Source organism: Protopterus annectens, chromosome 8.part0, assembly GCF_019279795.1.
Source record: "Protopterus annectens isolate FY-2018-M chromosome 8.part0, PAN1.0, whole genome shotgun sequence".
Classification (NCBI taxonomy): Eukaryota; Metazoa; Chordata; order Ceratodontiformes; family Protopteridae; genus Protopterus; species Protopterus annectens.
Window position 1 is genome coordinate 839663967 of NC_056741.1, and position 72089 is coordinate 839736055.

The 72089-nt window shown below is 38.1% G+C and overlaps 1 pseudogene; it reads right to left on the reverse strand.

The window, feature by feature from the left end:
* Positions 1 to 27320: 27320 nt before the first annotated feature.
* LOC122809094 lies at positions 27321 to 57192 on the reverse strand (annotated as a pseudogene).
* Between the last annotated feature and the right edge of the window lie 14897 nt (positions 57193 to 72089).

Sequence of the window (72089 nt, forward strand, 5' to 3'; positions counted from 1 at the left end):
CTCGTCCTTCAGAAATAGCATGGTAACAAAAGAACTTGTATTCTGTCAGAAATTAGTTTTTTAGAACAATATTTATAATTTCTCTTTTTGGAGAGCTTTGCCCCCCATTGTTTTTGTCTTTGTCCAGATTGTTTGTGTTAAGAGGTTGAGCGGGATCGAACCCTTCTTACTAACTCGTTAATTTCGTTGGCTTATTTCTGCGTGGCCTGGGCCGAGCAGTGTAGCGATACTATTTACCGTTTCTACTGTACTTCATTTTCCCTCTCTTCTCTGATATCCCCATCTTCTTGTTTCCTGGCCATATTATTGTACACCCCATTCTGCTCTCAACCAATCAGGGACAAATCACAACAGTTAGCAGCACTTTTAAAATATTAATACTATTCACTGAAGCCAGACTTAATTCCTGGGTTTCGTTCCGACGTAACTGCATGTCTGGTGTGATTTTTTTTTAAAATGTATATATGCAATGTATATCTCGCTTAGGTCTGACAAGTCTAATTTTTATTTTGCCAAAAATAGTTGTTTATAGAGTAGTGACTGATGCTTTATTTTGTATATGCTTTCATATTTTAGGAGATCCTAGTTAAACGTAACAGTGCTACATTAATATAGCAACACCAGTTTTATCGGTAAAGGGGGTACCTTGCATATTTATATATTTTTTTGCTCTGGTTGGTTGTAAAGCTGTCGTTCTTCATAGTTGTAAAGGTAATTGATAAAGAAAGGGCGAACACCAATGGGCTTTTGTTCTAGCCTTTATCTGTTTTCATTTCAAAGATATTATTATGCAGCAAACAATACAACATGCTGCTTTTGTATGCAGCCAGACAGTGACATAATCAGGAGATGAAAGCTGCACATGTTGTAGATAAGCTGCTGTGGCACAAAAACAATACCTATTAACCTTTTGACGGGGTGACAGCATTGTACTTTGGACACTATCATTCTGGTGACCTTTCTATTCTTATGTAGACACCGCTTCTGATCCTTTACAGCCTTGCCGCTTTGAACAAATGCTGGAGGCTTCTTTGTCATATTATTTTACGGAAATGAAATTTACTGAAACATAACTTGATGATTGCTAGATGGTTTGATTAGAAAATTGTGGTAGTTCTATGATTCTAATGACTTGTTTACTGTACTTATTTTGGGTCAGTTGTCCCAGACAATGAAGCATTAAAATAGCATTAACCTGAAACATAAAAGCAATGCATGAATATCCTGTGTAGTTTTTTTCAGGCAAGCTTCTGCAAGATTTCCAAGTATTTGAAATAATTTTCTTGTCTTATGTTTTAAGTGAGTCATCAGCGGAGTGACAATAGAAAGAGACTTTGCAAAATGAGAGGGGTTCCTCTAGGAAGAATTAGAGCAGAGAACTCTTGTTTGCGTGGTTGCCAATTTTTCATTTTCCCAGTGTGGGATATTTTCCCAATGATACATCAGATTTTGCAGAGCCAGACATACCCACAATCAATGCAAATCAATGGGTTTTCACAACTGCAAAATCAAGACTTGATGTAATGGAAGTTTACTCTGTTGTTGCACATATGAGACACATTAGTAAGATAAGGGTACAACCACAAATTTAGAACTAAGTGAAGTATGAGCATAGAAGGAGATGAGAACCCACATACATCCCAAACTGCATAGATCATCTTTTATTTTCAGTATTTTAACTGTGTGCCTTATGCATTCCTAAGCAGCCTTGTTATAATAAGCTCGCCATATGTTTTGGAAGTGTTTATTTCTTGCATGTAGCATGCTGTCCGTGGGTACATTTTCAGGTCATATTTTCCTTACTTGGTACCCTTGCAAATCCTTGTCATATCCTTTCATTTGTAAGTTGTTTTTACTGACATAAGTTATTCCCCTACTCTCTGCTAATGCCTCTGACCTATTTGATATATTTTCATGTTTTTTTTCCCTCTTCCTTCCTTGTTTCTTCTATTTGATATAATCTGCAGTCGATCTTTTGACAAAAGTCCAGAAAGTAATAGATGCACATATTTCATGGTCATAAATGTTTGATCTTATATTTTTTATTAATTTTCATTGTACTCTATCGAGTTTAGACTTCTGGCACTGAGTAGCGTTGCCCTTAGTTTTTTTGTCCTTGGGTTGTCTATGGAGGTGGGTTTGTCCTTTGAGCCTTGCCTAAAAAAAGGCACTATGGGGCTGGCAAGAGCCTTGGCCAGTATAAAAAAGCCTAAGGGTGACAGGTGCAAGCTGTCCCTTCACTTCATATTCAAGAAAAGCATGCTAAGTACTTTATAGCCTTTTCTAATATTAAGTCTCTCCCTGATTTTGGGGAGTGTAAGTGTGTAAGTTTAGTATAGCAATGTCTGTAGAATGTATGCACATGACAGGGATGCGGCAGTGTAATTAAGCACCATACTGTTCTATGGTTGAATTGTAATAGCAGTGGTGAAGGGGAAAACTGAACTATTGCCTGGGTGAATTTGAGTTTTAGTGGCTTGGGCAGGTTAGACTTGCCCTAACCCGTGAAGAGGTAGGGGTGACTACTGTCAGTTTCCACTCCCTTGTGGGAACCAGAGAACTCTGCAGTGCTGCCTGTATGTAGGTAAGTTGGTCTTAAGTGAGATGGTTTACCACTGACTCATGCACTGTGGTGGTGCCTAGTGTTCCACTTTCCTGCTTCCACCCCGGTAGTTGACTGACCAGACTGCGCCCCCCTTTGCAAATTCCTGGATCCGCCACTGGTCTTCAATAAGTTTCAAATGTACTGCTTTGATTATAATGCAAATATGGCCGTGATGCTGTTTTGCCTGTTCTTTATTGCAACATTGTGCTGGGTAAGTTATTAATTGCTGTGTTCAGAGGTACATGGGGTCCACACAGTCTGCTGTGCATTGTAATTTATTTTAGACTAGTTGTTTAGTGATGTATTGCATGATGTTCTTTTAAAAGGGAAAATGTTTGCTTAACTTTATTTTTTGGGTGGAGGCATGTTCAGAAGTTAAAGCAGTGCATTTGGAATTGTGCTAAAACATATCAGTGTTTCAGGATAGTTTGCTTTTATAACTGGAAATGTATATATTTTATTTTTAATGCTGTCTTCAATAAGTTTAAAATGTACTGCTTTGAGTATAGTGAGAATATGACTGTGCTGTTGCTGGGCCTGTTCTTTATTTCATCATTGTGCTGGGTAAATTAGTGCTATAGGTTTATTATTTCTTTTTTTTTTTTTTCTTAATTGCTGTGTTCAGAGGTAACCGTCTATGAGGTCTGCTCTGCTTTCTAATTCATTTTAGAGTGGCTTTTTAGTGAAGTGAAAATATGTGTATAACTTTATTTTTTTGGCGGGGTGGGGGGCATGTTCAGTGGTAAAAATAATGCATTTGGTGTTCTACTGATAGATATCATTGTGCTTGTTTCAAAATAGTTTGCTTTTACAGGTGGAAAATTATGTATACTTTTTCATTTTAATGCCATCTTCAGAAGTGAACTGTAATTAGTTAAAATGGTAGTAGATTGCCTTGTGGCAATCTTGGTGTGTATCATTTTTTCTTTGTTATGCAAGGTAAACCAGTAATATTAATTCTTTAAAATATTTTCCCACCCTGCTTAGATGTAGAGCATGCTGTGACTACAAAAGTAAATCTGTCGCTGTTCTTGTTTAATATTTTTAATGATTAAAAAACCTACATGGTTTGTATGGGTGCTTTTTTTCTCTTAGATGTTTTTACTGCTGCAGGGGCCATAGCCAGCCTTAGGCACAGGCCAACTAGGTGGCCGCCTAGGGTGCCGCTCTAGTAGGGGCGCTTTTCCAGTAAACTGGATTGTGTAGTTAGACCAGGATGGGGGCACAGTGTGGTGTTGGGGAGGTACTGTGGAGTCCTGCCAAGGGCACCAGTTGACCAAAGGCCAGTCCTGGCAGGGGCATGTAACTGCTACCAACATACCTCTCAATTGTTCTGATTTCTGCAAAATGTCAATTTTTTTGCCTCATATATTTGGTCTGTTGCCAATAAAATTTGAGGTTTTCTGGCAAATCATTTGGGTTTGAAGTCACTGATATCATTAGTTTGAAAACAAGTTTCATACTTTATATATTTCAGAAAATTCATGCCAGTGCAAAACCTGGTAACTTTCGAAGTTTGTAAGAGCAATATTTAAAATCTTTCGCAGATTTTGAGCCTTTACCACCCCCCACTCCCCCCCCCCCATTATTTTTAGTTTTGTTCAGATTTCTTGCTCCCAAGAGGCTAAGTGCTATGGCTACCAGCTGTGTTAATGTCAAGTTTACAATGACCAAAATATCCTCTATTACATAATTAACTATTGTACCTTGTTAAATGGTTTGTAATGCTTATTCCCCTCTGCTCCATTCCTCAGTTCTTTAGTGAATCTGTATCATAGAGCTACTTTACAACCTGCTTCGTGTTTCAGATGTTAATATTTTTATGACAGATTTCATATGCCAGTGTTTTTATGACAATTTTCAGACGCTGTGTTTTTCAAGCCAATTCTTTCAAATGACAGTGTTTCTATCCAAATCTTTCACGTGCCAGTATTTCTAGCCAGTTCTTTTGTGAGCCAGTGTTTTGTAGCCAGTTCTTTTTACATGCTAGTGTTTCTAGCCAGTTCTTTTGCATGCCATTATGTTGTTGCATCCTACTAACACAGTTTTGCTAAATATGTTGTATATCAGGAAAGTACAGATTCAATAATGAAGAGTGCAGTAGCTTAATCACAGTTTCCCGCTGTGACAAACGTGCCCTGGCCCAGCAATCAAGGAGCTTCAATCCTCACTACTAACACCAGGGAGGTCATCTCCTAGAAGAGGAAAGGATAACTAACACACACAGTAAAGTACAATTTCCCTTAAGTGCACACAGAGATCACAGTCAGTCTGGGGCTAGCTGCACCCTTGCTCACCAGGTCCCCATTAAGACTCCCCACTGGCACAGCTATAGGGTCCAGGTCTCAGCCTAACTGGGCAAGCTAGAACCTCCAGTACCCTCTCTGTCCAGCCAGTGCTTCGTGTCCCTGCCAAGTAGCTGACACAACACACACACACTTTGAGATAAGTATTTATTCAACTTCACAGACTCTCCTGGGAAAGTCTGACACAGCTGTGCCCCTTTACCCAGACTATACGGTAGTAATTACTGCCACCACCCAGTTAATAATATCAGCTACTAAAAGGCCCTTAAAAGGGTGTCCAATTATTACTGTGCAATATTATTATCCAATGGTAATGTGACTATACAGTCTAAGGCTTACTTTAGAGTGGCCTATTACAATAACCTCTATAAATATGGGATGTACTCTAGAGCTTATCTCTACACAAAGCAGCCACAGCTAGAAGGTTTAAAAATATTTAATAATAAATAATTAAAACACAAGACAAAATTACTACACCACAGAGCTATCTAAGAGTTCAGAGATCACACAGAAACTTAAAATAATGTAGTAGGACAGGTCTGATTTCAAAGAAAAATACTAATTAATCTTTACTAGCTTTAACTAGTCCTACAAGAAATCACAGTGCTAAAAACTTACATGTGAACATAAGCAGAGTGCTGGTAAGTTGGATATCAAGATCAAAATGCTCTCTCTCTCTCTCTCTCTCTCTCTCTCTCTGAGATACAGTTTATAAAACATCACTAACAAACATGTCTCTGGGTCTTCCCCAGATTACATCATTTGTGACACTTAGGTTTTCCCAGTGCTCATAATGCATCATCTTGACACCTGCTATGGGTTCCCAGGCTAATAGAAACTCCATTTACATTATTTATCAAGCTAACACCTGCACAGGAGAATACAACAATAAAAGCCATTTCACATATACACTCTAGCAGAAACCAAAGCAATAAAGCACCTTCCACATGTACACTCTAACAATTATTCCTTAAGTTAAGACAATAGGAAGAATGTGTTCAGCTAGCTGCTCTGGCACCATTTTTTAGATGATTGTACATTCAAAGAGATTTGAAGTGCTTGGCTTGGTTTTCCTTACAGCAGATGGCAATGTTGCAACCATCTTGAAGTTCACATTTTACAGTGTTTTCGTTCATTTAAAAACACAAGCCTGTATTTTACATTTATTTATACAAATGATAGAATTATATATCAAATTCTATTTGCCTAGGCTGGCAGTCTTCACCCATCTCTCCCCAATCGTCACATCTCTCCACCCCCCCCCCCCCAGGGAACTCAAGCAAGTTTTTCAAGTGCCCCTTGAGAAACATCGTTTGAGAGTGTCAGGTCTATATGGGTGTACCTCACCCCATTCCCTGTCTTTAGAGCCCATCTGCATTGGCATTGCTACTCCCACTACAGTGCTGCACTGACATATCATATGCTTGCAACCCCAGACTCCATCTTAGCAACTTGGCATTTTGCTGACTGACTCTGGTTAACCACATTAGAGGGTTGTGATCTGTCATCACAGTGAATTTTCTTCCATACAGATAAGGCTGAAGTTTTTGTAGTGCCCACACTATGGCTAGACATTCCTTTTCTATGGCTGCATAGCATTCCTCCCTGGGTTGGAGCCTACTACTGAGATAAACCACTGGGTGCTCTTCTCCCTCTGAAGAAATCTGGCTAAGTACAGCCCCCACCCCATAGTTTGAAGCATCCACCTGCACAACAAAGTCTTTGCTGTAGTCTGGACTGGCTAACACAGGGTTCCTCCCAAAGCTTCCTTAAGCTTCTGAAATGCCTGCTCACATGCTGGGTCCACACTACCTTATCTGGCCTGTTCTTCCGTGTCAGGTCTGTGAGGGGAGCAGCTATGGTACTATAATCGGGAACAAACTTTCTGTAGTACCCTGCTGTCCCTAAGAATGCCCTCACCTGCTTTTTGGTAACAGGTGCAAGCCATGCCTGAATAGCTTCCACTTTGGCAGGTTCTGGCCTTATCTTACTACTTTCCATTTTATGTCCTAGGTAGGAGACCTCTGCCATTCCCACCTGACATTTGCTCGGCTTAATGATCAACCCTGCCCTCTGTAGTCTGCCCAGCACCTCCCTGACATGCTGAAGGTGCTCTTGCCAGGAATGGCTGTAGATAGCAATATCATCCATGTGAACAAGAGCAAACCCTCCTGCTCCTGCTAAGATATGCCCTACCAGCCTCTAGAAAGTCGCTGGGGCATTCTTCATCCCAAAGGGCATCTTTGTGAACTCATACAAGCCAAAAGGAGTCACAAAGGCTGACTTCTCTCTAGGACTTGGAGTCAAGGGCACCTGCCAGTAACCCTTGGTAAGATAGTGGTTGTAAGATACTTAGCCACACCCAGCTGCTCTAGGGCCTCATCTGTCCTAGGTATGGGGTAAGCATCTGACTCTGTGTGACTATTTAATTTCCTGTAATCCACACAGAACCTGGTGCTGCCATCCTTCTTTGGTACCAACACCACTGGTGAGGCCCAGGGATTGTTGGATTCTTGAATCACCCCTAATTCCAACATCTCCTGTACCTCCTCCCTCAGAGTCTGTTTGACTCTCTCAGGCACCCTATAAGGGGACTGCCTGATAGGCCTTTGGGGTCCTGTATCCACCTGGTGTTGCACCAAGTGGGTGCTCCCTGGTTTCTCGGTGAACATGCCCCCAAACTCCTGCAACACTGCTTGGATTTTTCGAACCTGGGTAGGAGATAGCTGCTGGGACATTGCTACCCCTTTCACCGAGGTGTCAGCTCGAGCCTCACTGAGGAGATCAGTCCCCAGATATTCCTCAGACTCCTCCTGTAATCCACTGCAAATGTTCAGCACAAGGGCCTCCCTGTCATGGTAAGGTTTCATCATGTTAACATGGTACAGTTTGTGCCCCTGCCATCTGCCTAGCACTTCCACCATGTAGTTAACATCACTTACCTTTCTTACTGCCTTGTAGGGTCCCTCCCAAGCTGCTTGCAACTTGTTGTGTCTGACAGGAATGAGAATCATCACTTGCTGCCCTACAGCATACTCTCTAGCTCGAGCATTCCTGTCATACCACACCTTTTTCTGTTTTTGGGCTTCTGCCAGGTTCTCCTGGGCCAGGCCCATGAGTTCCCTGAGCCTTGTCCTGAGGTTCAGGACATATGCCACAACAGACTTCTTGTGAGACTCACACTCACCTTCCCACTCATCTCAAATTAAATCTAGAGGTCCCCTTACCCTATGCCCATACAGCAACTCAAAGGGTGAAAAACCTGTAGATTCCTGGGAAACCTCTCTGTAAGCAAATAACAGAAGGGGCAAATATTTGTCCCACTCCCTCTTAAACTGATCTGCAAATGCCCATAGCATGGACTTGATTGTAGAGTTTAACCTCTGAACAAGACCATTAGTCTGGGGATGGTAGGGGGGTGGTCTTCATGTGCTTCACCCCACAGGACTTCCACAGACAAGCCAGCAGGTCTGACATAAAATTGGCACCTCTGTCAGACAGTATTTCCTTTGGGAAACCTACCCTGCTGAAAATCTGTAACAAAGCATTTGCCACCTTCTCTGCTTCAATGGAGGACAAAGCCACTGCCTCACAATATCGTGTAGCATATAATCACTAGGATATACTTTTTCCCTGTGGAACTTGGGGTACTCAGAGGACACACAGTATCCATTGCTACCCTCTGAAATGGCTCCTCAATCACAGTCAAAGGCATCAAAGGAGCTCTCACCTTGTCTCCTGCCTTGCCTACCTTTTGGCACTGCTCACAGGTCTTGCAGTACCCTGTTACATCTCTGGAAATTCCAGGCCAATAGAAGTTTTGCATAATATGCCTCTTTGTATGTTTTATGCCCACATGACCTGCAAAGGGAATATCATGGGCTATGGCTAGAAGCGCCAGACGGTAAGTTCTAGGCACTACCAACTGCTGTACTCTCTCACCTTCTAGCCCTCCCTCAGGGGTCCACTCTCTGTACAGTAACCCTTTGTTCCAGTATACAGATTCCCCCTTCCCTTGAGAATCAGGTGCATCCCTAGCTACCTGCCTCAGGCCTTGCAATGTAGGGTCTGAGAGCTGAGCCTGTCTCAAGTCTCTCCTTGTAACCCTTCCCAGTTCCCCTTCCACTGGAAGTCTGGCATCCTCTGACACCGGTGCCTCACTGTCAGCCTAGTACTACTACTCACCTCTACTTTTGCAGTTACCCTGTCCAAGGGAACATCAGTACCCACAAGCAGCTGTAGCTCACATTCAGTCTCACTGCTACAGCATAGCTCACTCCCTGAAGTAACCACCTCAGCAGTCCTGGCTGCAAGTATGCAGTCTGTCTGGGTTTCCCCCAGGCTACCAGACCCACATGCTTGTCTCTTAGCCTCACTGATTTTAACTGCATAAGTACATGGTACTGCCTCATCCAAATCCTTCCCTCTCAGGACATCTGCAGGATGGTAGTTTCATACCCCTGTTTTCTCAAGACAACCTACTATTGGGGTTTTGTCTTTACCACTTACTGGCTCCCTCACTTTGTTCCCCACCTTGCCTCAGTGTTTGCCACATGGCCCCACTGGTTGCATTCAAAACATTTAACCCTAGCTCCTGGACGTGTACTTGGACTAATTGGCTTCCCCTGCTACTGGTGGATTCTGCTGGGGCAGTCTGTACTGCCCACCATGGGTTCCTTTAGTCCCATGAGCAGTATTGGGGGGTCCCTTTCCTGTGCAGTGCTGCCCTGCTTGTTAGGTATAGGTCGCCCTTCTTCCCAAACTCCTCTGAAGTAGCACACTGTTTATCAGCTAACCAGATCCTCATGCCCTCAGGCAAAGTGCTAAGGGCTTGCTCCCTTAGCAAAAGGTCTGCCAGCCTTTCAAAAGTGGTGACCTGACATCCACTCATCCAGCTATGAAAATAAGTGCTTAGTTCAGCAACATATTTGCATACATTTTCATCTGCCTTGCGTCTATGCTCACAAAACTTTTTCCTATACATTTCAGATGTTAGCTTAAAACATTCTAATAAATGTCTTTTTACAGCAGTATAATCAAAACAGTCAGTGTCATGCATTTTTGCTAAAGAAGTTACAGCTTTACTATATAGTAAGGGGGTCAGGAACCATACCCAGAGCCCTTAGTCAACTTCATACTGTTTACATACCCGCTCAAACATATGAATGAAGCTATCAAAATTATCCTCCTCTTTAAACTGTGAAAGAAATTTACTGACTTTTTGTGCTTCTGGGGTCCGGTTACTCCTTTCCCATAACCTCCATGACTCTGGCGAAGAGTCAGCATTTCCCTCTCATGCCTCCTCTGCCGTTCATTTTCCTCAGCTTGTAGACTCCTCATTTTCTCGGCTGCTTCCAGTTTCATACACCTGGCCTCCATCTCAAGTCTCTTTAGCTCCAGCTGGATTTTTAAGTCCACTGCAGAAAGGTTGAGCTGTCCATTCTACGAGGATATTGTATCTCCACTATCAGTCTGATTGTGTTGTTTTCTGATGCAGCTGTAACCAAGGTTGCAATCAGGTCTACTTTAATCAGGTTTCCATGCACCAGTCCCCTAGCCTGGCACATCTCCACCAGCTGGCTCCTTGTCAGCTTTCCATACTCTTCTGCTGACATGCTGACTGCTCACCCTGACTAACAATAAGCTAACAAAAGAAATAAAATAATTGTCATCTGAACTCTGAGTATACACTGCGTAGCTGTTTTAGAGTACAAAACACTTTCAGAGATCACTGTACATAAGCTACAGGAATTCACTCTACCCACACCACTACAAGCCAGTTAGTATGCGAACTGTATCCCACCACTGGAATCACTTGTGATGACTGTGCCCTGGCCCAACAATCAAGGAGCCTCATTCTCACCACTAACATTAGGGAGGTCGTCTCATAGAAGAGGAAATGATAACTAATACACACAGTAAAGTACAATTTCCCTTAAGTGCACACAGAGATCACAGTCAGTCTGGGGCTGGCTGTTCCCTTGTTCACCAGGTCCCCAATAAGACTCCCCACTGGCATAGCTATAGGGTCCAGGTCTCAGCCTAACTGGGCAAGCTAGAACTTCCAGTACCCTCTCTGTCCAACCAGTGCTTCGTGTCCCTGCCAAGTAGCTAACACAACACACACACACTTTGAGATAAGTATTTATACAACTTCACAGACTCATGGGAAAGGCTGACACATATTCTCCAGCTGTGCCCCTTTACCCAGACTATACAGTAGTAATTACTGCCACCACCCAGTTAATAATATCAGTTACTAAAAGGTCCTTAAAAGGGTGGCCAATTATTACTGTGCAATATTATTATCCAACTATTCCTACAAGAAATCACAGTGCTAAAAACTTACATGTGAGCATAAGCAGAGTGCTGGTAGGTTGGATATCAAGATCAAAATGCTCTGTATCTCTCTATCTCAGACACAGTTTATCAAACATCACTAACAAACATGTCTCTGGGTCCTCCCCAGATTGCATCATTTTTGACACTTAGGTTTTCCCAATATTCATATTGCATCATCTTGACACCTGCTCTGAGTTCCCAGGCTAATAGCAACTCCATTTACATTATTTAGCAAGCTAACACCTGCACAGGAGAATACAGCAATAAAGATATTTCACATATGCACTCTAGCAGAAACCAAAACAGTAAAGCACCTTCCGCATGTACACTCTAACAATTATTCCTTAAGTTAAGACAATAGGAAGAATGTGTTCAGCTAGCCCCTCTGGCACCATTTTTTAGATAATTGTACTTTCAAAGACATTTGAAATGCTTGGCTTGGTTTTCCTTACAGCAGATGGCAATGTTGCAACCATCTTGAAGTTCACATTTAACAGTGTTTTCTTTCATTTAAAAAAAGTCTGTATTTTACATTTATTTATACAAATGATAGAATTATATATTAAATTCTATTTGCCTAGGCTGGCAGCCTTCGCCCATCTCTCCCCAATCGTCACACCCGCCATTAAGAGAATGTGCAAGTGGTAGAATGTTTGGAAAATGGAATTCAGTTGGAAGGAAATGATGTAAAAGCATTCTGCAGGTACTTGAAAAAAGAATTCCTATTCACCCATGGTGGAAGAAATGATTTTGCACAACATGAGGCAACTGAACAACACAAGACTGCCATTCTAAAAGCAAAATCCAGTCAACTGATGACAATGTGGGCAAGGAACACAAACTTTGAGGCACCAGAGCTTAAGATCATTGCAGCAGAAACCTCTGAGGTGTTCCATACACTTAAGCACAATATTTCCTATAACAATTTGGACTGTGTGGTAAAATTGGCCAGCCAGTTGTACAGTGACTCGGACATTGCAAAAAAAAAAAAAAACTATCTTGAGAAAGAACCAAGGCTAAAGCCATTGTTGAAAATGTTTTCGGACCACACTCATTGGAATGCCCCCTGCATGACCTTAAGAAACCAGGCACTTCATTTGCATTATTATCATCAGATGCTTCCAACAAGGGAAACATAACATTATTTCTACTTGAGGCATTTTTCCAATGAAGAAAGGCTGGTGACTGGTCTTTTGGACTTCTATGAAGACCCTGAAGAATCTGCCCAGGTTATTTCACAACAGATTTCCAACATTATGGAAAAGGACTCCTTGCCCTGGAACAGCATTTGAGCAGATGGGACTAATAATGCAAGCATGAACTATGGAAAGAAATATGATGCGTATACCAGATTAAAATAAAAGTGCCCACCACTCCAGAAGGCTAATTGTGGTCCCCACATTATTTATAATGCAGCCAAAAAAGCTGCAGCACAACTACCTTATGATGTGGAAGTGTTTGTGATGAAACTTTGCAGCCATTCCTCAGGTTCTGCCGCAAGGTTCTTTGAGTTTTGTGGCATGGAATTTAAGAGTCTCTTAAGGCATGTGCCAACAAGGAAACTGTCACTCCTGCCAGCCATTGACAGAGCAGTGAAAAATTTCCCAGTGCTCCAGTCATATTTCCTCTCCCAAGGAGAAGAGGAGGTCCCCCAGCAGATATGGCAGTACTTTGTAGATAATGAGCATGGCAAGAATATATTGTCTACACTGCCTCGGTACAATTTGCACTTTCACAGTGTCGTTCTTGTGGAGTTCAATGAACATATAAATATATTAGAAAAAGCAGCACTTATTGCCATGGAAACATTTTCAGTAATGGTTTCTCTCTAGGAAAAACTGCAGGCAAGAGCTTAATATGCTTTCTTTGGTGGAAAACTTGGGGCACTTATGAACACATTAGACAGCACATCTTTTAACAAGCTGAAAAGAGACTTCATTGTGTTCCTGGAGACAGTAGTTAAGTATTTATAACAGTGGTTTGATTTTAGTGAAAACAACTACTTGTTTACACTTTTAAGTTAGCTTTAACTGAGCCCACTTAGCCCTTTGTTTTCAGTGAGTTACTCAGTGTAATCACTGACCTGAGTCTGCAGGACATCTTTTCCAGGACTATTTAGCAATCAAGCCCTTTCTACAAGAATTATGTACCACAGGCTTATCTCCCAGAGAAAAGTGGTTGAAGCTTTTCAGAGAAGTGCCTGAGCTGACTGCACTATATCCGGTTATTGCTAGTGTATCATCTATACCAACATCCAGGGTGGCCATGGTGGTGCAGCGGTTAGCATGCCACCTCACAGCAAGAGGTTCTCTGGTTCAATCCTCGGCTAGGGTGCCTTCTGTGCGGAGTCTGCATGTCCTCCCTGTGGTTGCGTGGGTTTCCTCCGGGTGCTCCGGTTTCCTCCCTTATCCCAAAGACATGCTGTAGGTGGGTTGGACACTCTAAATTGGCCCTATGTGTGAGTGTGTGCATGTGTGTGCCTTCTGTGGAAGGTTGGGCACCAGACTGGCAACTCGACACTGTAAAACTCCACTGTCAATCATGAGCAGACAGGTGATCCGTTGTGGCAACCCCAACTGGGAAAAGCCGAAAGAAGAATAAGATCATCTATACCAACATCCAATGCATTTGCAGAGAGAATTTCTTTGGTGAAAAATAAATGGACATATGTGTGAAACCATTGTAGTATGAACTTGTTAAAAGTTGAGCTTATGATAACTACAAATTACCAGATGAAATGCTATGACTTTTGTTCAAGTATCATATCAAACTGGGCACTTCTTCATGCCATAAAATCAAATGCAAAGTACAAATTTAAAAAGAAGTGATTTATTCATTTTTCTTGTACTCTTAATTATAGAAATTTAAAAATATATTTTGCTTGTGTGAGTATGTAGATTTTTTAGTTTTCTTGTTTTAAAATAGTCATAGTATAATATGTAAAATTTAAGATTTTTTTTGCTTTTTTAAATAAACTTAATTGTCTGTTTAATATGAGTAGTTTTTTCTGTAAAGTTTACTGTTACAAGTGAGTAATGTGTGTATTTTTGCAGTGATCCTTCATTTTTACTGTTAAAACTTCATAATTTAAAGGGTTTGTGAGATTTCAGTATGATGTAATAACTTCACACTGTTGTACCCATAACTGCATCTCATTCACCACTCCTGTGGTGATGTTATGGTAACGGATGTGGCCAGTGTCATATCGGCCACACCTCCATGTCCCAATTTGGCCCACTTAAAAAGTGTCAAACCAAGGTAATATGTGATATATTTTTTTTCTAGATCTCTGGGACATAGCTTTCCCTGATTGAAAGGTTGATTAGTATAGAGACAGAATAGGCTTGTATTCTGCAGGTAGGTTGTCTTGTGTTAAGTAGTGGCTTTTAGCTTGAGGAGACATCTTTTGATTGTGCAGGTAAGAATGTATGGGCTGGAAACACAGTTTATTGGTGTGTTGAGCAAGTTCAAGGGATGGGTGAGGATTAGGGGCTGTGTGTAGAGAGATTACAGCACTAATAAAACATGAGACGAATGCCTGGCAATACTTGCAGAGTGATTACTTAGAAAGGGAGTTGGCTGAGTTGACTGACCTGGATGGGGGAGCTGATTGACTGAAGACCAGAATAATTTAGGGTTGAATTGAGTAGAGGGTTGTAGGTTTGTGTAATCCATTATTTTGTCTAATCTGATATTGTTTTTAGCTGAGTTTTTCAATAGTTTATATTTCAGCAAATTAGCTTCAGTTTTGTGGGGGAGAGGGGTTCTAGTTGTACCTCATCCTGTCCCTTTGATTCATTAATTGTTTAAATTGTCTTGACAGCCGTGGAACTGAATTAAATTTTGCTCGTTTACTATTGATTGGGGATAGTTAGTTTAGAATATTTAGAAAAATCATGCTGAGTAAGGATACTGCTGCATCTAGATGGAAGGTATGCAAAGAGCTCCAGGTGACAGATTTTAGGTTGATATTAGAGTGTCTATTTGAAAGATAGGCAGGTTATGTACTTGACTGTATCAATGGAACTTGTAGGTAGTACCTTTCAGTTGTACAGATTTTCACAGAATGACCAGATTTTTTGTCATATTTTTGTTCTGTTCCTCATAAAATTTGTGATTTTCTGGATTTTTTATGGCAAATGAGTGAGGAATTAATTCACAAAATAATGACACTCATTTGAGTTTCAGACTTCATATCCTTCAGAAAATACATGGTAACACAATACCTTTTTATTCTAGCAGCTTTCTAAGTTTGTAAGAGCAATATTTAAAATCTGTCCCTATTTTTGAGGCTTTGTCTCCCCCCCCATAATTTTTGGCTTTCTCTGGATTTTTTTGTGCTAGATAAGCTCTTTGATATGTAAGTGGGAAGGTGGTCACTTAAGCTGTCAAGGATTGAGTTTATGAAAGCAATATTACTTGAGGTGTTTGGGTACAATATTACATAAATGTTATGTGACTGTTTTGTTGTATCTAGGTGGTATGGAAATTAATTGATGGAAGCCACAGAAGTTAATGGTATTTTGAGTGGATTTGTCTGTTTATGTTTTGCCAATCACTGTTGAGATCATTTAGTATTATGATTTCCTAAGGGATGGAGGTTGATAGTCAAGAAAATAGTTCTTCAGCTGTATTGATATTTTTATCTGGGGGGATGTACATTCCTACTATGTTTACTGATTTGCATTTATTGATTTTTAGTGTAGGTATGATGATTGCAGCATTTCTGATTGGGGTGGGTTATGGGATGGAGAGATAAGTTGATAGCGTTTTTGTAAAATACTACCAGTCTACCAGCCGTAACCTTTCTTCTGTCTGATCTTATGACACTGTATCCTGGTGGAAGAATTATCTTGTCTTTTGTTGCTTGTTTCAGCCAAGTTTCTATAACTATAATGACATCTGTTGATTGCTGGGATATCTACACATGGACTTCAGCTAGCTTGTTCTTCTGGACACTTCTTAAGTTAAAATTAATCAAAAGTAGGTCAGATATTTTTAAGTGTGAAGTAGTGTAAGTAGGGGTTTTGGTGTAGTGGGCCTGGATTTTTATAGACATCTCCACAAAGGTTAATAGAGGGTAATATAGGTTGATATAGGGCCACTTTTGTTTCAATTTCAATTTAAGACATATTTTGTTAGAGAGAAGGCTCAGTAAATATTAGATATATTTTGTCTTGAACTTGTGCATTGTAGCATTACAGAAAAGGTTGGCAGTTTAGAGAAGTGACAGGAGGGGATTTTTGAAGAGATGGTGTGTGAGGTAGGGTATTGTTGTGGAAAGATGTGTGTGCAAGCAGTAACAGAGCTTGTACTAACAGGAGGGGATGTTTGAAGAGATGGTGTGTGAGGTAGGGTATTGTTGTGGAAAGGTGTGTGCAAGCAGTAACAGAGCTTGTACTAATATTAATCGTTTTAGTATCACTATAGATAAGGCTGCAGTGGTGGTGCTACGGTAGGGTTGTCGACTCATAGTAAGACGTTGTCCTGTTCGATTCTCAGCTAAAGCGTCTTCTGCGTGGAGACATGTGTGAATGGGCGTACCTTCGCTGAAGGTTGTGCTTCAGGCCTGGCAAGTCGGTATGTAAAAATCTACTGCCAATCATTAGCAGACCGGAGTTCCACTGTGGCGACCCCTAACCGGGAAAAGCCGAAAGATACAACAAGTGAGTACTATAGATAAACTGTATCATAAGTGGTGGCTTGTGGTATAAGGAAGAAAATACCCTTATTGCCATGAAGGGCGTAAAGAGTGAACCTACATTACTTCAGTAACTAAACACTGGAGGCTGAAATATCTGAGGGCTACTCAAAGTGAAGTTACCACTCCTGTGCACAACAAGGTCAGTGGATCTAATTTACAGCATCACAGTTAAATGCATTGCAGTACGTGACCAGGCTATACTGAAGGGAGAACTCAAGACTTCTGTAGGTCTGGGAGCTTACATAGTATTGCAGATCCACTCCATTTCAACTAGCTTGTGCTTATTTCAAATTAAACATGCTTAATGGTTAACATTATAATGGCTCACTGTGGAAAAGCTGCTAGTACCAAGAAAGTATTTCACCACTTTTGCAAAGCTACTGTACTTCACTATGTTTGATGGGCACACAGTGTATGGTATGTCATAAATCTGGTTGCATTTTCCAAGGGAGTAACTCATTGGGTTCACTTATTACCTCTGTCTGCTGTGCTGTAAAGTAAGTGCACAATTACTCTTTAAAAAGTTTAAAACATTTGCCTCCGACCTCTCAGGACATGCTCAGTGGCACTAGAGTTAACTCTTCATCTCCCTACCTTCTTAAATGTGGGGCCACAAATAGCTCCCTAATGGGTCCAGTACTTTTTACCATGTATATGCTGTTACTTTATTACCTTGGTCACCAGGGAAGGGTGTACTGCTACAGAGGATACTCAGCTGTGCATCCCCCAGGAGGAGTATGTGTAATATGCAAAATGGTAGCAGTTTTGCATTATTTCATAAATTACTCAAATTTGACCTTGCAGATAAATACAAGTACATGTGTCCTAGGTATCCCAGTTAAGACACATCTGTAAATTCTCTGGTATATTCATAAATACCCTTACAGGACTTGCAATTGCTTTGCCATTTGTTTGTGACTCAAGAACTCATCTCTGACAGTTGATATAATTTCAAAAATCTGCAAACATATTGTTTTATTGGGAAATATATTGGAGGATAATGCTAAGATAATAACTGTGTGTGTGTGTGTGTGTGTGTGTGTGTGTGTGTGTGTGTGTGTGTGTGTGTGTGTGTAATTTGTTCTCATTCATATGTATGATGCTGTATAGGTTCACAAGTGTGTAGCAGGCTAAAGATCTGTTGTACACCATTGCAAATAAACTAAAGATATTGGCACAGGCAGAAAAAAAAACAAGTTATTTTACATTAGAAAGGCTTGTGATCTAGACTCTTGTGGCAGGAGAGTGTAGCCTATACCCCTCTAAGCTGGCAATTGCTGGTGAAGGCTTATTATGCATTTTATACTGTGTCATTGTCCACTTTAAGCACTTGGGTCCCAAGCCAGTTATTTTATATTTGGAAGATTTGTGGTCTGAACTGTTGTGGTAGGAGGGGATAGCCCTATACCCTTCTAAACTGGGAATTGCTGGTTAAAATCTTATTGCATCTGTTATTCTGAAAGTGTCTTAGTTCTGGTTTAAGCACTTGGGCTCCAAACCAGTTATTTTACATTAGGAAGGTTTGTGGTCTAGAATCTTGTGCCCTTCTAAGCTGGGAATTGCTTATTGTGCCTGCTATTCTAAGTGTCTTTGTTCTGGTTGAAGCACTTGGGTTCCAGACCAGTTATTTCACACTAGGAAGGGTTGTGGTCTACTCTCTTGTAGGAGCATTCTATTGAATTTTTTCTTTATTTAAACTGTTTTTTTTTTATTTTGCTGTTGTGACTGCGATTTTCCTCACTTTGAATTTCTAGTACTTCTGCATTTTATAGCATGGGCTAGATTCAGGCTTTCTGAATCTAGATTTTTTTGGTATCATTTGAGCACTAAAACCAGTCATCTTGCATTAAGAAGGCCCCCCCCTGCACCCTTGTGGCAGAAGTGTGCAGCCAAGGACCCATCTAAGTTTTGGACTGATGGAATAAGGCTCAGTCTTGGACTTACTCTTTTGTTATTTTGTTTAAAATCATTTAACTTCACATGTATTTAAGAGTCGTGTTTGTGCAGGTTTGTCCTCAGTTTACCAGAGCTGCTCAGAGATTGCACTGCTGCCCTGTTAGCAACTCAGTTGTGCATTGTGAAGCAGTGATGCAATTTTCTACTCCTAGCCCTCCATAAAATAGCTGCTTTCTGTTAGTCGTACAGCGAAACCTGGTCCATCTAGCCCACTCCCCATTAGTTACTACAGTATATACCTGCCATAATGGACAGACAGTTCCTCACCATTTCTCCAGTCAGCCTGATTGAAATGGGCATCCTGAGGCAATGTAGCAATTGCCTCATGTATACTGACAACCAGTTACTCCTAAAACAAACAAATACAACATGTGAGAGATGTATCTATACTCTGAATTTGGAATCAATTATCTCACATAATAAAGCAGATATCAAACAGGTTGTCAGGACACACACTTTACCTCTTGCACATAACAAGCTCAAAACCCATAAACCCACATATGCAGAGATACTCACTAGAAGCCTACCTAAAGATCAGAGACCTCCCAAGCACAAACCTACTGCACACACTGCAGACACAACAGAATCCACTACACATAATAATACACATAATAGTATCTCAGCCAATAAACCCCAAAGACAAAACACCTAAAAACCAAATGTCTTGGTCATAGGTGACTTCATAGTGAGACACACAGATGTCCCCCTCAACAGGCTGGATAAGGAGAAGGTTAGGGTCAGCTGCCTACCAGGTGCAACAGTCTGTCAAATTGCACACACACTCAAGTCTCTCAACAACAAATTCCGTTATAACTCTGTCATAGTCCGTATTGGAGTGAATGCCTTCAGACGTACCTAACTGGTTTATATGAAGAGAGACATGACTGAGCTCTCAGATTATGTGTCCCAGGCAGTTATGTCCCTAGCCCTAAGCAGCATTCTACCTTCACCCAGGATGATGCCTCAATATAAACAAAAAATGATTGACTTCAACAATTGGCTTAGCTTCTGTTGTCAATCTAGGGGGATCCAGTATCTGTCAGCCTGAGAAGATACGGTCGACAGACCATGCTGTTTTGCCAGAGATGGTCTTCGCCTGTCACCGCTTGGCTTTTGGTTACTGGCAAAGGTACTTGCCTCTCCATAGTGCCTTTTTTAGGCAATGTCATAACAACAAAATTCCCGATGTAAAAAATTCCACTAGAGACAAACTCAGGGCTATGCTGCTTAATGCTAGGAGTGTAAATCGGAAACTGCACTCACTGGAAACACTCCTTACCTTGGAAGATGCTGATGTCTGTGCAGTCACAGAGACATGGTTCAAGGCTGCAGAGAGCACCCCCAACCATGCAAGGCTACAATGCCTTCTACATGTTCAGACCTCAAAATGAGCACAAAAGAACCAAAGGTGGAGGTGTCTCAATCTTCATTAAAGACAAATACACCAAAGGCTTGATCAGACAGTAAGACTCCTTGGAGCTACTCCAAGTCCAACTAACTGTAGTAAAAGCCCCTTCCATATCATTGTTAGCTACAGGTCCCCCACCATGAACCAAGAGAACCACTCTGCCTACCTGAACCTACATGAGTCACTCACTATATAGCCAAACACCTTTATCATGGGTGATTTCAACTATCCTTCTATTGATTGGGAGTCATATATTAATACAAACAAATTCACCCTAAGGTTCCTGGACTTTGTTAATATAAGTGCTCTGGAACAGATAGTCTGCACCCCCACAAGGAGCTCAAATGTCCTAGACTTAGTACTCACCAACATAGGGGGACTCTGCACTAACCCCCCCACTACCACCATGTGTTTCCCTCCCTGGTAAGGTCTTATCATAAATCAGTCACGTTCAAAGTAATGATCATATCTGCCCCCCCCCCCCCCCCCCCACAAAAGCAAAAAGGATGAAAACGTTCTCCAAAGCAAACTATAGCCTCCTAAATGATGGCATAGTTTCAACAATGACTGCTATACAGAGGTGTACACAAATGCCTGTATAAACACTTACACAAATGTAGAGACGCAGCTGTACCTGAATGAAACAAAACAAGGTCCTCAAAAAAAACAAGCCACCCTGGTGGTCATCAACCATAAATAAGTTATACAACAAGAGGAAGAAATGAATGTCTAAGAACAAGAGGAAACTGACTCAGCATAGGAAGGACAACCCTCACAGCTTGAGCAAGCAAATTATATATCATGTAAAGTCCCCTAAAGCCAATTATGAGGCTAAACTAGCATCCCTAGCTAAGGATGATCACAATGCATTCTTTAGCTATGTCCAAAATCTAAAAGGAGAGGCCTAGCTTTGTGCTGAACTGGTAGTGTATGGTACCACTCATACTGACCATGAGAACATTGCCAACTTGCTAGCAGACAGATTTGCTGCAAATGTCACACCCTGTCCCCACCAGACATACCCCAAAGCATACCTGTCACCAATCCTCCACCAAGTATCTGCATAGAGCAGGTCATAACTGCGGTCTCCATGACCAAAAACACAGCCTCTATGGGACCAAATAACATCCCAGGCTGCCTACTAAATGGTCTAAAACAGGACCTAGCGGAACCACTTGGCAGTCTCTTCACCCACAGCCTAAGTACTGGCTTTGTCCCACTAGAGTGGAAAACCGCAACAGTAGTTCCCTTGCACAAAGGGAGTCCATCAACCAACCCTGGGAACTATAGACCCATAAGCCTAACCAGCCTTATCTGCAAGGCTATGGAAAAAATCATCATAGACCTTATCAACAAAGGCATAGGTGACCTTCAAACTCTTGACCTGACCCAATTTGGCTCTGTTAAGGGTAGATCATGATTATTAAACCTGGTGGACTTCTTCAAGAATGTCACCAATGCCCTAGATGAAGGCAAAACAGTACATACAGCCTATCTTGACTTAGCCAAGGCTTTTGACACAATCCCCCACTCAGGCATCATTGAGAAAGTCACCCAGCTGGGAATTAACCCATATGTCATTAGATGGGTAGCCGACTGGCTCACCGACAGAAAGCATACAGTCAAAGTTGGGGATTCCACCTGTACTAGCAGACCAGTTACCAGTGGTGTACCACAAGGATCTGTGCTGGACACACTACTGTTTGTAATCTACTTCTCAGAAGTCCAGGAGAAACAAGATGGCCTATGGCTTACCAAGTTCGCTGTTGACTGCAAACTAGGTGCAATCATCGAGTCCCCCAATGATATTGACATACTAAAAAAGGGCTTACACAGACAAATGATTAGTGCCAAAGCCACAGACTTAAACTAAACACAAAAATGCATTATCATCCCTTTTGCCAAAGGGGAAGTCTTTGCAAATTACAATATTAACAGTACCCCCTTTAGCTCAAGCCCTGTGGTGAGAGATTTGGGGACAACCTTAACTTTGATCACCTTGTGTCCACAGTGATAAAGAAGGCCTTCTATATTGCACATCTTATAAGTAAGGGCATTGCATCCAGAGCTAAGGATGTTCTAACTCCTCTGTACTCATCCCTCATCAGACCACTTATAGAATACTGTTTACTATTAAAATGTCGAACGGTACTACGTCGACTATACTATAGTCGAACACGGAAGTTCAAAAATAGTAATGTCGACGTCAAAAAAACAATCTAGGAATGGTTTTAACATGGGTCGAGGTAGGTGTTCAGTATTATTCAGAACTACAAACATCTCCCCTACCTCGACCCATGTTAAAACACAGTCCTAGATTGTTTTTTTGTCGTCGACATTACTATTTTCGAACTTCCGTGTTCGACTATAGTACAGTCGATGTAGTGCCGTTCGACATTTCAATAGTAAACCATAGAATACAACACTCCCTTCTGTATGTAGCTCACCAGACACTTGCAGCAGCTGGAGAGACCTCAGAGTTTTTTCAACAAGAAAATACGGGGCCTTTGACACATGACCTACATGGACAGACTGTCCATGTACCCTATATCTTATAGGCTGCTGAGAGGCGACTTGTGCCTGGCCTACAGAGCAGGCTTGGACCCTGCCCTAATGGAAATGCTGAACATCCACAAGTCAAATGGGAGAAGATTCACTCACTCTAGGGATCTTAACCTAGCCTGTGACATTAACAAGACATGCTGGAGAGATATGTCTCCCAGAGATTGCCACGCCTGTAGAAAAAATTCCAAATTCACATAAACCAGAGCTCCTCAATACCCCTACTTAAGTGTAACTTGGACAACTGGATGGGAGACCGTAAATTTACCCCAGGGGTGTCAACTATGTCCCTCTTGGATAAGGACAGTTGATGTTGCTCAGACTCACACATTAATATAGACCATACAACTTGGTCAATAAGGGAACAAGGGTATAACATGGCTAGGCTTATAAAGGCCCTAGGGCCAATAGCCTAGTAACCTCCTATGAACATTTTAACATCTTTACATGAAGACTTAGCCATGACTAAGAATTATTTATATGCGCAAAATGAACATACGCCAATCTGGCTAACAACAGGAAAAACAATAGTCTCCTTACGAGCGAACCTGCAAGCTATCCTAAAAACTATAGACAACTTGCCTTCTGAACATGCATAAACTGTGCACTGGAACTGATGCTGATGGTGGTGTTGCGGTAGCGTTGTCGCCTCACAGTAATACATTGTCCTGTTCGATTCTCAGCTAGAGCGTCTTCTGTGTGGAGACATGCGTGAATGGGCGTACCTTCGTTGAAGGTTGTGCGTCAGGGCCGGCAACTCGGCATGTAAAAATCTACTGCCAATCATTAGCAGACCGGAGTTCTGCTGTGGCGACCCCTAACTGGGAAAAGCCGAAAGATACAATAACAAGTCTATAGTCATTTAGAAGAAAACTCAGTCACGGCAATAGAACAAAAGGGTAACAAAAGACAGACATATGGAACAAAGGATTATTTATTGTTAAATAAAGTCATAATGGAGAACTGTAAAAATGGGAAGAATCTAAGTATGGCATGGATAAACTACAAAAAAGCATTTGATAGTATTCCACATTCATGGCTAAAAGAGTGCTTAAAAATATGTAAGATACACCCTACACTGATTGATTACATTACAGCAGCCATGAAACCTTACCAAACCACTTTGCAGTTAAGCCATGATAAAGGACAAATTATTATTCCATGGATACAAATTCAAAGGGGGGTATTCCAGGGTGACTGTTTGTCACCACTGCTCTTTTATCTTCCCTTAACCCATTAAGCTGTCTACTTAACAGATTAGTTCATGGCTACCGTTTGGTTCACAGAAAACAATAAAATGTAAATATTTCTTATCTTCTTTTTGTGGATGATTTAAAACTATATAGATCATCAGATGAGGAACTGAAAGCACAATTGCAAGTGGTCAAAACTTTCTCAGATGAGAGAAGAATGTCATTTGGTCTTAATAAATATGCAGAAGCAACCTTTAAAGCAGGAAAGCTGCAACACCAAGAAAACATCAGTTTGGGACAAGAATGTGATGTAAAAGAACTTGAGCTAGAGGGAGTGTATAAATATGTACTGCAGGAACTAATGAAATATAAACAATAAAAAATGAACAAATGCAAATAAAACTTAGTAAGGAATATTTTAGAAGACTAAAATTAATCCTGAAAACAGCTCTGACATCTAGGAACAAGGTCCAAACTATAAACCAATTTGCTCTTTATGTCCTAACTTATACTTTTGGAGTGATTGACTGGTCTCAAAGGGTATTGGATCAGTTGGATAGGAAAACAAGAAAAATGTTTCATGCTTATCAAATAATTTATAAAAATCAGTGAATACTAAGATTATATATTCCTTGTTCTGAGGGAAGGATGGGCCTCCTTGAAATTGATTACATGTATAGCTCTGCAGTTATAGGACTACATACATATCTGCTGATCTCACAAGACCCAAACATAGTGAAAGTTTTAAAACATGAGGAGAATAAAATCTAAGATGACTTCTCTGCTTAGTTTAGCAGAATCATATCTGTGTCAAGCAGGAATGAAAATCATAACAGAAGTAGGTAAAAATCAGGCAGCAACTGAATGTGCCAAAAAAAAAAAAAAAACAAACAAAAGAAAGAATATAAGGTGAAGGATCAGATGAGAATGCAAAAAATTTAGAAAATATAACTGGAAGTACAGAAAACATTTGGAATAACCTCATGTTGATCAGTATCGAATTTTTTATTTTTATTTATTTTTTTTTTTATTTAACATTTGTTGACCGGGAAAGTCCGACTAGGTTCCACAGATCCTGTTTTCAGCGGAGGCCCGGGGAGAAATGCTCCAGAAGCAGGAATGGTTAAGATGAGGGGAATTTAAACCAAAGACAAAAGGTTTATATTGGTGGCTCAAGAGAGTGGACTGCGCACATGCTGGTTTACAAAGCCCATTGAACATGTGGGAGAAATAGACAAATGCAAATTTTGTAAAACAGAATTGGAAACAGTTGCACATCTTATTGCCTGGTGTGATACGCTATTAGCAGAAGGACTATATACTGAAAGCATAATAATGTTGCAAGACTGTTACATTGGGGATTGTGCAAACGTTATAATACTGAAGTAGCTGAAAAACATTGGAAACATGAGCCACAAAGCATTATAGAAAATGATAAAGTTTATATCACATGGGATCACCCATTGCCAACAGTTCAAAAAATAGATGCGAGAAAAGCAAATATAGTAGTTCATGAAAAGAAGAAAAAAGTAGCATTGATCATTGAAATTGCTACACCCAGTGACTACAGTGTCTTAAGTACAGAGAGACACAAAGTCATAAAATATCAGGATTTACAGACAGAAACAAGGGCAATATGGAAGAAACCCAGATAGTTCCAATAGTAGTAGGAGCAACAGGTTTTATAAAAAAAGAATTTCAATCATACTTAAGATATGTTACCAGTGCATGTAACACTGTATGAATTTTATCACGAGTCAGTTCTGGGCACATTGCGGTTGCTGCAAAGAGCACTTCTGCCTAACATCAAAGATTGAAACAATACTAATTTCATTAACTTTAATCATACTTTGACTTAGGAATGGAGTCCATTCACATCATGGTATAAGAAACCCAAAAGACTTGAAGAAATTAAAAAAGAGAGAAAGAAATAGAAATACAGAGACAGAGAATAAATTCTTGATATAATGTATAAAATAATTTTCAGGCTTATTATCAAACTCGCCATTAAGGAAAAATCACTGCAGCCAGTGGTTTGTTTTACCATGGCATACAGTTCTTAAAATAATCTCTATGGATAAAGTTTGTTGTCTCAGTTTTTTTTTTTCAATATCAAAAAGGTATAGTGTGTAGAAATGACCTGTCGGTGACTTGTGGGCAGGGGCTATCCTTGTAGAGGAGGAGGCTACATTCAAGAAATTTCTATATGGCTCCAAACATTTTAGCTATACACATGACTCTGGTCTGCTATGTCATTTAGGGCTGCTCTGCTGAGCATTAGGTCAGCTTTCCTTGCTTCGTACAATATCTACAGATTCCTTTACCAATCTGAACATAAGACATATCTGAAACCATCTCTAATATACCTACTAGAAATTTGTACTCTGAGAACAGGATGTTAATAGAATGGTCTCCCAAGTGCATACATTTAATAGAGTAAGAGGGTTCACCCCATTCTCAGCCAGGTAGCATAGAGGGTTTGACTGTGACTGGATTGCAGTTGACCTGAATTGACTAGTAGCCATGGGAACTGGATTAGTCAACTGGAAAGGGGTGAAAATGAGTAATTGATGCCCACCCCATCCCTGAAGGGAGGTGCATGGGCTCAGTGCAGCAGGCATTGGAGTACACATTCCAGCCAATAGCTGGTTCTTGTGAGCATCCAACAATGTATTCATCTAACAAGGTTCTAAATAAATAATACTTTAACAGGTTGCATGTGTTGGTGTTTAGTTGCTTGAGTTGATGACAAGGATACAATTAATAAAATGAAATTGCAAAATCTTTTAAGTTACCATATAACCTATCAGTTTGCACTGTCTCAGTTCAGATATAAATATTTATGAAGGAGGCATAGAATGATAAGATAGGCATCAAACCAAGTTAATAAACAGTGATGAGTTATAACTAAGTGATACCGAGTGGTATTACTTAATTACAAGTACAGCAGACTTATGTGGCTTACCATAAGATTTCAGTCTTTCTGTTTGGCAATTCATGGCTATCTTTAACTTCTAATGATGGAGATTTTTGTCAGAGCGGCTGATTTAAGTACAATTTGCAGGGCCTCATTATGTCTTAAACACATCATAAATATGATTTGCATTATATTCTGTACTATATATGTACTAGATAAATGACTTGGCCATACGAAGCAAATACTATGAATGTCATTTTATTAAAACACTTAAAATACTATCTCATGTGAGATATTATCTACAATGATAAAGTGAGTTAAAGAAATCCACATTTTGTTTCATCCTCTTCACATCTTGTAAGGTGTATGCGCTCATTCTTCATCTTCTCCTTTCTGAAAAATAAAACAGTACAAAAACTGTAAAAGGCAGCATTTTCATATTATAATATACATTTATGTATTTTGTCAAATAATCTTTATAATGTTCTGTAATACAATTGCCTACATTAATATAACAACACTAAAAGAGTTTGAAAGATACATGAGATTGTATACATAAAGAACATTAATGCTAATTTCTATCCTATATTACTTACTAAGCGGTGATAATTAAAAAAAAAAAGATTTGAAATTAATTGTTCTCTAACCACATTGTAACAGCACACAGGGCAAATAATCACTATTGAATTCTAACTCTTCAAAGTTCTTGATGACAACAATAAAATGACTTCCTTAATTTTTAGTTCCTATACTTATTTGATGAATTCCTTGACCTAAGTAGGATTACCTATTAAAGAGTCTTGCTCATATGTTTCTTGCAATAGTTGTTTGTTTTGTACTGATGCTGCATTATGCAAACTGTAACAGAAACCTTGAGAGTGTGCAAGATGCAGCCTCTCCTTAAGGTGCAATTCTTTATATTCTGCAAACACTTGCATGCAGTAGTATGTTCATGCAGTCCCATGACAGATTTATGGTAGGGAAAACAAAACCCTGCCTTTTGAATAATTAACTGATTTACTTGGTTATGATATCTAATCAGGCCTTGATGTAGATGGAATTATGCACTATAGTAGGCTGTGGTCTAGTTTTGGTATAAGATCTACTGTCATATGCACTTTTAGTCATCACTGCCATACTATAACAGTACTACAGGTACTGTTCAAGCCCCTACAGAGGCAGAATGTGCATTCTACTTCTTTCTTTATGGCAATACTCATACTTCACTAATATAATTCGGAAACCATTTGAAGTGCCATGACCTGCTAGAGTGAGTCCCGAAGTGCGAAGCCTGAATGGCCAAAAGTTCAGACTTGCATGTATGAAGTCAGACATAACATTTCTCACAATATTCCCTTTTCTCCAAGGTATGGTGATCTCAGAGTTGGTATAAATAAGTTCAGGGGGGTGGGTATTGCCCCTGCAAAAAAACAAGTTTTAAGGAGAAGATCGGCTTTCGAGATTCAGTCTTCTCCTGTGTTCTCAGTCTTTTTATTTTGGCTTGTCATCACTCAGCATTTCAAGTGCTGACATTTCAATAGACAGCTTCTTTGTGATCATGTATTTTAAAATATTGTTTTTGCCTGTGGGTTCACACAATGCTGCACTAAAGTGGATTGCACTGGATCTGAAAGTGAATATGCACAACAAATCTGTCAAATGCAGGAATACCAAAAACTGCTTTTAGTATTGGCAAAACATGCCAACATTTAGGAAAAGGAAAACTTTTATTAAAACGTAACAACAAATATTTCTCTTACATTGACTTTTGGTACCCACAAAGTTAGTATAAACATGTATCAGATGTGTTATGGTTTACACTGGTACTGTTAACCATTGTCAAAAGCAGTTCTTGGTTTGCTGCTTTCAGTGACCAGTCATTGCATTTGATTCAAGATCCAATTTCTAAGCCACTTCATTATTGTCTAGGTAATAAGCATATCAAATGACTTCTACAGATTCTTTTGTCACTATATTATTGTTTCCACATAATTATTGTAAATACGTTAACACTTTATTGTGTTATCTTGTAAAGCAGGTGGTAAGAAAATAAATTTATTTTATTAAACCATCCATAGAAATGATGTAAAACATCTAGTAAAACAATAGCTCTTATCTACCTATATAGCTAGCTTTCTATCTAGCTATCTATCTAACTAGCTAGCTAGCTAGTAATTTGTTATCTATCTATCTCTCTGTCAGTCTGTAGCTTGATAGCTAAGTAATGCATTAATAGTTCATATTAGTGTAATGTTCAGAAAAGAATATCCCACCTTGCCACCAATATCGCGGCTCTTAGCTCTGAGCTTGTTGACCTGGGACTCAGCGATATCAGCACGTTCCTCTGCTTCTTCAAGCTCATGCTGGACCTTCCTGAACTTGGACAACTGGACATTAACCTGTTCTTCCTACACCACAGAAATAAACAAGAAAACATTCTTTAATTTTTTGCATATTAAATAATAGGTGATAGAAATGTAATTCAAATTATAATACACTTTTATTTCAAACACTGCACCCCTTCCTCCCAGGTATAGTTTTAAATAGTGTTCTTGTCTAAGGAAGAGATGTTCCACAGTCACATTTACATTTAAAAAGTACCCTAGAACACACCGCGATCCCAATTCTCACTTCAAGGCTTAAATTTAGAGACTGCTCTTGTCAAGACCTAGGGCAGATATACCTCCCCTGCCTTAAGTTTCAGATATACTCTTAATCAATTAAAATGTTCACATCTAGCACAAAACATCTTCTGTCCTAAACCTCAGCACTACTGCTAGTAATATGCTTGTGTCTTGGACTGGCTATTGTGCCTCCTGTTCAATGTCATTTTAATTAGTATTCGCGTCTAGGGTAACTCCTCTCTCACTATCCTCTTGGTAAAACTTTTTTCAAGTGCTCACATCTAGGATAATACTCCTTTCCATTTTCTGGACATGGGCGTTTATCAGAATTATTGCTTATATCTATAATACAATGATTGATGTCATTCTAGGTCATGGTTTACTGAGGTGTAACCCAAAGATTCATGAATGAGCATGTGTGTGCATTTCATTACAGAATTATTAGAATTCTGGTGGCTTGTCATTTTGTATGTGTGCAGCATAAATGCTCCATGTGTATTTGCAGATGTGGTAGGTACAGGAGAACAGACTGCTTAAATGCCTGGACATAACGTCATCTACCCCAAATGCATATATTAAGTGAATAATACAGATCCAGCAACATATGCTGTGTAAGGAAGGGGCAGTGGCTCAGATGGGCCAACAGTTATATCCCCATTAACAGTCCACTATTCAGCAACATTGTCCAGAACAATAACACTAACAGAGAAGTTTGATTGTGTTACTGATCATAACTAATTTCTTAATCTGTTCATGAAATTCATCTCAAAATGGAACTGAACTGAACATTTGTAGTTGAATTTCCTGAATCCATCTTCAGAGCTTTAACAAAAACTTATCAGAGATTTAATTATAACTTTTTTTAGTACACGTGGAGTTTTTGCTGTTCCAGTTTATTACACGTTACAAAAAAAGAGATGAAATGGAGTATGACAGCTTCAAAGGTTGAAACACATTTCACTCTACCATACAAACAGTATCAGAAGTAAAATACATATCTAATTAATGAATAGCTGTAAAATCTGTCATATAGTTTATTCTACTTGTTATTTATGTTGCATTGAAATGTCTGTAGCAGTTTTCAAAGCTGTCAGGTTTATTTGATGCAGTTCTGCAGTCGCTGCTGTCTGTGTGTCAGTGTGACCCTCGATCATGACAAGGTTCTAACATATAACACTACTATGAAAATCTTGTTGTTGATAGATTCATATGTCAGAACCAGGCTATAATAGTTTTTTTCCCCCAATTTCAGAGCAGAATCAGTCACCATACTCTTATGTGTTACAATCCTTTTATGACCTGTTGCACTGTATAATAATCATTGGGATGAGATTTATGAATTATATGTTCCAATCCTGCTGGCAATTTCAACACAAAATGTAGTTTTATGAATCCTTTTCATTGCCACTAATAAAGAACATAATTCTTTGGAAGTGGAAATTGATCAGCGCTTCCATGCTTATTGATTAATACCTCCTGTTTGCCAAACAGAATCAATCACACTCTCTCCAATGCTAAATCTTCACCCTGCCAGCAAGTGCCTTCCTTAGCTAGAAGTCAGGAAGCCTTTGTTTTCCTAGATAATACTACATGATGGCTTCCACCCTTTCCCAAAAAAAAAAAAAAAAAAAAAAAAAAATTAATGGATTATTCAACTGGAACAATTTGACTGAAAGACTTTTTCTTCATAAAAATTAAGATTATTTATCCATGGGATAAAGCCATCTGCATTCATTGCTTCCCAGATGATAAGCTTTTGTGATACTGAATTGTTAGGCAAAGCAAAATATCCTCCTTGCAATAACTTTTTTGATGAATTAGTTATAGACAGTTTGGGGAAAACCTAATTCAAACTCTTGGATTTCCCCTCTATAACAGTCTAGCTTCTCTTTATTTAGTAACCTTTCAAATTCCTGTAGGCTTTTAGGTATATCCAGATGGCAATCTGCTTTTGTAACAAAGACAGAAATGTTGTTTCCATATGAAACATATGACCTTATAAATAAAATGGTATGCTGCAAACATTTTGTACTATACACAGACACAGAAAAGGGAACAATCTTTCATTTTCAATGAAATACTACATACAAGTATGATATACACTGATTTATGATTTGTATCATATGGTAGCTGTTTAGTAGCTGTTGACTGGTGATATAAATTGCCATTTCTTGCAATTAAGCTCCTACCTCTTCTCTTCCCCAAAATGTTGGCATTATTCCATTACAGCTCATTAAAAGACTTACAGCTTCTTCTGATTGTCTCTTGTAGGTTTTGACTTTTAGCTGAAGTTTGTCAACCAAATCCTGAAGCCTTATTACATTCTTCTTGTCTTCTTCAGACTGTAAAATATGGTAAAATAGTTATTTCTTAAGTTAAGTTTCTTCAGGCATTAGACATCCTAATTCAATGAAGCCTAAATTCATGGTACAGCATACCTGGTATGTGAGCTCCTTAACTCTCCTTTCATATTTGCGGACACCCTTAATAGTCTCAGCACCTCGTTTCTGTTCTGCTTCCAGTTCATTTTCCAGTTCACGTACCTGAAATATTACAAAATCATTATTATATGTATCCTTTCCATGTAAGACTATAGAGAAATTCATTTTAAAAGTACATACTCTAGTCTCCAGTTTCTGAAGCTGTTTCTTTCCACCCTTCATTGCTAACTGCTCAGTTTCATCTAGACTATGTTGCAGGTCCTTCACAGTCTGTTCAAGGTTCTTCTTCATCCTCTCAAGGTGGGCACTGGTGTCCTGTTCTTTCTTCAGTTCCTCAGCCATCATTGCAGCCTGTTGAAATCATGATAAAGAGAAAACAAGATCAGTAATTAATATGATGATGAACAGATAGTATACTAAATATTGATAATAGGAAATATTTGTGCATTATCAGTTGATATTGCATAGCATCTCCTTTACAAATTACCTAGGACTACAAAATATAGCAAAATTACAAGAAAAGCCAGACAATAAACAACAGAAAACAACAGAACAGTGTTTACAAGCAGAGATGCATTCCAAACTTAGCGATTATGATGTACAACCAAGCAGCTTACATTGCATATAGCTTTATGAATATTGCCATCACATGATCTAACCTGATACACAATATCACTATTAGAACCACATTTTTGTTTAATCAGCTAATTTTGTATGAAAACATAGAACAACACAATGACCGACTTGTTATAGTATTTCAGAAATGATCAAGTATTTGTTTTGGACTAAATTTTTATACACATATTTTAAACAACCAGCTGTATCAAATTATCTGTGATCATGTATTGTACGAACATTTTTATTATTTTACAAATATGAACTATCCTTACATCAGTGATGGCTTTCTTTGCCTTTTCCTCAGCATTCCTTGCTTCCTGCACAGATTCATCCACCTCTGACTGGAGCTGGGCCATGTCGCTCTCAAGCTTCTTCTTGGTGTTGATAAGGCTGGTGTTCTACAAAAGAGATACATTGTAACATTTAATTAGTACCACCTGTTGTTAAAGACCTGGAACTAAAATCACAACACAGATCCAAATAGCTATGCTGTGTTACCTGGGAATGCAGGAGCTGCACACGCTCACTTGCATCTAGCAGTTCTTGCTCTGCAACCTTGCGGCCTCTCTCTGTCTGTTCAAGTGCAGCTCTTATCTCTTCAACTTCTGCTTGCAACAAGGTATTCCTGCGCTCAATCACAGCTACCTGCTCTTTCAGGTCATCCTGGCTTCTGACAGCATCATTAAGGTGTAGCTGAACATCCTATGATTACACAAGTTGGATTTCACAATATTACTAACATTACTTTTTATATACTTCTGTTCAGTATGCTGTTTTTCCAGCATTGTTTTTTTTTATGCTGATCACACTGCATTTGTTTCACATTTAAATTTTATTTCTGTTAGTATTATAAACCTGAACGTTTTGTTAACTGTGGAATAACTGTTTTTTAGTAAGCAGGATAATATTTAGGCTATATCTACAATCAGTACTCCAAACAAAAATGCAGAGTTGTGCACAAGTTTTTTAATGATTATTAGTAATGAATTATTGAAGACGTGGCAGTTTACCCTTTAAGGCATTGTGCAGACGATTTTTTTAGGAGTAGCATGCATATCTCACAATCCTTTCAAAGGTTTATAAATACCATTGGGGTCTATATTAAATTCTCGAAAGACGACAATGTCGAATCTGACAATGTCGACATGAGAATAGCGAAACTGCAGATCATCGAACAAGTAAACGGAAATCTCCGTAATGGGAGATTTCCATTTACTTCAATGTAGTACAGTCTCGGAGCTGGTATATTTAAGTAGCAGGGGTGTGGGGGGGTGCAGGGGGGGCTTTCCTCCTGCCTACACCATTTAGGTTTTTTTTGTTGTTGTTTTTATTTTTTTTTTTTTTGTGAACATTCAATGTTTTAACAGTTCAATCACCAGAGGTCGACCTTTAGTGATTAAAACTGTTAAATATTCTATGTTCTAATATAGACCTTACCATTGTACACTACTCCATGCAAATCACTCAGTCAGCCAAGAAAAAAAAAACTCTCCATGTCTGCACTTAAAATCAGATACTTATATTTCACACCCCTTACTCAGATATAAAGCTATTTTTATTTAACTCATGGAATGTGATTATGTTTTCTTCTTTGCTGCCTGCACCAAGAAGGAACTATCAGAAATGACAATGAAATGATGTTAATAGCTGGAACAGTGCATTCAGTTTCAATGACTGCAGGCCCTCTGCACTTAAAAAAACTGGAATGCAATGGATTTGCTAGACTGTTTGCTTAATTGTTGAGACAACAGTTGGAAACAACATGCGGTAGGGCTTTCTTAGCCTAATATTTAAACTAAATGCAGATTTTACCATCTTAGCTATCATATTTACAGATAGTGTTATATTTTGTAACAGCTGCCTTGTAATATTTCTGAAGACGTTGCCATTCAGTCTTCTCTTGTAAAACCCATAAAAAGTTTATTCTGCTGTTAACATTGTATAGTTTATGCCAGCTAACTGGCCAAATGGACTGTCATAAAAAAGGTCATTTGAATTTTTGTCTCCATGGATCAGAGGGATGGGGCCCTGACTGTGCTCCATATCTACTAGTGACTGCTTCACTGAAGGTAATGGTAAAGGAAGGTGGCAGTGGTTGTCTGATTCCACATCCTTTGCAAAGTGTTGACATCTGCTGAAAAGAGAAAAACATGGCATATAAATCATGAGCCAGGGACATGAACTTGGTTCTCTCAAACTATATGCACGTGGTAGCATTCATGAAATGCTGTGGGAATACAGACACACACACACACACACACACACACACACACACACACACACACACACACACACACACACACACAAAGTAAAGCATACCAGGCCATCATGTCAGTGAATTCACATATCAGCTACTGGAGAAGGGAATCTGTCTAGAAAGCATAAATCCTCCTGTAGCTGATTGGGTGATGGCCATGCTATAACTGACCCTCACTCAGGTTATATGATGTGAATAGGCGCAGTTATAGCAGGAGAATAAATAGTCAGCAAGTATAGGGACCATAAAATATATACAAAAAAGACTACTTTGACTGATACATCTAATAGATTTCCAGAAGAAATAAACACATACTGTTTAAAAAAAACAGATAGATAGATAGATAGATAGATAGATAGATAGATAGATAGATAGATAGAAGGCTCCCTATTGAAATGATAAGACATGCTAATATGAGCCCTGGAATGCCTAAAAATTACCGAAAAAACACAAGAGAATAGCACATGTCATACATCACTTTCTACATTCCTTTAATCTTGTTTTTGTAGGGCCTGTAACCATCCCCCAAAATTATATGTTCCACCTCCAAGATCACCATATCTTAGAGAAAAGGGACTATTCCAAGGAACAGCAGTCCTGGACTTGGTGTATGTAAGTCCAGATTCTCAATCATTCAGTCTCTTATCATTTAGGTTTTTTGAAGTGATATTCTGAATAGGATGGTATAAAGTATGTTTCAGGAGAAGTTATGTGGGTCCTACTCCTACTCAGGTATTCATTCATTCAGCACCTGGGTCACATTCATGCTAATCATGTAGGATTTACATGACACAGTATGATATGAGTATAATACGATTTTTTTTTTAATTTCTTGCTAGGTCAAATAGTATTTATGTTGTTTTTTTTTTCATGGTATGAAACGCCAGCCTGCACATTCACAGTAAATCTGTTCTGGTACCACTGACAGTCAGAATGTTAAGTGTTCATGTCTTCTGACATTGAGTTTCAGTATTCCCATAGCAACAAAGAGATATTCTTACTTTTGTGGCACAATCTTAAATACCTAGTCAACATTTTTAAGCATGCTTTATTATTGATGTATGTGCTGTAGACTTCTTTATCATTCCTAACAATTCAATAAAACTTTATACACTGTTGTATCCTTAGAAATTATTCCAAGGATTACAAGTATGGAAGTGTTAGCCTGAAACTATTACCTTAAGTTGACCTTGAGTGTTTCTCAGATGTTTCTGTGCCTCAGCAGCTTGTCGGTTGGCATGGCTCAGCTGAATTTCCATCTCATTCAGATCTCCTTCCATCTTCTTCTTTACTCTGAGGGCATCATTTCTGCTCCTGATTTCAGAATCCAGTGTGCTCTGCATGGATTCTACTACCCTTGAGTTGTTTCTCTTAAGCTGTTCAATCTCTTCATCCTTTTCTGCAATCTTTCTGTCTACTTCAGACTTTACTTGGTTCAGTTACAGCTGGATACGGAGTATTTTGGCTTCCTCATGTTCCAGTGATCCCTTTTCAATAACAAATTACAATAACATTGTAAGTTATACCACCTGAAAACAATACAAAGCATGTGTGTTTTAAGTGTAAATGCAGCAGCAGTATGTCATTTTGTTAAATCAGCACTCTGCATCTCTGCCTCCTCAAGTGCGGCCTGAAAGTCGCTCTTCTCTTGCTCAACCTGCTTCTTGGCTTTTTCCAGCTCATGGATGCTCTTTCCAGTCTCTCCAATCTGTTCAGTAAGATCTGAGATTTCTTCTGCATGAAAATAATTAAAATCATTGCATCTTACTGTATTCAAAATATACATTATGTTTTAAAAATGTAGTATTCACTCACAAATACATAGAGGATATATACTGGTAATATATTCTGTTGTCATAGACCCCACTGTCTGAGCATATATGAGAGTCTTAACAGGTGGTAGGAGTCTTAACAGGTGGTAGCTTAGTGTTTGATCAGTATGCCTTCTTGCTGCTGGCAGTATTTATTTACCAATAATTCTGTTAACATTATTCTTTACCATATTAAATCTATTCATCTACCCTTAAGCATTTCCATTTATCCTTAACTATTACTCCTCCAGCAGTGTGTGTAAGAGTCCTGTTAACTTGGCCATAACTTATTCACTGTTTACGTCAATCTAAAATCTGCCTTATCCATCCATTACTTATGGTCCTTTCTCCCCACTTTCGTTCAGCTGTACTGCTACTATCCACACCACAGTTTTTATTCCTCTCTTTCCTTTTTATCCTTGCTTTCTTATTTGTTTCATATTTATATGATATGGATATATGGGATCATTATGGAATACCAAAACACCACAATCCCGAGTCTAAATCCCGAGGACCAGAATCTCGAAGGTAGTGAATGGGGATTGCTGTACAGTTCGGAACTGGAACTTTGCCATTCACTCCACTGTAGTGTGATCTCAGAGTTGGTATATTTAAGTTGCAGGGGGTGTGGGGGGTGCAGGTGGTCTTCCCCCCTGCATACAGGTTGGAATAGTTTGCTGGATGTTTGACTTTTTTTTTTTTTTTTTTTAATGTTTGAGAGTCTGCAATCTCAAGATTCTAGTCCTCTGGATTTAGAGTCTCAGGATTGTGGAATTTCGACATTCTGTAGTGAACCCATATGTGTGTGTGTGTGTGTGTGTGTGTGTGTGTGTGTGTGTGTGTGTGTGTACATGTGTATGTATATATGCAGGAATGTGTACTTAATATAATATAATATATATTATTTATTATTTGTTCAGTGGGTCAGTCCCACTAGACCAGTGGTTTCTTTTCAGGGGAGATTTGGGGTGGTATTTCTACTACTAGTGAAAATTTGACCAGGACATTGTGGAATATTCCTGCTCCTTTTCATAGGTGCTATGGGATCTTTTACATCCTCCTGAGGTACCACCAAATCAAGCAGATCAGACCTCACCTTAACGTCTCATATGAAGGATGACACACTCAGGAGTGCAGTACCCTGTTCCCTCAATGCTGCACTGCATCCAGTTTATATATATATATATATATATATATATATATATATATATATATATGTGTGTGTGTGTGTGTGTGTGGGTCTACTTGATATGGTCGACATGTCACAATGTCGAAATTCATATCGCCGAGACCATATGATCGACATTTGAAATGTCGACCATACAAGTAGACCCATAAAAAACAAAAACAAACTTACCTTAATGCTGCTAGCTCCACCCCCCCCACACCCCCCGGAACTTAAATATACCAACTCCGAGATCGCACTACAGTGCGGAAGTGGAAATCTTTCCATTCTGCACTGTAGAGAAATGCCGGTTCCCCATGGTCGACATTCCAAATGTCGATCATATGGTCTCGGCCATATGAATGTCGACATTTTGAAATGTCAACCATTCGAAGGGGGGACATATATATATATATATATATATATATATATATATATATATATATATATGGTTCCCCATCAAACCATCGAACGTTTAAAACATCAAAGTTCAGCTCATCGAGACCAGAACATCGAGTATGAAAACGTCGAAGGTTTGAAGGGGAAGAAAAAGGTAAGTGTAGGTAGGAGAATGTTTGTATTTTGCATACTGTGTGTGTCTATGTGCCATCTGTGTGATGGCACTACAGATAGGGTATGGAAAATCTCCCGTTTAACTCTTCTGCATATAGCGCTTAACTGGAGATTTCCCTTTACTCCACTGTAGTGCGGTCTCGGAGTTGGAATATCAAAGTAGGGGGGGTGTGCATGCATACAGTTGTTAAAATTTCTTTTTTTTTTTTTGGTTACACTTGTAACCTTTGATGTTTCAAAATTCAATGTTCTGGTCTCGATGATTAGAATTTTGATGTTTTAAAATTTCGATGTTTAGAAGTGGAATTATATATATATATATATATATATATATATATATATATATATATATATCCATATATCTATAGCATGCTACTTAAATATATCAACTCCGAGATTGCACTTCACTACATGAAGTGCAATCTCGGAGTTGATATATTTAAGTAGCAGGGGCTGCAGGGGGCAAGCGCCCCCTGCTTATATTTGGAAAAGAGTAATATGGTATTTTTTTATTTGTTTCTGTATGTACTTGTGCTGGAATATAATAAGTGTTGGTATCCTGTGTTTTTCAGTATTATGAGACTGCCTCACCTCCTCCAATGGTATCAACTCTCACTCGCCCACAAACTAGTAAACCATCCACTAAATGTCCCATCCCTCCAGAATCTACTCCAACCCTATCGCACCACCAGACCACTAAGATGCAGCAACAAAAATCACTTGCAGATCACTAAAGTCAGTAACTCTGCTGGTGAAGCACTATTCTCTTGCACCATAGCCAAATTATGGAACTCCCTCCCACCCACAATTACCTCCATATCATCATGCACCCACTTCAAAACTGTACTAAAAGCACACCTAAAAACATGCTGGCTATGCCCTTGCAACTCCCACTCTAATATCACCCACCCCATCCAACCACTACCATTCTTCCCACTCCACTAACTACCTTGATTATAGCAAGCTCAGATGCTCATAAGCCTAGTACTTATTATACAGCAGGAACTTCTTATTGTAACATTTGTTAATGTCTGTTATGTACTTCACAGATAAAGATTCTAGTTGTCTACTGATGTACTATGTTCTTCATCTGTAAATATGTTGTAAGTAATTGCTATGTAAATTGTTAATCGCTATGTAATCCAATGTAACTACTGTCTGTTTGTTTTACTGTGGAGCTTTTCTCCTCGGGCCTCTGCTGAAAATGGACCTACGTCCAGTCGAACACTCCCGGTCAACAAATATAAATAAATGAATAAATAAATAAATAATGAGATTCAGCATTTTGAGTTTTCAGTATTTTGAACTTTCAAGATTTTGGTCTCAGGATTTTGGGCTTTCAGGATTTTGTAGCGCTCCTGTGTGTGTGCGAGTGTATGCGTGCGTGTGTGTGTGTGTGTGTGTGTGTGTGTGTGTGTGTGTGTGTGTGTGTGTGTGTGTGTGTGTGTGTGTGTGTGTGTGTGTGTGTGTGTGTGTGCGTATATATATATATATATATATATATATATATATATATATATATATATATATATATATATATATATATATATATATACATATATATATATATAATCGTATATGTATATGAAGGTGTTGGAGTCATTCTGTATACTGGTCCTGGCATCCCATACCATTCTGGAAACAACTTATTCCTACTTACTCTGGTGACATAATCTTTCCTGCTTCATAAATCCTGACTTAATATGTTAAAATGTACTTATTTTGTCTTCCCTAAAACTTACGTTGCAGGTTCTTATTTTCAGGTTTCATAGTTTCAAGTTGGTCCAGGGTTTCTTCATAGGCATTTTTCAGTTTGAAAATCTCTGTACTGAGGCTACGGGATTCCTTTTGAGCAGCTTCCATTTCAGCCTGACCTTCTTCATGCTTCTGTTTCCATTCTGCCAGAACCTTTGGAGAAAAATACAAATAGAGTAAGTTCTACCTGTAAGATATGGTAGGTATGTTCAGACAAGTAAAATACCATTAACAAGTACTATAATTTACCTTGTCAAAGTTTCTCTGCTTTTTGTCAAGAGTTAGAGCTGCAGAGTTTGATCTCTCAACGTCAATCATCAGATCTTCAACTTCAGCTTGAAGTCTCTGCTTGGTCTTTTCTAAGGAAGCGCATTTGGAGTTCACAGCCTCAATTTGTTCCTCAGCTTCCTGCAGGCGTTGGGCAAGCTTTTTCCTTTAATTATAAAAGGAAAACATTATTAAATCATTCATAATGTATATTCAAATAGGATTTAAATGTAATATAAAACCTACTTTGCTTCTTCCAATTCTTCAGTGCGCTGGATAGCATCAGTTTCATATTTGGTTCGCCACTGTTAAACTTCGCTATTGGCTTTGGACATGGATCTTTAAAGTTCAGCTTTGGCTTCCTGCTCCTCCTCAAACTGTTCACGTAGCAGGTCACAGTCATGGCGGGCAGACTGCAGGGCATGTGCCAGAGCATTCTTGGCCTGTCATCAAAATGTATACATCAGTTTTAGTAATGCATTATTTATGCTTGAGTAGCACCTTATGCGTTTCTGCAGTATCAGAAATTTAAGCTCTGTTTATTTATGTATTTATCCTTTGTTAACCAGGTTAGTTCCACTAGGGTAAGTAGCCTCTTTTCAGGAGAGACCCAAAGTGGTATTTCTACTACTAGGGGAAATTTGGCCCAGGGCATCGGGGAACTTCACCTACTCCTTTCAATAGGTGCTTTGGGATTGGTTTAACATATCATCCACAGGACGGCACACTCCGAAGTATAGAACCATCCTTATGCTGTACTGGAGTGTCAACAGCCTGTTGCACCACTAAAACTGCAATGTATGGTTATCATGTCAAGATGCAGTATTTTACTCTCAATTTAATTTTTACCATTTTTAAGCAATTTGGTACACTGGTCGCAGACCTTTCTCGGGAATGGCTAAGGTTAAAATGGTTAAGTGTTAATATAAGTTATTTGAAAGTATAAGAAGTTTTGTAATTGTAACATCAATTGAAGTTAATTGACAATGGAAAAAATTGCTGTAACATACACAAAATTATTTTCAACAGAACTGAAGCTCTTCTTATAGTACAAAGTATTTGATGAGAGAATGAATTCTTGAAACATAGATAGTTATTTATAGTGCATCTGTAACACTTTTAATAATACATTGCCTGACATCATTTTTATTAATTTCAACCATTTTACTGACCATAATGCCTGTATTATTTTTTCAAGAAAATAATAGCTAAGAAATATAAATGAATCTGGAACAAGTTAGTAACTAGAATAAAAGGATACTTAACTCATTTTAATCTCACTGCTATGGATAACAAATAATATAATTTTGAGCTTACATAGTTATACATAATATTTATTTTTTTGAGTATAATGTTACACATAGTACCTTAACTTCCTCTTCCAGTTGTCTCTTCAGTTCCTCTGTCTGTTGAGTGAATGCTTGTTTTCCTCTTGTCAGCTGTGAAATCAGGGATTCTTTTTCTTCAAGTTGGCGTGCAAGTTCACCTGCAAAAAAATATTTGAAATATTTATTCCTTATTGCATCCTGCTTTCTAGTAGGATCTTTTAATTTTATGCACATATCCATTTTCCAATAACCCACTTTTACTTTTGCAGGGAGATGGGAATGCTGGAGCTTATGCTGGCAGCCAGTGGGTGAAAGGCATTGAAACCCATTCTGTCTGTTAGAAAATGCACATTCTCACACACCTACGGGCAATTGGAGAATGCCAACTTACCCACTGTATGTCTTTGGGAGATGGAAAGAAACTGAGGCATCCAGAAAAAACTAAAGCAGATGCAGGGAGGACATGCAAACTTCACACAAAAGTAGCGCTTGGCCAGGAATCCAACTAGAAAACTGTTTACATATGTAACATATATTTGGGATGCACAGAAATGTTCAGCTGCACAAGTGACTTAGTGCTTATTCATATATCACAGGCAGATAAGTGCAAAGCTGATCTATTTCTGATGTGACAGACTCATGTCTGTTCAATGAAGGTGGTATATTCATATGTGGTTGGAGCAGCAGAAAACATGACACTGGGCATTAAAAGCCACTTTTGGTATCCTCAGGAATGTTGTAATAGCACAGAATGTAGCACAAGACAGCTGAATTCAACTATGCAGATTGCAGAATAGTGAACTAAGAGGAATTTCCTTGCCAATAATGTCTTAGAATCACAGGGTTATATATATGAAGTTATAGTGGTATAGGGGTGCAGGAGGGTGCAGTGTTGTTTGTAGTAAATTTGATGGTCCAGGTATTGATATCTGTCCCTAACACATTGGTTCTTGACACATACGTGGGTCGGAATGTTGCATTATTTGTTATATTTCTTGGCTGTTAGGTGCCATACACATTTCAGTGTGACTCATTCAGGTGTGCATTGTGTTTGATTGGCTGAATATGCATTTTCTTTCTTACAATGAGTTTACTACAATTGCATATGCATTTGAATTAATGGCATACACTAATATATATACTTAAGGATGCCATGCACATTGTGTATTGATTAGGTGTGCATTGTATTCCATTGGTTGTGTGTGTGATCATTTCTTTACAATAAACTGTGCTTTAATTATTTTATTTATTCATTTTAATTTGATAACTAAATAAATGGTCTGGTCAGCAGACCCTTTCAGCTAATTTTCAGCCTTGCACATTTCCTTGTGTCTTGATCAGGTGTGCATTATGTTAGTTTACTTGCATATGTAAGTAGTTTCTTACAGCTAGTTATGTTGCTCTCACATGTGCATTCAATGTAAGGACATTCCTGCATAATGACAGATAGACAGATGGATATATTATGTCATTCAAGTGGTCTATCACTTTATCCAGTCACAAATTGTCTAAAAAAAGTGATCTAATCAGAGTAGATCTGATGATATTCTTCAGTAAATTTAACAATTGTAACTGATTAGTGGCATTCATTTCTTAAAGATTTGTAAGTAATACTGCAGTTTGCTTTATCACAGTGAGCTGGTGGTTCAGTTCCATTATTTTTCCTTTCCTGTCAAAGTAATGTGACTGTGGATTTGTTATATAAAAGTTTGGAGGGTGAGGGGGGGTGTACAGAGGGCTTGCCCCTCCTTCCCACAAAAAGCACAGAGGTGGTTAACTAGTAAGGGAGTACCCTTGACTTTTCATTTGTTTACCTATTCTGTAGAACTAGTATGAAATACTTCAAGATGGATCCACATGTGTGGGTTTTGGTCCAGAATTCTAGCATCACAAAGGAAACCAGAGCTTGAATGGATGTTCTAGAGGTAAATGCGAAGAGTGATATTCCTCCGCTAGTTTTCTGACGACAACACTGAATAACTGTACTACATCAAAATGAGGAGGCGTACAGCTGAAAAAATCCTGATTATGCACTCATGATAGCTGCACTCATTCTTCACCCCCCATGGAACAGAATGCCTCACTAAGCAGGAACCAGTTGTCTGGGTGAAGTACTTGGAATGGTGTTGAATGATGAATGGTAAGCTAAAGTAATGCAATTGGGCTAGACATTTACCATCTTAATGCCAAAAAAGACTAGTCATTCAGCAAGATAATGCATATTTCATTTTGTATTTGTATAAATTGGATAATTAGAGAATGAAGTAATTAATGAATCCCTGACTGACATAGGGAAAATAACAAAGTATGGTTTTATACAGCATACTATTACCAGTTTCTGTCTGTAGCCGAGCCCTCTGTGCAGTTAAGTCACTTATAAGGCGAATGTGTTCATCATCCTTTGTCTTAATTTCACTGAGTTTATCCTCTAGTGAACGGGCAAGTTTTTCAAGGTTTGCCTACAATTCAGAGTTTCAGATAATGAATAATATATTCAGAAGCTCTTCTGCTATGCATATTATCTTTTTTGTAAAACATACCTCTGATTTTGAAACAGATTCCATGTTGCTGGCAAGATCATCAATTTCCATCTTCAGCTCACTTTTTTCCTTCTCGAGTTTTTGCTTCACACGTTGCAAGTTATCAATCTGCTCCCCAAGTTCTGCTACAGTATCAGCCTGTTTCTTACGGAGAGCGGCAGATGTGGCTTCGTGTTGCAGTGTGGCCTCTTCCAGATCCCGGCGCAGTTTCTGAAACTCTGCTTCACGCTTTTTGTTCATCTCAATCTGGGCAGCAGTTGCACCACCAGCTTCTTCAAGTCTTTCACTGATTTCTTCTAGTTCCCTGGCAAGATCAGACCTCTGCTTTTCTATTTTTGCTCTAAACGCACGTTCAGCTTCAATTTCTTCTTCAAGTTCTTCAATACGAGCCTGAAGTCAAATGACAGAATGAATATAATCTGTAATGCTATATGGGCAACTACCATTTATTATTATTATTATTATTAAACAGTACCTGAAGTTCTTTGATTTTTTTCTGAAGTTGTGTTCCTAAAGCTTGTTCATCTTCTATTTTGCTCTGCAACTGGCTGAGTTCAAAATCTTTCCTATGAGCAGAAATTTAAAGTTAAGTCTGCTATACTGAAAACAGATTATATGTTTAGCTTATAGTTAGGATTTTTTTACTGACTTTTTAAGCTTTTCTTCAGCGTGCTGTTTATCATTTTCTAGATCCAAAATAGTTTCTTGAGAAAATTTTAAATCTCCTTCAAGCTTCCTCTTTGCTCTTTCAAGATCCATTCTCAGCTTCTTTTCTTGCTCCAGAGAACCCTCAAGCTACAAGTAGAAATAAAAAAAGTAGTTGTTATTCTACTAAAAACAAATAGTCATATTTTCTCTTTAGCAAGCATATACTTACATCATCAACTTGCTGTTCAAGCTTTGTCTTGGCCTTTGTCAGAGTGTTGACTTTGTCTTCTTCAGCCTGAAGGTCATCAAGAGTCTGCTGGTGAGCCTCTTGAAGGGCCTTCTTCTCCTTATTTAGCTTAGCAATGCCTTCATCAAGGCTTGCTAGTTCTTCTGTCAGATTTTTTACCTAATTTAGATAGAAAAGTATGTGATTTTCCTATTTTATAATATCTAGAAGTGAAAACAAACTACAGCAAATGAGTGCCCCCTACAAGTTTTTAACATATAATATACCTTATTTTCAGTGGCATGTTTCTCCTTCTCAACCTTTGCCAGAGTGAGTTCTAAGTCGTCAATGTCTTTCTTAAGCTCTGAACACTCATCCTCCAGCTTCCTTTTTTTGGCTGTTAACTCAGCATTTGATTCCTCCTCATCTTCCAGCCTTTCATTCAGCTCTTTGACTTTGGCTTCAAGCTGAATCTTACTCTTGATGAGTCCATCACATCTTTCTTCTGCATCTGCTAGGGCCTCAGTTTCCTGTTAAAGTTATTTATAGAATATTTTTTATTTAAATTGTTCTCAGAACACATTAACCTTATTTTTAGTTGTAATAAGAAGTTATGATTTGCTTACCGATTGAACAGATAGTTGAAGGTCATTCTTCTCCTGTGTGAGGGCAATCATTTTCTCTTCTAGTTCCTTTCTTCTGGCCTCTGACTTTGCCAGTTCGGCCTTGGTCTTTTCAAACTCTTCCTTCATGTTGGCCATTTCTTTCTCAGACTCTGCACTCTTCAGCAAAGGCTTTATTTTGAAGTACAGCTGCATCCATGGCCAGGTCTTGACATTCATGAATGATCTGACGTTATACTGGATGGTAAAAATGGATTCCCTGTTAAGAAAGCAACACAGTCATTATTTAATATATGCTTCAATTGGACTTTGTGTAAGCCAGGCTAAATACTGCTCTATCATGTACCTCCTTTCCATCATCTTCTTAAATTCAAGTCTCATTACATAACCACGACAGATGGCTTGTGTACGAGTGATAAGCATTGCAAGTTTCTCATCTCGCATTTCCTCAAGGGTACCCAAAAGACCAGCTTTGAAGAATACCTATATAACATGAAGTAATTTAGGAATGCACTGTTTTAGCTTTTGCAGTAGTTAATATAACATTCAAGAATTTCAGTGTATTTATGTTGAACTTTATCTGACATATACTATTTCTTACCTTAGTGTGTCCAAATCTGTACTGGGTGTGATCTACATCAATGGATCCCAGAAGTTTTTCTGATGCCTTCTTACTGTCAATGAACAGACCCTCAGGGATGGCACTTGCATTCAGGACCCTGTATCTGTTTTTGAAATAGATTTGGCTTTAGTAAGCAGACCTATTATCATAAATACAATACTTTTATTTTGTAATATGTATCAATTATTACTCTTGTACTATTATTTATATTATAATTCCCATATAATTTTTAACACTGTAAAAGTTAAAGACTGTGGAAGTCCCTTCCCATCTGAAATTAAAAACTCGTTCCCTTCTCCCAAGTTCCATTCTGTATTACTATCATGTTTAGTTAATGAAGCAGAATGTACCTGTTACTCATCCGGTTAGATCACTTAAGTCTACTTTAACTTTTCCCGACAGCAACTCAGACAGTAAGATCCTTGTTCCCTTAACAAATCTCATTTATTCTACTCTAATTTCTCAAATGTTTTGAAACTTTTGCACATATTTCAACTTAATGTTGCGTTGTTGTTTGTCTTTCGGCTTTTCCCGGTAAGGGGTCACCACAGCGAAACTCCAGTCCGCTAATGATTGGCAGTAGATTTTTTTACGAAATGCCAAGGTGCCAGCTCGACGCCCAACCTTCAACGAAGGCACGCCCATTTACGCACGCATGTCTTTCAGTGCTACCCAACCGCGGGGAGGACATGCAGACTCCACACAGAAGGCACTCCCAAGCCCAGCCGAGAATCGAACGGGAGAACCTCTTGCTGTGAGGTAACAACGCTACCGCCGTACTACCGTGGCATACACATTATGTTTCCAAAGCTTTGCCCTACCATTGTACTATTTTACTGTCACTTATGTTTTATTGTACTCTTGTCTAATTTGCATGTCGGGCCAGGTTTGACAGTGGGCAGAAACTGAAATTTGTCAGAATTGATCAGTGCTCTACCACAGTAAATAAATTCAAATAAATAAATAAACCCTTCTCAGTGCTGATTTACAGTGCCTGAGTTTATAGAGGACTGCATTGTTGTTTTAGAAATATTAAACCAATACTGGTATACCTTTCACATGTAAACATGCATTGAAATATTTGCTGCTTTGTAGATGCTTTATGTTAAATCATAGCTGATAAGATAAAACAAGAAATAAAACAAACCTTTGCTTAAAATCAGCATAGAGGATCCTACTTGGGAATCCTTTTCTGCAAATCCTGATCCCTTCTAAGACACCATTACATCTTAACTGATGCAGTAGAAGCTCATTGTCCATTACACCTAAAACAAATAAAAATGCAAGTTGCTAAGTCACTCAGTCTGTCGCTGTTTTTTTCATATATGTGTATGCATGTATGTATGTTGGTATGTAAATATGTATGCATGTATATACAATATGCATAATTACCTGGTGTTTTGGTTTCATTGGGAATCAGACAGCGCACAAAGTGGGGATGAGTGCTTCTCAAGTTAGTCATCAGCTTGTTCAAGTTTTCCTGAAATTCACCAAATAGAAGGTAGAATATTTAGTTCTGTACCTGTTATAAAAATGTTTCATAGAGTGAGATAAATAATTTTGTAGTGATGCTAATTTCTTTGTCTATACCTACCCTGAAGACAGCAGATACTGTCTGGAAAGAAGAACCCTTCTTTTTACCACCACCCTTCTTTCCACCAGCCTCTAAAAGAGATGAAAAGAAAGGAAATACTGAATGCAGATAAATATAAGAAGGTTTATGTGCACAAAAATGTACGCCATCACTTTTATAAAACTTTACTGTGCATGCAAAGGAACTCAGAACAGATTATTTAGTTTTCAGGGGTTTTTTTGCTTTTCTTTCCAGAACTAAAATAGTTCACTCCTGAATAGACTGATTAGAAATATGTGCAGAAAACGTTTACTACTACTACCATTACTACTACTAATAATAATAATATAATGAATTCTCAACATTAACTTAATTGATCTCACATGGTGAAAACAGAAAAACATTGATCCATAAAGGATTAAAAAAAAAAAACACTCAACCAGTTTTGCAGGAGGAGCAAGCCCCCCCCCCCTTGGACCCCCCCCCCACTGCTAATCATATATACCAAGTCTGAGATTGCACTTCAGTGAGGAAAAGGCATATGCCCCAGTCAGTACTATACCATGATCTCCTGGTGAAAAAAGTTGGTACTTTTCCATCAGCTGATATTTTCAATCAACTGTACTGGCTTTTTCACTCTCGAAAAAGCCACTTCAACAAAAGATTCTGCACCTATATATATATATATATATATATATATATATATATATCTGTGTGTGTGTGTGTGTGTGTGTGTGTGTGTGTGAATTTCATTTGACTGAGACCACAATACCAAACATTCAAAATACTTAAAACTCATTTGACTAAGTCTCATTACTGAAAGCTTACAGTGCTGAATTTCAAAATACTGAATTTAAAGCCTTAGACATGATGCGTGTTTCCCTTCACCTGTGACTTATTTGTGGTAAAAAAAAAAATTACTGTAACTTAAAGTGCCAACTGTCAGACTACTGATAGTAGCGTAGAAAGTAGTGTTGTAGTATTTCTAAGTATGGGTATGTCTCTACATTTTTATGGGAAGTATTTAAAGTAATATGGTGGACGTTTTGTGTGCTCCTGTCAGTAGTGGCAGTGTGTACAATACTGTAAGGTAAGTAAAAATAAAGGATGTATGCCCTTTTCCCCACTATAGTGTGATCCTGGAGTTAGTATATATAGTTGGGGGAGTGTGAGAGGTTTAGCCACCCACCTAGTTTGGTTTTATATTTGTCCATTTTCTGTTATGAGGGTAAGTAAATGTTTTTTAAGTTTTGGAAAGAGTTAGTCATTGGTGTTGTAAGTGTGCATGTCTGTGGCTTAAAATTCAGTATTTTGAAATTCAGCATTGTAAGCTTTCAGTATAATGAGACTCAGTCACATGAGTTTTCAGTATTTTTGAATGTTTGGTATTATGGTCTCAGTCAAATGAAATTCAGTATTTTGAGTTTTCAGACATGTAAAGTAGATTTGTGGGTGTGTGTGTATGTGTGTGTGTATATATATATATATATATATATATATATATATATATATATATATATATATATATATATATATATACACATAGACAGAGGTATAGCTATAAATATATATATATATATATATATATATATATAGATAGATAGATAGATATAGATATGATACCCAAATCTGTGTCTTGTAGGCTGAATCAATGAAGAGTGGCATACATGATACTTCGGCTCAAGGCAGTAGCATTTGTGTAGATCCCTGTACATAACACAATGAAGCGTATTATGGGCTGTTGTTAAGTGTCAGGATTATGTTAATGAATATGCAGAAGGCTATTGCAATTAACTAGAGCATTCTTTACCATGGAAATTATTAATTTTGTTGTGCTGTGGGGGATATGTTCTGTGTACTGGAAAACAGTATACAATTCTTAACTAAACATACAAAGTACGCAAAGTCTTAAGTATACATACTGTACTATGTTTACATAAAGATTTAATAACTTTTTTCTTTTGAACTGCAGGACTTTAACCTTGAATTAAATCCTGTAATGAATCCTCATAAGCACTCTTAGTAAAGAAACCATTTTTTTGGATTTCTGGTATTATTAAGGAAAATATGATGGAACTTGAAATGTGATGATGGGTAAAAGATGTTATCCCAAATCAGATAATGTTATTTGTTGGATGATTGCATTACATCATGATATAAAGCATGGCACAACACTGATCTTTATGGTTTTATGCCATCATAATTACCTTCAGCTCCACCTCCAAAGGCTGCAGAAAGGAAGGCAAGCAGTTTTAGGGAAGATTTCTGGTAGAGCCCCAGAACGGTTTCATTCAGTGGGTCCTTATTCTTGTCCAGCCATCCAGTGATGTTGTAATCTACAGTGCCAGCATAGTGCACCAGTGAGAAGTGAGCTTCAACCTTTCCTTTGGCAGGTTTAGGCTTCTAGAGGTTGTTGGACTTTCCAAGATGCTGTTCATAGAGCTTGTTCTTGAAGGAAGTGTCTGTGGCCTTGGGGAACATGCACTCCTCTTCAAGGATGGAGAAAATGCCCATAGGCTAGAAAAGAGAATATTACTATTATAAATTTAGAAATTATAATTTTCCAAAAACAAACACTATTTCGGATGAAAGCATCACTCACCTTCTCAATCAGCTCAATACAAGCAGCCAGGTCCATACCAAAGTCAATGAACTCCCAGTCAATGCCTTCCTTCTTGTACTCTTCTTGTTCCAGGACAAACATAGTGTGGTTGAAAAACTGTTGCAGTTTCTCGTTGGTAAAGTTGATACACAGCTGTTCCAATGTGTTGTACTGCGTGCAGAAGACAAAGAAACGATGTAAGCGACTTTTGCATGCTGTATTTTTGTGATCGTGCTTGTATCATTAATGTATAAAACTTACATCAAAAATCTCAAAGCCAGCAATATCCAGGACACCAATGAAGAACTGTCTTGCTTGCTTAGTATCCAGCTGCTGGTTGATACGCAGCACCATCCACAAGAACAGTTTCTCATAAACGGACCTAACCAGGGCACCAATAGCATTGTACACCTAAAAAAGTGAAAAAAAATTGTTAGTAAATGTTCAACAGAACTTATAGGTAATGGAACAAATTATGTTAAAAAGCTACAAAAATTTGTAATTATTTACCTGTGAGACATTTTGACCCTTGGTAACAAATTCATTTCCAACTTTTACTCTTGGGTAGCAGAGGGCTTTGAGCAGGTCTGCAGAGTTCAGGCCCATCAGATAAGCAATCTTATCAGCCACTGTTTGATAAGAGCAAAATTACAGTTTTTCACAGGTGGCCCCACTACTTATTTCATAATTTATTTTATAATCTGAGTAAGTGCATTAATCTTCTGTGAAGCACTGTGCAATTAGCTCACGTGCCTAATGGTGCATATTGTAATATAGAAGTTAGACAGCATGTTATTGTACTCTCTATGAAAACAAAACAAAACCCTTACATTTTTTAGAACACTATACCTAGAAGTTATAATAATCATCTTACCTGCAAATTAACAGGCTATCTTTTTATGTTAAAGAAAGCAACACAGAGCAATATTGCTGCTAAAACCATTGGCGATTATGTATAACAAATTATAAATAAGCACACTAATTAATATTTCAAACAAATGTAACAAATAATTTCCTTAAAAGACAGATAGCTAGGTAGAGAAATAATCTATTTGCATAATATAGTAAAGAAAATCATGGTGTTTCTTCAAATTTATTTTTGAATGTGTGCTTTTTCAAACAGCCAGTTCACCCAGCTGAGGGATTAGATGAGTTTCTCCTGGACATCCTTTTAATCTTGGTTCTATGTATCATGTCTATCTATATATATATATGCATTTGGTAAGATTAAGTGTAACAACAACATCTGAGATGCAATCAACTGACGTTTGCAGGTGTAACATAACCATTCTGACTAGCACTAAAGTAGAAAAAAGTGCCAACCTTCAGTGCCATCGGGCTCTGCCTGCTTCTCACGTTGCTTCTGCTTGAACTTCAAGTTGCTGTGATGCATGATCGCCCCGGTTATCTTGTAGATGCCAATTTTTTCTTCATTAGTGAAGCCCAAAATATCAATAGCTTCCTGTTGTTATAACAGAAGGAAAGAGAATTAGCTGCAGCACCAATTTGTTTCATAAAATGGGTGGTTATAGATAGATAGATACATAGATAGATAGATAAATCAGGTATAGTTAAAATTATAAAAGTTGAAAACCAGCTTAAATGGTGTCATCTGTTTAAATGGCATTGAAACAATGAAAGAAATTGCATGACTTTTTTCATACAGGGTAAGGGCACCTCCCACAACTTACCCCATAACTCACCCACATTCTTAAAGGAATCAGCTTCAATATCGGGCAGGGGAGAGAAGGGTGAGGAATATGCTTGTCTACCTTTCCCAAGGTGTGGAGAGGGTTGCAGGCACTCAGGGAGCAGATGAGGAAGTATGATTTTCCCTGGTAGAGCCAGAGAAGCTAGTTCCTGTGCTTCAGGCATGGAGATTGCTTGCTGGTAATTTCACTTGCAGAGGTGAGAGATGATAGCAGTGCACTGAGTCCATTGCATGGCCCCCTTCCCCTGTTTATCCGAGCAATCACTGGGAAACTAAGTTATAATGGAAAAATCTGTGAACCACCCTTGATGGCTGATCAAATGGTAGCCCATCCCAGTCAACCTTTAACCCAGTGATGAAGAACAAATGGGCAAACTGGCTGAGTAAGCATTGATGACTGACAGACAGGGAGACAAAAAGTGCAGAAAAGTACACTTTTGAACAGCTGTGAGGTTTGTACAGTTTGTCCATAGAAAAAGGTCTTGTTCAAAAAACTCGGTATATGTCCCTGCTAATTCTATATAGAATATGACATCCTTGTTACCTTTCTGTGCATAAACCACTGCACTCAAGAGGTCATAGCGTTCTTTCTGTAGCCACAACTGGTTTATCACAGACCAGCTAAAAATATCCATCTGAAACTAGAATCAATTTACTGTCTCAAAACTACTGTTATCTTTGTTTTACCTACATGTTTGATAAATCTGTTCTGCTAGTTAATTAAAGAGTCATAAATTCAATAAATTAACTCCTGGCTATAAAAAAGAAATGTTTCTGCTACTTTTGCAGTAATGTATGACCTCATTGATTTGGCAATTGAAATGAGAAAACATTTAAAATGTTATTTGCATAGAAAATTTGAGATACAAATAGACCAAAAAAAATCAAACTGCAATAATCTGAATTTGAAAACTAAAGAGAAGATATATGAGTTGTGTAGGCAGAAATAAATCCATTAATGAAAGTCATTTCAGAATGAAGATTTGTATACACAATAAGCTCTTGTTTAATAATTTTAGGAATTTTGAGCAGAAATATGGCACCATTTGCATGAATGTGTGTGTGTGTGTGTGTGTGTGTGTGTGTGTGTGTGTGTGTGTGTGTGTGTGTGTGTGTGTGTGCGTGTATTTGTCTGTGTGCACATGTGCACAAAAAAAAAAAAAAAAAATATATATATATATATATATATATATATATATATGTGTGTGTGTGTGTGTGTGTGTGTGTGGAGATATATATATATATACACACACACACACACACACACACACACACACACACACACACACACACACACACACACACGGATTCTGACAGTATGTTTATTGAATGCCAAACAGCTGACTTTCCTTGTTGACCATGATAAGAGCAAGATCGTATAACATGTGATTAGGAAGTGCTTCAAATGTTGCTCTTGTGCAGTCTTGAAGTATCTTCATAGTGTATTGATCTGGGAGCCAATGATGAGTGATTGATGGAACAGGTCTCAATAACAGTTCTGTTGAACACTCATATATTCTTGTCCCCTTTCTTGCTGCAAGCTTAAAGGCATATTGCTTCAAATGTAGTGAGTCAAAATTTGAAAGACATGCCAACTCGCTAACTTCAGTACAAATGATGAACTGCATACAAACCATGTAATATCACGACTAGACAATATGTAAATTGTATTGTGTCTTACAATGCCCTAGAACAGAATTCAAGAATGTTTTATATCGACTTCCTAAGATGTGTTGCATATTTGTTAAACATTGCTCTTTTTTCTATGCTACTTACATCAGTGGCCATCAGCTCTTCTTCATCATTGATGCTTTTTACAGTGACCTCACCCTGGCTGCAGAAAGGGAAGTCGTATGGGTTGGTGGTGATCAACAACATCTCTGCAGGCAGTAAACAACAGATAGTCATATTGCTTTATGTAGCCTTTCTCACTAAATAGCCTAAACCAATATTTGCTGAAGGCATTCTAGGAAGCATATACATACAACTGTGTTGTTTCTGCTGATAGTCTAATGGTATTGTAACCATCATGACAGAGGTTGCATGCTTCAGTAGCATTAATATAAGTTCTGGAACAACTCCATCCGGTGGACAGACATAACTGCAACTTAGCATCACATATCATTGCAGGACTGAACTGTCATACTCAAAAAAGGTATGCCTTCTTGTACATACATGGGAATTTAATGCAGGCATATGAATGTTGTTGATGCTCAGGAAAGGAAGTGGTTGCCCATCCAGACTTCCAGTTGTCTGTTTTACCCACATTTAAACCACAGAAACATAGAAAACAATACTTAACCTTAGAGGATAGTCCTATCCATTTCATATCTGAATGTAATCTATTCTCTCCACATTATTATTTTCCTTCACTGCCTTTTATACCTCTTCCCTGGTGTTTTATATCTCCTACATTCACATGTTGTCTTTGTCACATCTCACATCCAAGACATTCAGATCCTCTCCTATAATTTAAGATGTCTGTCCTTTTAATTATTAATTTGTTTTTGATTTATTGTTATTGTAACTAAATAATAAAGTCCAAAAGCTGCTAAGCAAAGAGTTTTTCATGTAAATTAGTTTGCCCTGTAATCGCTATAAAACATTTTTTTCAAGTCACAGCTAAGGGTTTCATATATTAAATAATGGCAGAAAACCATAAAGTAGAATTGAGTATTACCAATAAGTTCTGGCTTCCTGTTGCACATGATTTGATAGAATATATGGTAACCTCTTTCAGTGGGAAGCTGGAATGTTACTCTGGACTTTTCAAGCAGATCTATGAAATAAGTAAGGAAATTAAATTTAATAGAAAAAGTGCATTCAGATAATGCGCCAATAAATACTGAGGAAAATGTATCATTCTTACAGGTTTCAATATCAGCAGAAGCCAGTTGGATTCTGATAAATTTACCCTAGGTATAGAGTAGATTGATTTAGCATAGGAATATGTCTTTCCTTCATTTATTTATGACAAGTATATAATATGATCACAGATTTGCAAAACTTACAAAACGAGAGGAGTTGTCATTTCTCACAGTCTTGGCATTACCAAAGGCTTCTAGTAGGGGGTTAGCCTGGATGATTTGATCTTCTAGCATTCCCTAAAAAAGAATATTATTTATTAATAATTATTTTAATACATTTTAGTTAATGAAGTTACGGAACACACTGACTGCATATGTACCTGTATTTTGCCAGCTGGCTGTGGTTCTTGCTTCTTCTTGTCCCCCAGAGCTGCAATTGTTGCAAAGTACTGGATGACACGTTTTGTGTTGACAGTCTTTCCTGCACCAGATTCTCCACTGTTAGTGAAAAGGAAGATAAAGAGAAGATAAAACATATTGTGCTAGATTCCTGCTATATGCATAGCTCATGTCATTTGCACAGTTAAAGACATTGCTTATATTTCATTTGTTACACTTACGTGATCAAGATAGACTGATTTTCACGATCTGTGAAAGCATAGAACACATACTTAATATATATATATATATATATATATATATATATATATATATATATATATATATAATAGTAATGGATGAAGAAGAGTAAATTAGAAAGCTTGTATCGTACCAGTTAACATGAACTGATAGGCATTGTCAGAGATGGAGAAGATGTGGGGAGGAGCTTCTTGACGTTTCTTGCCTCGGTAGGCAGCAACCACTTCAGGATTATACACAGGCAACCACTTGTAGGGGTTAACAGTGGCACAGAACAAGCCGGAGTATGTCTGCATTTAAAACAACAGAAGAAAGCAATTCTTCAATACTATAATGAATTCAAACATTTCCTGTAAAAAAATCAACATAAAAGTTTGCATTGGCTGCGTTTGTAAAGAGACATGGGAATAAAATTAGAGGCAAAAAAGCAGATTGTACTGAACTTAATTAATTCCTGCTTTTCTACACCTTATGTGTCCAGAATTTGAAATGTGAAGCTTACTACAGGGTTTGTTAAACCAAGTGAATGATAGACAAAATAATGAACTAAACATGATTAACAAGTTCCAATATAAATATTCATAATTTATTTCATTAAATGTCATCACATTCTATTTATTATCTTTGAAATGTAGCCTTCTAGTATGAAAGGTTGGCATAGTGACTGTTTGCCTTTCCAAACTTTCTCTGCGTGCCTCCACACAGAAGATGCTCTAGCTGAAAATCGAACGCGACAACGCCTTGCTGTGAGGCGACAACGCTACCGCAGCACCACTACCGCGGGTATACTAGTACACGTTAAAATTTGTGAAAAAGGAAGAGAACAGCAAGAGCAAGTGGGAGAGAATAATCTACTCACATAGATCATCCAGGCAGCATAACGGTCTGAGAGGTTATACAGCACAGAGGGTTCATTCAGATGGGTCAGCATGGCCATGTCTTCAATTTTGTCAAATTTGGGAGGGTTCTGTGGAAAGACTTGGTCTTCCTTAACAGTTACAGTCTGAAAAAGCAAAAGAAAAATGAAGTTAGTTATATATTTCTCCTTTCTGGGATCACCTGGAATTAATTATCATAATTATATATTATATATTTAATTATCATTATTAGATATATATATATATATATATATATATATATATATATAATTTGTTTACAGTCTTACCTCACCCTCGTCGGTTTTCACAGTGGCTTTGCCACCTTCTCTAGCTGTGACCATTCCTCTAACGTATATTTTCTTAGCATGTACCACAAAGCAGCTATTCTTGGCATCAAAAGGTCTGCTCTGTGCTTCAATTCGCTCCTTCTCAGACTTGTGCAAGAATGAAGCAGCCTCGCCAAAAATGGCCATCTCAGAGTCGGAAGACATGATTGAAACCTTCTGAAAAGAATATAGAATCAGGCAACAGTGTTAACAACAGTTTTGTCTGATCTTTTGAAAGCACTGTTTATAAAATTGTAAGCAAATATGAGAATGTGGTTTGTCCCCCTAACATAATGACAAAGTGGTAATAAAAGTATAAATATACTGCAAGATGATGGCTTTCAGAATGCTCTTTGTTTCATGGTCTTTGAATTGCTATAATTCTAGGACCAAGCCAAAGATTATACATACACATATACATTTGCTCATTAAAAAATGACTGATATTTTTCAATTAGGTAGAGTTACTGTTGGGCATATTAAAATACATCCTGGAAAAATGACATTCCTAAAGTAATTGACTAAAAATGTTTCATTTATGTATTATTGTTTATATTAAAAGTACTGATCTTCATGACCTTTTGCTATAATTTGTAGGGATCAATAGTATGGCCTGTGTAATACATTGCTATGCCTGATGCTACTGTTTATTCTTGCAGTTCACTAACTTATGAGCAGTACTTTTCATATGGTTAAGATGGCCTTGCCCAATATTCCATCCGTTCTTATGCTAAGATCTTGTTCAGTTAGTATCTGGAGTCTGTATTGCTTAGCTGCAGCTATAAAGGCCTGTGAACAACTGATAAATATAAGTTGGCTTTAAATTAACATATTGACAGGGTCTGAGTAATATGCACATTTAGAAGCATGTTTATGTTCCCCCAGTTTATATTGTTTTGACAAAATCTAAACTTAAATATGTAAAATAGATACTGACTCTATGAACCTATGAACCTATGAACCTATTTGGCATGAAAAGGCTATCCTGTATGAGTAGATTAAGTGTTCTAAATGTGTTTTCAAAAAGTTACAGAATGTTTAGGATGGACAAGATTTTTACATAAAATAATTTTAGCAATTAATATATTTTGCACTCTGTAAAGCTTTCCCTAACAGACCATGGCTCTACACTAACGGGCGGAAAGTAGAAATTAAAATAATCACTTAACTGGGCAAATAGAAGTGTGACTTAGCAGCAGAAATTAATTTAACTTTATGCAGTAACATGCCACACTGTTTAAAATTGACAAAAATATTAATGATGTTTAGATCTTGACTGGGCACTATTATGGCGCTAGTGAATATGAAATTTGGTACGGAAATGTGGTTTTCATCTTAAAATGTTATCATTCAGTATTTGTTTTTGTCCCATGCAAGCTGTCTGAATTCACCTTTTCTGAATCTACCTGCCTCGTCATCTAACTGTCATTATCTATCTGTTTTGCTGCAGATATCAGTCTTAATCTTGGACTGTGTTCTCCTCCTAGAGTGCATCCTTCCCATTTTACTACAAAATGCCAATCATCGTTATGACACAGGGCTGGGTGCCCAATTGTGCTGCTAGTGACCTGAAGTCAGAATGTAGGGTGTTTGTAAATGAACACTGAAGGAATCAAACCCATAACTACAGGATAAAGTCAGCAACAGTTCATAACTTTAACATTTTACACTTAACAGTCAGGCATTTTAATCTGAAATTCATACATTACTAGGAACAGGATTGCATAATATGTGGTGATAACATCAAGAGCTAATTTAGGTAACATAGTCCCTTTGTATCAAGAGAAATGATAAGTTAATGACAGGAAAGTAAGTCTTGCACATTATATTGTATTAGGAGGAACAGGAAAATAACATTATAGAGAGAACAAATACAGCAGAAGTTTCTATGCTGAAAGGATCCATGCAGATGAGCTGAGCTCCCTTCCTCTCACTTTACAAATCAGAGAGAAAGACCCAAAATCAGGAGTGTCACTGTTAAAGTACATATGCTGCTCCCTTATATTAACTTGAATTTTCTAAAGAATAAGTCTGTAATCTAGATGCTTGTCATTATTTAATGACTATAGTCCCAACTCTTCTGTCACAAAAACACAGATTTTCTAGATACATGGAGAAATATTTTAAGATATTCATCAGTGGATGTCTGAAAAGTAGGCAGTACTGACTACTCTGGAGGCAGTCATTTGCAAAGGCATGATTTAATCTATATTGGTAAGTTGCTGAGCCCACTATTTAGATTTAAGGGATGAGTGATTAGGTAACCAGTTCAGTCACACACTTTGCAAGTGGAGACTAAAAGAGTCAGACTTAAGACTATAGGTTTATAGCCGTAACTCTCTAAACTAAAATTATTCACTGAATTATATACCATCATCTTAGGGTGTCCTACATTGAATAACAGTTCTCATGAGCTTGTAGCATTTTTATAATAATGGACAATGCAGTTAAATAATCATAGCTTGTCTTGGATATCTACTCTGTACTCCAAATATCTTTGAACAGCTTGACTGACAAGTTAAACAAATGCCTTGAGGTAGTTTAGCTACATGCATATGTGTGTGTGTGTGTGTGTGTGTGTGTGTGTGTGTGTGTGTGTGTGTGTGTGTGTGTGTGTGTGTGAGAGAGAGAGAGAGAGAGAGTATTTACAGACAGATGCAAAGCACCTTACCTTTTATGAAAGAATTAGAGATGAAAGAATGAATGATCGTCATGGTAGACCCCTGTCAATAGAGAAATTGAACCAATTAATTCCACTATGTTCAACATTTCCTGCTTCCTGTCTGACTCTATAACAGGACTAAAATGCTGCAATGAAGTATTTGACAAAAACACTAGCTAAAAAATAAATAAATAAATAAATAAATAAACCATGGTTAAAATGTTCTTTATTATATGGGCATAAATCCTGCTGTGACTGTTTTTATATAATAAATTCAATCATAAACAAGGCTTGTATCTTGCAGTTTAGGAATAGCATTGGCTGAGGCAGCTTAGAACCCCCTGTTAAGGACTACAGTATTTTTGTTTTCTTCTTCTTCTTCTTTTTGGCAAATATTAGTACTTTTCTTCTGCTGAATAAATAAGTTTCAAAGTTCCTCTGCTTTTTTACTTTCTATATCATGCTATAGAAAATTATGCAACAAATGAGAACTGCAATCTAGCAATTGCAACCACTGTTATGGCAACATCCAGCAAAGCTAGAGCAAACTGCATCTTGCATGAAAAAATGTCAGAAGCAGCAATTTAAGTAATTCAGACAAGTATAAGTTCTGTTGCATAAAGATCAGTGTTACTACTGTTATTATTAGATGATCTTGCCTTCTTCAATCACCTTCTGAAACCAGCTGGAGTCAATGCTTAGTTTGGAAACCATGTTTTCCAAGATGAACATAGGTAAATGCCACCATGGTGATTCCGTGTTAAGGTGTGTTATTTCACAGCTCCCGACTTCTGGTCTCTGCCTACTTGGAGTTGCATGTTCTCCCTGTGCCTGTGTCAATTTTCATAGAGGATTTCCTCCCAGGAATGTTGGTTGAATGGTAGCATGTTGTGCATGCTTTGAAGCTTGCTGTTTTCTGCCATGTTCCCACAGCATGCCATTACACTACATTACATTTTGCTTAATGACAGTTGGAGACAATGCCTTTCTGGTCTGCTCTTTTAGGTGCCATAACATTCATCCTCCTCTCCATCAATCTTCCCTTATACTGTTACTCCATTTTCCATACCCTCTTAAATGCCTCTGCAGATTTTTTCTCTACCACTCATTCCAGTAATTTGTTCCATGAGTCCTGAACCTTTTCTGTGAAAAAGATATTTAAGAGATCCAGGAAGTAGTTTGTACTTACAATCTGTTGCCTGTGCCCCCTCTTTCCCTCTTTATCCTTTTTCATTAGAATAATGTATTCATATTTTCCTAACATGATGTCTTTAGGCTTTTCCCGGTTAGGGGTCGCCACAGCGGAACTCCAGTCCGCTAATGATTGGCAGTTGATTTTTACGTACCAAGTTGCCAGCCCTGACGTACAACCTTCTACGAAGGTACGGCCATTCACTCATGTCTCCACGCAGAAGACGCTCTGAGAATCGAACCGGACAGCGTCTTACTGTGAGGCAACAACGCTACCTGATATTTTGCATTAATATTTTCATTCTACTCATGCATTTTTCCATTCTTTACTCTGTTGTGACTGATTAGGAAAAGCTGAACCACCTGCTTTCAGGCCCACTATTGAGCAAAGTGGATAAGCATACCAGCACAACCACAGTCAGTAGATTAGTTACTTTACATTACAACAGGGAATGCCCACAGAATGGAAGAAAAGGCACAATATTTATTAAGTAGTTTTCCTTTATTGTGTTTGAGTAATGTGGATTTTCAAGGACTCATTCAGATTTCATTTAGAGTACTACACAGAATCTTGCTGCTGCCTGTTAGACTGGAATGATATTTTTTTTCATTTCTATTTCTCTTATTTCCTATGTGGCCTGATATTCAGTTTTAATTTTTATGATGTTTCACTATACTGAAGTATTGTACTCAAGACATATGCTGCTACATACACCATACTAACTGTGCTCAATCTGTGTAATCCTTTGGCACAATTAATGAGACTGAAATTAGTCATCTGTGATCAGTGCCCTACCCCAATTAATAAATTCAATTAAATAAAATAAAAATGTTAACTTAAGTACAGCCAGTGTTATATGCTGTGGTTGTTATACAGACTAATTTCTATATACTTTTGGCACATCAAGCTTTCTTGTTCGATTTGGTAGCCTGCAAATACCAAAATGTTTTACTTTTGTACAGTTATCATACTGTGCAATATATTTTCTTAATTTGTCTGTAGATGGAAAAACATTGCATTGTGAAACTAATTAGATGTTTTTCTTGGACTGAAGTATAACTATGTTAGCAGTGAACCTTAAAGCTGTAATGCAGGTCTACAAACCCAACACACATTTAAAGTACATATTGTCAGATTCATTTATACTTTTATAAACTCTAAACATTAAACAAAACCATGCACAACACTTGTATGCTATATATTTTTTTCATCAGCTGTTAATATGTATAGCATAATGTCTGGCTGTATACAAACATTATTCAAGCATATCTGTGTTTCTGTTTCCATTTTTTTAATTAAGGAAATGGCCTTCCTTTGTCCCACCCAATCCTATTTCACACAAACAAATTCCATGGTTCACTCCAGTAGTCCATGGTTCACTGTCTCTATGCTTTCACAATGTGACTTCTATTAGATTTTAAAGGCCCAGATGCAGATATGAATGCCTTCAGTAGCAATGATGTTACTGGAGTGCATGGCCATGAGTGCTGGCATGCAGTCATCCCTTGTCAGTGCTTGTTTCTCTCCTTTCTGTTACAGTACTTGTGATAACCTTATTCTCGCTATAGAATGGTATGCATTGTATTACCATCTAAGATGCAAAGTGCGCTCTCTTTCAAGCTTCCTAAATAATGGAGTGGCTGCATCTCCACTTGTGACTGAATGCTTCCGTACATCTGTGTTTATACATTCTAACTATATCTTAGGCTGTCCACAAAGCAGACTCAACAAACCAAGTCCAGAGCACTTCATTTTTAATAAACCACCTATTCCACTTAAAGCAGTAAAACGACTGAGAAACATACCACTTTGCTAATTGTCAGGAGCAATGTATCTTAATAGAAATGTACCTTAATTAAGACATGCAAATGGTTACTTACCCACCTACACAATGGCACTTGGATGTCAACTGTTCCTCCTGCTTTTATACAGTTCTGCTGACACAACTGTCTGAATTCTACTCTTCCCTGTAAGGAAAGCTGGGGGATCAGTTACAGAAAGGGGATGCCTTTGTGTTAGTATTAATAATATCCCAGTTCATTAATTTGCTTTATATGCCCTTGCCGGCCAAGATATTTAATGAAGCACATTCTAATCATTTCTATGAGGCAGTAAATTCCCAGAAGAGAAAGGAATGTCATCCTTTGACCTTACATTTACTGTAGTTTCAACTTACTTGTTTATCACTTTCCTATTTGCATTACCATTAGTGAAAGAAAGCTAAATTTGTAAGCAGACAGTATTGTAAGGAAATACTGCTAAAGATAAATAAATCAATATCATTATAGGTAACAGTATTTTTTAACAGTGATAATTTGATAATTAACTACACCACCTTATAATAGAGGATCTATATGAAAACTCTGAAGTTCCCTGAAGCATGTTTTCATGGAAGAATTCACAGAATATATCTTCCAGTAAGCTGCTTAAGTACTATATGTGATTTCTTTAAGAATTATTATATGTAATTCATGCACTTGTTAATTAGATACATTTTAAAACATTATATTGTATTTTGTTTCAGAATATATATTCTGTGTTTCCAGTATAGTTTATATTTTGTGTTTGAATTCCTGGGTATACGGTCATACTATAAAACATTAGAAAATGCAATGTTTTCCCAAAACCAACAAAAATACACTCAGCTGATATGAGGATATAAACAACAGGCACACAAAACACCTCTACAAAAAAAAAGTACATACTCACTGTTTAACTGAATAGATTGTATGAATTTTTTTCCTGTGAAAATCCTGTCCATTGAATAATAGCATATTGATGGTTAAGTGTAAGTGCTAAGGTACTGCTGCTAAGTGCAAACACATAACTAAAAGCAATAAAGTGCACTTTTACTATCAAATGTATATGCATTAGTGCATGATCACTGTTAACGTTTATATTTTGTAGAGTGTATTAATAGTAAAAGTAACTAAAGCACTTTTAAATGTTAAGTGCATTGCTTTCTTTGTAGACTGCTTAAGGAAATTTAAAGAAGGTCTTAATGAACATATAAGGTTCATAGGTCAAATGAACATATAAATAATACTTCAAAGAGAAAACTGCAAAGTCTCTAAATCTCTAACAGCTGGTAAAGGTTGTTGTTTTCAGTCACAGTGCTTGTATAAAGTGCAACAATTATGCTGTAGAGGATATAGTAACAACATTTTATTAGTTCAACAGACCGACAAGTTAGCTACTGGCATGTATATGGCTAGTCAAAAATCATGGTTTGTCAGTTACCTTTTTACTAAAAATAAAACGGTTCAGATTGTGAGTGTTTATAAAACTCAGCCATTTTCTTTCATGCATTTAATTTGTTTCATGTTTTACATTAATTGCCATTTTTTACTTGCATCCTAATGTCAGGTGGTTATTTGAAGAATATATTTATTAGATATGAGCACTTTATAAAATTCTCTTGAACATCATAAGTACTAGGTACAGAAGTCACTTTGATCAGTTTCCTATGTTTTTCTTTACAGAATGATTTGTGTTATGCCTGTTGTATCCATTTGTTAACTTTTTTATTAACAAAAACACCACTGATAACTTTGGGCTGCTGGATGATAGGCCGCCATTGTCCTGTTGCCTTTCATACCTTAAGAAATATAATGTGATTGAAATAAGTGTTTACTTGGGGTTCTGAAAACGACAGGAAGAGCACAGGGCAAAAGGCATTCAAGGATGTTCTGGGAAAGAATACCAAGTTGTTGGGGCTGAAAAATGCATTAAAACAAGAGTTAGAGTGATTCAATGGCATTGTGTGTGGTCCCACAATCACGTAGAATGGCACGAATGCAAAAACAAGCAATTACTTAAACATACTAGCTGATACACGCACGCGTGCAGTCACACATAGAACATAAATAATGCTGGAAGAGGTGGAACATAAGACCCATTTGGGTTTCCTATTTAAATTAACTAACAGGACATCCAGTAACCATATTGTATAACTGGCTTTAGCGTTTTCTTCTTGTTTCCATTACCCTTTATATCCTATTCACAGATGTTGAAATCCAGCCCCTGTTTCATGTCTTGATTTTTTGATTATTATTACATTTGGATCCCTATTCTGGGAAACAGAACTTACACCACCTTATGGGATTATGCTCTTATCCATATTCTGTCCTCTAGTCCTAGGAATTCTATGAAATTGGATTCTACTGCTCTATCCCACAATGGTGATATTGATAATGTACATGAAAATTCCTGTCATGTCTTCATCTCCCTATATTGTTGCAAAATTAACATATTTAGGTCCTTTATTGCCTCATTACAAACCTTGTTCATAGGTTCATACTAGACTATCTGCCCTAGGGCATTTATAAGCCTAGCCAGAGTGTGTTTGGCTTTCGCCACCCTTTTAGATTAGTTGACTGTGCCTCTGTATAGTAGGTCACAGAAGATAGCCCTTTTAAGGTTAGTTTACTGTGCCTCTGTCCGGTAGGGACAGAGAACAGATCCCAGGGGTAAACCTACGATCTCCCATCCACTCGTCAAGATTTCTCTTGAAGAGGGTCATTGAGGGGCTCTGCCTAACATGGATTGGGATTTTGTTCCAGAGTGAGGGGAGCCTCTGGGATATGAATCTGTCCCTCCAGCATGTCCTATTTATTTCTGTGCTGAGGTTTAAGTCCCTGGAGCATGTAGCTCTAAGGGATTTGGATTTCCTGAGGTGGAGCATGTCCATTATTTCTGCTTTGGACATGGCTTTATACATCAGGCACAGATCGCCTCTGAGTAGGCGGTAAGCAACTGAGTAGAGCTGGAGTTTCTTTAGCCTAACTGCGTAGGGCATCTGTTTGAGTCCCTTGATCCTCTTGGTGAGGTACTTTGGAGTCTTTCCAGTTGCTGCAGGTGTTGGGTAAGGTACATCCCAAATGGGGCATTGTATTCAATTATGGGCCTGATGAGTGATGAGTAGAGGGGCACAATGACCTCTCTTGATCTAGATGTGAACCCTTTTGTGATAAGGTGGGCTATTGAGCCTTGTGGGACGCCACTTGTAACTGGTTTAGAGTCTGACATGGCACCTGCAATTCTGACCATGTGGATTCTATCCCTGAGCCAGTTTGCAACCCATCTTGTGACATAGGGGTTGATATTTAAGCTGATGAGCTTATTTATGATGCCTGAGTGGGGTATTGTGTTGAAGGCTTTTGCGAGGTCCATGTAGGCTGTGTGGAATACCTTCCCTTCATCTATGGCCTTGGTGACTGTTTCAAAGAAGTTGACCAGGTTCAAGAGGCAAGATCTGCTCTTAATAAAGCCAAATTGGGTAGGATCCAGTGTTTGGAGGTTCCCAATGTCTTTGTTTATGAGTTCCATGATGATACGCTCCATAGCTTTGCAGACCAGGCCAGTCAGGCTTATAGGGCAATAGTTTCCGGGGTCCGTTGTGGCACCACCTTTGTGGAGTGGGACCTCTGTTGCTGTACGCCATTCCTTGGGTACATATCCTGTAGTAAGGCTGAGGCTGAACAGTGACTTTATGTGAGGGTTCAGTTCTTCTTGGAGCTCGTGTAAGACGCAGTCTGGGACACCGTCCGGTCCCATTGATGCTGTGTTTTTTGCATTGGAGAGGGCAGCTCTCACCTGTGCATCTGTGATGTCAGGGAGGCTACACTCTGTTGGGATAGACATTTGCTCTTTTGGGGGGGAATGGGGGGAAGAAGTTTGCACTGAACCTGTCTGCCAGGATGTTGGCAATGTCTGTGGGTTCAGTATATTTTTTGTCATTTTGCACTAACTCAGAGCATATCTGGGAGTTGCCACCCAGGTTTCTGACATAACTAAAGAAGGCCTTGTAATTATCTTTAGAGTCTTGTGCAATTTTTTTTTCGAAGCTGGCCTTAGATGACTTTATGAGGGATCGTAGTTTCTTGCTAGTACTGATCAGAGATACCTTCCCTTTTTGGGATTTTGCTCTATCATGTAGTAGCTTCCTTCTTCTGTTGTATAGCTTATTTATGGCTGGGATCCACCAGACAGGTCTCCTTCCTTTGGAAGAGTGAGTCTTGGTTTTATTTGGGATAGCACAATCCATGCATTCCTGTAGGTGTCCATAGAATGTGTTTGTAAAGGATTCTGCGGTGTGGGCTGTATTTTCCACTGGCCCGGGGGCTTTGAAGGATTCCACCTCGGTTTTGAGAAGTGTGAAGTTTGCTTTTGAGAAGTTCTTCACCATGGTTTCCTTGGCTGGGGGAACTTCAGAATGCATATGATTAAATTCACAAATCCTTTCACAAATCTATTAACCTTTATTGCTGACACCACCCTCTCCAATAGTACAGCACCAGTCCTAGAACTCCTACACACATTACTTATACACCTTGTTATACATAGTAAGCTGTTTCTCCTTTAACAAAATGTCCACTTATATAGGATCCTAATATTAAATATAGTGGCATAGTATAGATAATATCAGCTCCACAATCATGATTAAAAAAGAGGCAAAAAATGTGGTTCTGTAGCCTTAACCTTAGACAACATTGTTTCATAGGAATCTGTATTACGGGAGAAAGCTCTTTATTTATTTATTTATTTTTTAAAGAATTTGCCTTTGATAGCAATGTCCTTTGTGACAACCATGGCTCCATTTGTCTTGTTCTTTTTATTTCCTTTTTTCTTTTGCTTATATTATGTCACCCAGAACTGCCTACTATGGAGTAGAAGGTGGTGAGTTATTGTCTGTTATCCTGATCATTTCCCTGTGCGTTTTCAGAGCCTTGTAGTATAATAGATTGTTAGTAACAGGTGAGCCATCTTCCACATGAAGATGCATATATTTAGCAATTAGCTTTACATTATAGGGTCCATGGGTTTCTTCAGTATTATTATCTGTGCCTCTCTGTATTCTTATGACTGCCATTTAGCTTAAACTACTACAGTGGAAAATTCCATTGCAATATAACTTCATCCAAATAATTAAATGCTTTCACACACATCCTGCCCAGGCCACCAAAGATATCTGCTTTTTGTGTATAATGCTGATATTTGGCTGTGATGGAAAGAGAAATAAATTTAGGGCCAACTTCTTTCTTTTAAATATACCTTATTTATTTATATATACTAACTTCACTGCTGCTCAGTTGTGACTGCAGGGCAATATCCAGTACAAGGCTACAATCAAAGAAAAGAGGATTGACTATAGCACTAGCCAAAAGTCTGTGATTATGATAGGAGGTGACAGCTCACTTACTGAATGATAAGCTGTAAAGTCAATTACAACACCTGCAATCATATATATCTATGTCTGTAGCGCTCTCTGTCTACATATATATCTATATATATATATATATATATATATATATATATATATATATATATATATATATATATATATGGATCTATCTTACAACGTCGACAAGTCAAAACGCCGAAAACGAAATCACCGACACCACATAACCGACATTTCACAAACACGAAACCTCACATGCCCGACACACCATAATCCCGACAAGCAACAAACAAAACAAATCCCGGTCCAAAAAGCACACACACAACACAAGCACACCAAAATCCTTACAAACCAACACTAAACCTCACATACACAACTACCTACAACCTTAACCCAAACCCTAACCCTAAGGTCCGCCACTATCGCACACTCACCTAACCCGCCTAACCCTAACTCACTTAACCGCCCTAACCCACAAACTATCACAGTCGCACACTTACCTAGCCAGCGCCTCTAACCCTAACTCACTTAACCCGCCTAACCCACAAACTATCACAGTCGCACACTTACCTAGCCCGCCCCAACCCTAACTCACTTAACCCGCCCCTAACCCACAAACTATCACAGTCGCACACTTACCTAGCCCGCGCCCTAACCCTAACTCACTTAACCCGCCCCCAACCCACAAACTATCACAGTCGCACACTTACCTTACTCGCACCCTACCGTCCGTCACTACCGCATACATCCACAGCCTTTTCCCATGTCGATGTTCTCAGCGTCGGGGTTTTGATCTGTCGGTCTTCTCCGTTTTCGATCTTCTGGCGTCGGTGTTCTCGCTGTCGGCGTTCTGACTTGTCGACGTAGTCAGATAGAACCATATATATATATATATATATATACACACACACACACACACACACACACACACACATGCACACGCACACACATACACAAACACATACGTGGATGTGAAAATACCATGGGTGTTTGGCAGAAGAAACAAAAGTTGAATACAAATGGCAACTGACACCTCAAAAACAGTTTTAATCAGCAAAGCACTTTTCATCTCCTCAGTATAAGACTTCTTCAGACAGTTGATACAAGAAAACCACTCTGTTTAAATATACTTTAAACGAACATCAAAACCGAATGCTTGTCATCTCGTTACTTTAAATATGTAAACACACACTAACTTAAATGTTATTCTAAAATGATAAAATAAATAGACATTTCTTCCACAAATTACAGCCCAACCAAAATGTAAGTTTCAAAAGTGTTTTTTTTGTAAAGTTAAATTTCTCAGTTTAAGAATGTTTTTTAATGAATAAAGTTTCTCAGTTTTAAAATACATGCGATAGAGGTCACCTCATTTAACCCAGGTGGGTTATATGAATTCAACCTGAATGTGATAAGTGTGCTCGTAGATTCTGTCTTTTAATTTCCTGTCAGTCTTTCCAACATAAAATGCTGGACAGACTGCAGAGGTAGCAAGGTAGACAACAGACTTGGAATTACAGTTGAATCTACCCTTTGCTTTTACTTTATTTGTTCTAATTGCAAAGTGTGTTCCTGTTGCAATGTATTTACAATAGTTGCAACTCTCACACTTATATGTACCTTCTGTTCTACTCACTATCAGGGGTACCAATTCCAAAATCTGTTTTAAATTTCTACCTTTTCTATATACAAAGGATGGAAAATCTCCTAATTTGTCTAAAATTTCTTGTGTCGAAATAATGTTCCAATTTCTTTTCAAAATAAACTCAATTTCTTTTGATTGTAAGTTAAAGAAAGTTATAAAACAGCTAGGGAGTACCCTGACAGTAACTCTTGTTTCCAGTATTTTATCCTGAGTTAAATTATTGGTTACTGTGTCTGTGTCACCCTCTCCTGCAGGAAATGTTATGTTGGTAGAGCTGAGTAATGGATTATAAAACCCTACTCTCCTTTTGTGTTGGACTTCTTCAAGTATATCAAAGACCAATCCATTTGGGTAACCCCTCCTTAAGAACATCTGTTTAAGTGTCTCACATTCCTCAATGAAGGTGTCGTCATCCTTTATCATTTGTGCTGCTCGGACAAGTTGTCCTTTTAGCACAGATCTTTTTTGGTAAGATGGGTGACAACTCCTATAATGTAACATAGTTTGAGTAGGTAGATTTATGGTGTATTCTACCTGCGTAACGTTGTTCAGTATTTTTCTTTAACTCAATGTCTAAATAAACAATTGTTTTTTCATGGAATGTGTGGGTGAACTTGAAGAACCTTGTACTGTTGTTCAGATAGTCAATGAAATTTAGAGCCTCAGGTTCAGTGCCTTTGAACATAGTAAAAATGTCGTTGAGAAACCTCGTATACATTTTTATTCTCTCTGCCCATTCTTCACTCCTAAAGATGGTCTTTTGTTTCCAACTGGCTAAAACCAAGTAGGCATAGCTCCCCCCACATGGTGAACCCATTGCCACCCTCACCAATTGTTTATATACAGTGTTGTTAAAGTTAATAAAATTATTGTGCAAAATGACATCCATAATTTTCTGGAAGAGTCTGATCTCCTTGTTACTGGCACCATGTGCCAACAGTCTTTCTACTACTAATTCAATGCCTTCCTCATGAGGGATGGAGAAATACAGGTCAACAACATCTACTGTCAGAAACATAACATTCTTATCATATTCAAAGTTGTTAATCGAACTCAAAAAAGACCATGAGTCTCTGCACACTTGATTTTCCTTTGCAACATACTTTTTCAAAATTGAGTCCACATATTTTGCACTAGCGTAAATAATAGAACCCCAAGAGTTAACTAAAACCCTCATAGGTGGATTCTGTTGGTCTTTGTGTAACTTCAGTAACCCAAATAATGTGGGTATTTTTGGGCAAAGCATGGACAAGTAGTTTATTGTGTTTATGTCTATCAGGCCGTCTATGAACAAATCATTGAAAAAACAGTATACTTTCTTATAGGCACCATTCATCTTGTTGATACTAGATTCACAATGAATGCCACTGTCTAATACAGAGTCCATCCTTAGGTTGTAATCACTAATGTCCATAACGACCAGTCCTCCTCCCTTATCCAGTTTTAATAACCAAATGGGTAGACTTTTAATAAGCTTCAAAGCTTCAATTTCACTGACATCAATGTTGTTCAACTTCACGTTCCTGTTGTTTCCTTGTAAATGCCTCAAATCAAATTCACATAGCTGTTCAAATAATCCTAACAATGGGTGTATTGGTGGATTAAACGTACTAGATGCTCTTAATTGGTCACTTATTTGTCCATTCTCACCAAAAATTAAGTTAAAGCTAAGTTTACGAGTATAAAGCTTGACGTCAATCAAGGTTTCTGGTAGTTTGAAATGGTTGTCAGGCGCAAAAGTTAAACCCCTACAAAAAAGTTCACAAAGTTTGGGGTCTATGTCATATTCAGAGTAATTAAATATTTTAAAGTCCCCTTTTTTGTTGAATAAAATGGAGGGTTTAACTAATGTCTGTTCAATTTGTTCTCCTATTTCCTGCCTCCTTTCGCTCTCGCGTTGTATTTCGGCCTATGGTTCTGGCCGATGTTGGAAAAATGGTGTTGTTCTTGTGTATTCCTTAAGTTTCTGTTTTCAAAGCAGTTAACTTGATTTTGGGAAAAGTTGTTACACTCTTCCTGCCCCTCTTCATCAACAAGATTAATGTTAGTATAATTACCAGAACAATTACCTGGTACGGCTTGTTGGGTGTTAACAGTTTGGCTTACTCTTTCTTGTTCAAGAGAATAAGCCCCTGTATGGTCAGTGAATTTCCTTGCCTGAGAAGGTGGTGGTTTGGGGTAGGCTGTATCATTTTTATATATCATTTATAGCTCTCTTTGACTTTTTCAATTTAATTTCTGTGTTTTTCATAATTTGTTCAATGGAAGAAAATACCCTTTTATATTCAAATTGGTATCTAGAAAAATCAGGGTGCACTTTAATTTCCTGATCTATACTAGAAATGTCCCTTGTTAAATTGTCAATGGTAAACTTGTAGTGTTTT